This window comes from Ambystoma mexicanum, chromosome 7q, assembly GCF_040938575.1.
Source record: "Ambystoma mexicanum isolate Mex_15411 chromosome 7q, UKY_AmexF1_1, whole genome shotgun sequence".
NCBI classification, from domain to species: domain Eukaryota; kingdom Metazoa; phylum Chordata; class Amphibia; order Caudata; family Ambystomatidae; genus Ambystoma; species Ambystoma mexicanum.
In genome coordinates, this window is record NC_090941.1 from 618,882,607 (window position 1) to 618,954,695 (window position 72,089).

The window sequence follows — 72,089 nt, forward strand, 5'->3', positions numbered from 1 at the left end:
ACTGATAATGCGTTTTACTGTGAGCATTTGGCTGTATGGCGGGTTTTTGATTAAGCTCGGTTCGTGGAAACTTAGTCTGTGAAGTAAGTTATTTCGATCAGTTGTTTTCGTATATATGTTGGTTTTGAATTGGTGTTCCATGGATTGTATGTTCACGTCAAGAAAGGGAATGCTGCTCTGGGAATGTTCATGGGTGAACTGAATTCTTTCATCGATGGTGTTCAAGTATGAGAAAAATTCCATCAATTTTGTCTCTGTATCCGTCCAAATTCCAAAGATGTCGTCTATAAAACGAATCCAAATGGCTAAATGTGGTTTCCATGTTTGGTGACTCAATATGTGATCTGTCTCGAATTTATGCATACATGTGTTTGCATATGAGGGGGCCATTGTGGCTCCCATTGCAGTCCCTGGTATTTGCATATAGAACTGATTTCTGTATTTGAAATAGGAGTTTGTTGATATGAAACGTAATAGGATGATGATGAATTCTTTATTCGCTTCTATTTCACCCGTGTTGAAGAGTAGCCATTCTATTGCTTCAATGCCTAAGTCATGTGGGATTGATGTGTATAAATTCCTTACGTCAACAGTGAATAGAATCTGTGACGGTGAATGTGGTACTACAGCTAATAGTTGGAGAAAATGCATTGTATCCTTGATGTAGGTTGATGTTTTCTGGATAAGGGGCTGTAAGAAGTAATCAATGTATTTTCCAATCTTCTGTAATATGCTGTTATTTCTGGCTACAATTGGTCTACCGGGAGGGTTAATAAGATCCTTGTGTATTTTTGGCAACATGTATAAATTCGGAATGCAAGGGTTCTTATTTATCAAAAACTTGTGTGTATGGTGGTTTATCCATGCATTCTCTTCAGCCTCATCCAATAAGGTTTCCAAGCGTTGTTTGATTCTCATTGTTGGATCACTGTCCAGTTGTTTGTACGTGGCAGTATCAGCAAGCTGTCGTTTACACTCTTTGTCGTAATCTGCTGTGTTTAGTATGACTAGTGCTCCACCCTTGTCTGCAGGTCTGATTGTTATTGAAGCATCACTGTATAAAACTTTCAACAATCTGAACTCGTGGGGTTTCAGGTTCTTATTCTTAGTGCTTTTGAAATTCATCTTCTCCAAGTCTTTCAAGACCTGTTTCTCAAAAATGTCCACTCTTGGTATGTTTATCTGTGGTACGAATCTGCTTTTCAACTTAAATTCTTTGTAAGGAGACTCATCCTGTGTAGTCTGTGGTATCTCTGCTTCATTAAAAAAGGCTTTTAATTTCATGTTTCTGGTTAATTGGTACAATTCTACTTTTGTTTCAAATAATGAGGTGTCAAACGTGGGGACAAAGCTCAGTCCTTTTTTGAAGTGTCTCTGTCTCAGCGGGAGTGAGGATTCTGGATGGTAAATTAATCACTAGGTTCTCTTCTGTTGTTGGCATGTCTGTGGTCCTCCTCGTCCTCTTTCTCTTGCCCCTGCGGGTTCTTTTCCTCTTCCTAAAAAATGACTGGCAGATGGCCCTGGTCTCGCCTCTGATGGTTCAGGGTTTGCTGTTGGTGGATTTTCCTCTGATGTGCGGGTCTCGCTTGTTTCTGATTCAGAGCTCGTTGGAGTGTTGGAGTTGTTCTGTCGTGGTCTTGTTCCTGTTGGAACGTATTTGTCCATCCAGGAGTATACTTCGTTGTTGACATAATCGTAAGTATCTCTTTTGAATTTCCTGATTTTTTTATTTTCAAGTTCAGTTTTGTAGTCTGTCAGTTTAACATTAATGTCTACTAGTATTTCTTCTATTTCTTCTTTTTTTCAATTTGCATGAGTTGGTAAGTTCTTTCTCAATCTCCTTAATTTCTAAATCTATGGTGTGAAGATTCATGGTAAGTTCTTGAATTGTTAATAGAATTAGGTCCAACGAACATCTGTTGAGGATTGCTTCCCATCTTCTAACAAAATCTTTGTTCTCTTTGCATAGTGTTGGACGGAGTTGGATACGTAGTCCTCCTGGTATCCTCTGGTTTTTATAATATCTCCCTAGAGTAACCGCATGTAGTTTCCTGTTGCTTTCTTTCCTTATCAGATATTCGAGTTGCTTAATCCTCTTGGTAGGATCCTGGTCTGTAGCTGTATTTTTATTGAATACATTCTCACCAATTAATTCCAATATCTTGTTTGCTTCTTCCGTGGTGAAGCCTAGCGTCTCTGCTTTTTTTGTTGTGAGTGATTCTATGTCTTCATAAGACATCCCAGTGTGGTTCAAACTGGTCAATTTCAATGTTATTTTTTATTTTTTATTTTCTGCTTTTTCATGTTGGTTTAAGGTGTGCCTCCACCTGTGGGGTGTCAGAGAACAAAACTGATGCCAGAAAGAGAGGAAAAGAGGCGGGCACCACCTAGAAAATTCACTTTGTTCGTCCAATTGCTTTTTCTTAATGATTATTGGAGCTGCCGGACTCTTATAGGGTCCTATGACACCTGGTCCCTATGTCGATACACTGTGCAAAAGAAAGTTGAATGGGCTCATCCAACTAAGTTCGGCGCTCTCATGGAGCTTATTCAATAACTTTGTAAGAGTTCATGTAATCTTTATCAAAGTTCTTTTCACACTTTCTTCTTATTTATATGCGTATTTAGTACCATCCTTAAGTGATAACATTCAGATACGTAATGGATTCACAAATTGTACACCGCTAGGCATTCAGACAACAAGCACAATTATATGGTTTCTTGTGTAGTTATTTTAATGCCAATACATTTCGGAGCGAATCTCCTTCTTCAGGGCGTTAACCACACTAATATATTCAAAAACTAATACATCAATTGAAAAAATTGAAAAAAATTAACAATCATACACAATGCAGGATGTAGGCACACATACATTCGATTTTTGCACTAACAATCATATACAATGCAGGATGCAGGCACACCTACATTTGATTTTGTTTACACCAACAGTCACATAAAATGCAGGTTGAAGGCACACCTAAATTCGATTTTTGCACCAAAAGTCACATACAATGCAGCTTGAATGCACACCTAAATTCGATGTTTACACTAACAATCATATACAATGCAGGATGCAGGCACACCTACATTTGATTTTGTTTACACTAACAGTCGCATACAAAGCAGTATGAAGACACCTAAATTCGATTTTTACACTAATGGGCACATACAATGCAGGATGAAGGCACACCTACATTCGATTTTTACACTAAATGCCACATACAATGCAGGAAGAAGGCACACCTAAATTCAATGTTTACATTAACAATCATATACAATGCAGGATGTAGGCACACATACATTCGATTTTCTTACACTAACAGTCGCATACAAAGCAGTATGAAGACACCTAAATTCGATTTTTACACTAATGGGCACATACAATGCACGTTGAAGGCACACCTAAATTCGATTTTTACACTAATGGGCACATACAATGCACGTTGAAGGCACACCTAAATTCAATTTTTACACTAGCAGTCACATACAATGCAGGATGAAGGCAGACCTGAATTAAATGTTTACACTAACAACTATATACAATACAGGATATAGGCACACCTAAATTCGATTTTTACACTAACAGTCACCTACAATTCAGGAAGAAGGCACACCTAAATTTGGTTCCTACACTAAAAGTCACATACAATGCAGTATGAAGGCACACCTAAATTCAATGTTTATATGAACAATCATATAGAATGCAGGATGTAGGCACACATACATTCATTTTTTTTTACACTAACAGTCACATAAAATGCAGGTTGAAGGCACACAGGGGTGTTGCTAGTTCTGGAAAAGACCCGGGGCTATGCTGATGTTGGAACTGTTGGGATTGGGGGCTAGCTAGCCTTTTGGTTGTATCTCCTGAGATTCTATCTGGGGCTACATCCAAAAGACCAGGGGCTATAGCCTCCTTAGCCCCCCCCTAGCAACGCCTCTGAAGGTACACCTAAATTCAATTTTTACACTAAAAGTCACATACAATGCATGTTGAAGGCACACCTAAATTTGATTTTTACACTAACGGGCACATACAATGCAGGATGAAGGCACACCTAAATTCAATGTTTACACTAACAACTATATACAATGCAGGATGCAGGCACACCTATATTCTTTTTTTTACACTAACAGTCACATATAATGCATGTTGAAGGCACACCTAAATTCGATTTTTACACTAACGGTCACATACAATGCAGGGTGAAGGCAAACCTAAATTAATTTTTTTTCCACCAACAGTCACATACAATGCAGGAAGAATGCACACCTACATTTAATTTTTAAAGTAACAGGCACATACAATGCAGGATGACACAGGTATTGCAGCACAGCAGTACAGGGATGGGGTCAGTGGAAATGAAACTCGGGGAATAAAAAAGCAGTGTGAAGTTTCACCGTAGTACAGGGGACATCTGTCAGCAGAGCTAGGTTATGTGACTGACTGTAGAGACAAAGCGAGTGAGTCAAGTAGAGCCGAGGCAGCCAACAAGCAACAGTCAGTACTCAAGTGATGGCAAGAAGGGGATGTCACAGTCCAGAGGAGCATGGATGGAGTTACCAACATGATGAAGCATCTTTGCCTGCAGTAGTAGTAAGAGAGTAGCGCCCGGAAGCCCAGCCATGCCCAGACAGGGACAGACAGGGCCTTAGATGCGGGTGAGGTTCTCAGAAGCTAGGGGTGAGGTGTGACACATTCCCATGTGTATGGCTAGGGGATGGATCTGGGGACACCCTAGAGGGGAGAGGGTCACCACCTACTGCTACATAATGTTGCACAATGCTTTTATTGGCATACTCCCAACTACAACATACTGAGAATAGATAGAGCCAATGCACCGATAGGAGGTATTGCTCTCATTACTAAATCCTCCCTCAATATCAGACAGGTTGACACCACCCATAACGGCTGAGAAATTCTCCTCACTAAACTTGCCATCAACCCCAAGACAACCTATGACCTGCTCCTATTATATCAACAACCCAACTCCCTCAGTTCTCCAGAGCTTGACCTACCACTGCTCCTTACCCCCTTCATGAAACCTACCACCAAAGTTAGCATCTTGGGTGACGTTAACCTGGGCTTCAATGACCAGCCGACTCAAAAGCTGCGGCCCTTCCCAAAGCAATCACTGAAGTGAACTTCTCTCAACATGTTGCCACACCTACCCATGATAAAGGGCCCACCTTAGACTGGATTCTTTCCACTAATACACTTGTGGATATCTCCACCATTAATCCAGTACCCTGGCCAGATCACTTTCTGAAGTGGCCATGTCCACCTGTGACCGGCCATGTGGTAAAGTTACTCGAAAGTGGGAAAGGTTTGAAAGGGAAAATAAATTGTGCTTTTGGTAATATGATCATAGGGATCTGTCTTCGGCCTTCTGCAGGCTGCCATGGAAAGGGAAGAGGGGCTCTGTACGGAGCCCTGCCTTCCCTTTCATGGTGGCAATCTTGGAAATGGGTTTTCCTTCCTACAGCAGGAGTCCCGGTTTCGAAAGAAAATCTTTTATTTTTTTAGCACGCTGGGTTACCACTTTGGGAACCTGGGGTGCTAATGGTCTTCATCCCCCATTGCAGTGGCCGGAACGGGGGATAACGGTCTGGAGCCCTCATTATCTGCCCTTGCTTTGCTTGGCCCGATAACTTGGGATGCCGGGCCATTATCCCCCGTTCCAGTCCCTGGAACGGTGGATGAACACCACATTATTCCCATTAGCATAACACAAAATGCTAGTGGAAATGTTGAAAAATCTTATTGAGTGTATGTACTTTACTGGGAAATGTAAAGTAGATGGAGTCTATGAGATTTCTTTTAGTTCTATTTTATAACTGTGAAAAATGGTTCCTAAAGGAACCTTCCTTTTGTTGTTGTTTGATGTATTTCTTTTTTTGCAGGAGAGGTTCGAATGTAAGGTGGGGAGCGAAATGAGGGAAGAGGCACCAAGCACTAATATGGAGGGGCAGGTGGACTGTGAGGAAGATGTTGCGCGTGTGCTACTTCTATGGTAGGGGCAGTGTTTCTCATGCTCCTTGATTACAGCTTCCAAAGCACTTCAAAATTGCTTCCCCCTCTAGAGTGGTGTGTTGCAGTATATACAGAGGACTGTTGTCTTCGAAAGATATGGATCAACAGCTGCTTTTATTGCTTGAAAGGTAGCTGCTGGGATTTTGTGTCCCAAAGGAGTAGGCTGTGTGGTTACAGTACTGGTTGAGGAAGATAAGGTGAAGGAAGACAGCCTACTACATGCTAAGAAAGGAACAACCTCTCTGAGAGCATTGTGATGGTTGGATTTGGTGTGGCGGGGCATGGAGGTGGCCCCGTAGGCGTACTGTCCAGGTAGTCCGCGACTGAGTACAAAGTTGCACTCAGTGCCTTTCACTTTCATAGCTTTACCCTTTGGTACATTCCCAACAGTGGTAAAGAACTGCCACACCCATGGTTCTCTCTGGGTGCTAGAGGTAGGCACTTCCTCTACCTCATGTTCTTGGTCATCTACATTGTCTTTGGAAGTACTGCGCTTTTTGTTGTACAGGTCCGGTGGTGGTGGTGGCTCTTGGGGAGGTCGGATGGCAATAGCTGATGCCATTTTTAAGATAAATAGCAGTTTTGCTAATATTCTTCCAGGTATGTGCTTTGTACTAGATTGTTAATGGATAATGAGTAAGTTTAGGTGTAGGAGCTGTGCAAGGGTACATTTTGAGCTTGAAAGTTCCTAGATTGGTAACACCCAAGACAAGGTTAGTGTCTAGATATATAGCACCTTTGAGTTTTATTTTTATTTGTTTACTAAGCATTTAGTTTTACAATACAAACAAACCTTAAGCTTATAAGAAAGAAAGACACAAAGTTTTTTAAAAAACAGATGAGAACAGGAAAAAAAAGATAAAACTAGCCTTAACCCCTCAGCCCACTGAGACATTTCTTTAAAGTTCATGTGGAAGCGAAAACTGAGTCTAAAAGTATGAGCCTTAGCAGAACAGAAAAAGAGAGAGAATGAGGATGGCTAACCCAGTCCTACTTAGTTCTCTTCAGAATTTTTATTTCAACTCTTCATAGGCCTGTTTTCGAGGTAATTTCATGCCGTAGTGGGCTCGACTGCCTTGTTTTAGCAAGAATTTCTCTCAGGAAACCCAGACCTGATAGCACCAATGTAGTATTTTCACCTTCTAAAATCTTACACCACCAGTAATCAGATGATCTTGTTACACACTTTCCAACAAATCTGCCCATCCATCTGTTTCTCTCAGTGTTCAGACCCGAGCATAGCATAGTCAAATGTTTCAAGGTCTCATTTTGTTCATCAAACCACCTGCAGGAAAGTTCTCTCAAGGTCTTAGTGTTTCTTGCTTCCAGAATCTCTTTAGTTGGCATTAAGTTCATTCTGAGTCTCATTAATTCCATTCTCTTCGATCTACAGAGGAATTTTTTCAAATATTGTCTCGTAGTTCCTCTTATTCTAGTGACTGAGTTTTTCTGATCATACAGTTTTAATGTACTTATGTTTTCTCTTGTATGTATCCAGTCCAGATCTAGCAATTTGTTTTTAACTCTGGAGGGATTTATTTGCAATACTTCGACTGACGCACTTACTTCCGATAAAACAGCCAGACAATTCCTTTTCTGATGGTCAGATTGTATTCAGGCTCTTTGCACATGATATGATGTAGTAGCTTAAAGCCTCCACTCGAGTTCTTTAAAAGGCATTTCCTGAAAAATGCAAGAATTTTCCATTGAACTATGGCAAAAAGAGAGGTCAGGCCCATTTCTTCACGAATAAGGTCCATCGGGGTGCAAGAGGGGAGATCTAGAACCATTCGCCAATACATCCCCTCTAACTTCGGGCATAGGTCCTTAGATATCAAGACGGTGGACACTGTGCCATAAGTTATGATAGGGACGACTTTAATGTTATAAAAGTCTATTATTGGTTGTAAAGTAAATTTGCAATGTTTTCTGAGGATAATTGTCCCCTGCAAAGTTAGGCTTCGCATCTTTGTTCTGAGGCTCAGTTCTTGCAGCACCTCTATTTTGCTTTTACTAATCGTAATTCCCAGATAAACAATGTTTGCAACTTCAGGAATGATTTCTCCTTTAAAGAACCATTTTTCCTTTCCCTATGTTTTTTTTGCCGTTTTCCCTCCAAAGGTAAGGATTCTAGACTTCGAGACGTTCACCTTTAGATCATTATTGTTTAGATATTTTGAGACTTCGTCCAGCTGTTGCTGCAGGCCAACTTTAGTTTGGTCGAAGAGAATAAGGTCATCTGCGTATAACAGATTACCCACAGCTGTTCCCGTCAATCTTGATGGAAAAGCTCTTGTTGTCTCGAAGGCAGAGGGAATGTCTGATATAAGCTGATTGAAGACTGTTGGAGCTAGTTGACAGCCCTGTTCTAATCCTTTAGTCGTGGCTATTGAGTCGGTGTAGTTACCCAGTTTATCCAACTTAACCCGCATACTCGTGTTTGTGTGTAGGACTCTTAGGGCTTTCTGCAGATCCAATGGACAGTTCCAGTGTTGTAGCTTTTCCCAAAGTTTAGGCCTTTCATTCACGTCAAATGCTTGGGCGAGGTCTATTGAAGCCAAATGTACCTTTTTCCCTGAACTGGATTTAACAATGGTCTTGATGTAATTAGTAAGCTACAGGTTAATGGCAGTCCCTATGCCCTTCTCAAATCCAGACTGCCATTCGTCAAAATGGCCTGGTGTAAGTCTCCAGTTGTTGAAAGCTCTTAGGATGAGGGCTCCAAAGATCTTACCCGTCACATCAAGAAGGGCGATAGGTCTGTAATTCGATGGATCCGACGTACTGCCCTTCTTAAAAATAGGAACCACAATCGACGTGCACCAGGAAGGTGGTATATTTTTTGATGTTTTAATCTCTTTGTAATAAAATGCCTGCTGATGAGATAAGGGCCAAAATGTCAGCTTTTTACATTGAGAAGGACCAGGTGGCGTTAGTGATGGGGTATGCAACCCTCGTTGTAACTTTGGACTTGAAGAGAGCCCTGAAGTGGTTCTGCCAAGTAGTAGCTGAGACTCCATTCATCAGTATTGCATTTTATGGTGTGGTTAGGTTGTTTAATATTTTCCATATACCAGTCGTGTTTTTGTTCCTATTAGGCAGAGCATTTCCTCTGCATCTTTTTGGTGCAACAGCCATCTATGGTTTTTCATCCAGTTCCTGTGGGATGTTTTTAATTGATCTATAAATAGGGAATCGCAACCCTCACATTTAGCTGTGTTCATCTGCCTCCTCAACTCTTTTTTCTTCGTCATGATTTCGTCTTTGAAAATGTGGTCTCTCCTGAAAACAGATTTCTTGGGAGAAGCCTCAGGCTCCTTGAAGGATTCCAGAATGTGATTACCAGTTCGCTCAATCTGGCTTTTCTTAAGGCAATTCTATTTCGTCCAGGTTTCACATATACGACCCGTGTTGTCATTTCAGGCACTGCATCAGACGAATTGCCAAAACCAGTTGTGAGGATGTCATGGTCGCTCCTTTCCATTTGCTAGATTGAAAAATCTAGTAAGAAACAGAAAATAGACTGTGAGACAAATAAATAGTCCAGTATTTGGTGTTCCATTCCTCTTCTCCATGTGGCTTTCACTGGAAGGTCACTTTGAATGTTGCCATTGACCATAAAGATGTTCCTATCCGTCATCACCTCTTTCAATAAAAATCCTGTGTCCACTTGCTTCAAGGGATTAATGAGAAGATTTCCAGAGGTTTCGCGTCTTTGTCGAAACAATGCATGTTAAAGCCCCCACAGATTACAATTTCTAGGTCGGTTTATAAGTCCCATAATGACCAGGACCATTTGAATAAAGTTTTTGTCCGAAGTCCCCACTTGACTCCAATATAGATCGAAAAGAAGTAAGGTTCCAATCTGTTTAGTTGTTTTAGTACAAGTCGTGATCAGAAAGGCTTGGATCCACTGGGACGGACAGAATTCTTTGATCACTTGACATTTTACGCTGTTTTTCAAGGCAATCAATAAATCAGCCACTGGGCGACTTTTCTTTCCTTTTGTTGCAGGATTAAAATACACCTCGTATGCTTCCAGCAGAGGTTGTTCACACAGCCACGTCTCTTGGAGACAAATAATTTCAAAGGAATCAAGTGTTGTTTTACCCAGACCAAAAAGGTGGGCAAAACCACATGTGTTCCATGACACAAGGGACACACATTTTGTGGAATTGGCCTTGTCTTGATTTGGTGTAGAATCATCTTTGCGCTATGAGCTGGAATTACCAGCCAGCGCACTTGCCAGCCAAGACCAGTTTTCTGTTGTAGCCTCTCTTTGCCAAAACTTTCCTTTTGTCGTACATGCAAAGTTGGTGTTAACTGCAGTTCTTTTGAGAATACCTGCATTAATGTGTGTGGCTCATTCATTGTTCGCACTCCATCTGTGACTTTTTTCAATGAGTCCTTTGTTGTTACGGTTTCTATGAAAAATAATAGGAGTCTGGGATTTAAAGTCCATCCGGCTGAACTCTTGTTTTTTGGTATTATCATATGTTAATAGCTCGAAGACCATGGAAAAAGGTTTTGCTGCTGCTCTTAAGATCTTAGAGTTGTCTTCTTCAGAGGCAACATAGATTATTGCTTTGTCTGATCTATCTTCTTCCGGGATTTCTATTAGTTTGAGGTCACTAGAATCTGTGGGGTATGTTGACCCATTCCGCTGTGCTATGCTACATCACTTTGCTGCATTGGTGCAAGCAACAGCACAAAATGGCCGCGCTGACTCCTGTGCGTGCCAAGATCTCTAAACTGCATTTTGTAACAACTAGAAAATGGCTGCACCACCCTGCCACACTCATTTCAGATGAGGTGGAACAGAGTACTCACTGCAGGAATGTGCCAGTGTGCTCTGCAACATTTAACATGGAGTGAAGTGAAAGACCCAGCAGTATTTTTCTGAAAACCCAAAATGCCTCTTTAAAATGACACTTTCTCAACCTTAAGAGTGCTGTTTGGTGCTAAATTCATCTTTTTCTCATGAACCACTGTGATTAAAAACACCCTGCAATGCCCAGGATCATTCATTGTGTCTCAGAAGAACCAGGCCTAATTTGAATGACAGCTCCTGTCAAATGTATCCTTGAAAAATCCACCAGAGGCTTTGCTTTCATTTTACATGGGAAACACATCTATTTTCTTTGCAACAGTGTCAAGAATCAGCTGTCCAGAGAAAGACTCTAAATAGATGCCTGTATCTGTATCCATGCTGCAAAACAACTCCAGCACTCAAGAAAAGAACGGTAGCTATAGAAAGTGTATATTTGATGGAGATGAAAACCGAATTTAAAGGAATAGTAAAATGTGCTTTTTCCTGACTGAAGGGGGAAAATCACCTATTTAAAGTACATTGTTGTGTGAAGGCTTGATTACTTAGAAATGTAAAAAGAATTGTTGCTGGCAAAAAGACACATAAACTGTTTTAATTCAATAGGTTTAAAGTCAAGATTTAAAAGGAGAAAATAAAAGCTAAAACCCAGGCTGAGTTGGCAAACTATATTAAAAAAAAAACTTGCTCTGCCAGTTGCTAGCCCTGAGAAAGGGTGGCGCCTCATAAACTTCTGGCACAGGAAAGGCTAATTGCTAGCTTGGAGGCTTTGAATGAACCAGGACAAAGGGATTTCCCAGGTCGCATCAGACATTCGTCTTCGCTCCTGGCTGGGACAATAGCAGGCTGAGACTCTCACCTGTCAAGTGTGAGGGGCATTCAACTTCAATCAAAAGAGAGGCCCCTCATCCTGCTTCAAGGGAATTGACATTTGCTTGCAGTTGGAGAAAAGAAAAAAAAAACGGATTAAGTGACACTAGATTTCCTTTTGGTTTTAAAAAGCCTATTTTGTAACTAAACTTTCAAGACATTTAACTTTGCAACAAGAATGATGAAAAATATTAAAAGTTTGTAGTTTTAAATCTAATTGTATGCTCTTTCTTTGAAAACTTGGTAGAACTCATTACTGCATAAGGAACAGAAGTTGTAAAGAATGACAGATTGTGGGGAAAGTATTGATAATGCAAACATAACATTTTGTACACACATCCTAGGGGTAAATGTGCATCTGTGTACAAAGGTGGGACATTTTAGGCCAAATCTTTCATGGTTAAAATTGCCAAAATGTAGCAGAAAGGCAAAACCAAGTCCCACAGACTTGGGGTTTGGATTGAAATATGACCCTCAAAATATATAACCTGTGTATCTGATTATTCTCAGAGGTTATAACTGTATAAATATGTATTTATGGCAAAATTAGATTTTGGTTACAGTGGCTAGGGGAGGTTGCTAGTCATTGTAAAAATCACCCCATAAACATGACATCTTTTTTCTGTGATCCAATCAAAGAACTAGGAGGAGACTTCTACCTTGCCCAATCCTGTTATTAGAGGTGGGGGTAGTAAGCCTGCCCCTGCCATATACTTTAGTGATGTCATCTGGCATGATAAATAAGGGAACCTGACAGCACACACACACACACACACACTGATTCCTGACTTTCTTCCTGATTTCCTGTGTGGTGTCCTGTTCCTGATTTCTTCATCCTGCTTGATCCTGATTCCAGATTTCATTGCAAAGCCAAGGCCTATGCATTGCTGAACCCCTTTTCAGCTAGGCCTCAAATTCTAAAAATCCCAAAAACCCAAGGGAAGCATCCTGATCCAGTCTGGCTTGCTACTACTAGATGCATGCCTGCAAACTCGCCATCCCACTGATCTCCAGTCTCCAGTAACCAGGAGGGCAAGTCCAGTGCAGTCCACTGCAGTCCGGTGACCAGAACGACCCAGATGATCCTTTCCCACCAGATTTGCCCAGCTGTCCTTGGTTAGACCCGATCCGTGTGATGACCAGAACCCTTGACGGTCCAAAATCCTAAATTAAAGTGGACTGTAAGTAATAATAGGAATCATAGAAAACCATACCATACCTTGCCTTGTCTTGTCTCATCCCAATCTCTAAACCATACTATCCATACCTTAATAACTTGTAACATTGTCAGAATCCTTAGTGCAATCCTGTCTTTGATTATCTTGCTAAACGCCTTTTCTTTAGTCAATTTTATCTTGTGTAAATCTTAAACTACCAATACTACTTCGAGTGATCTGACTGATTCCGCCGAGATGGGCGCCTGGGATCTGGTCTTGAAGTCAGGAATCAATTCTAGAGATTACTGTGTCCCTCCTTGGTACTCTGGCCGGAATGCTCTAGCATAGAGTAAAACTATAGTGAATATTTTCTTGTCCAAACTAAATTTCTTTTCTGTTTTCACTACCAGATTTTTCTAAAAACGCCTCTCATTCAACATTGCATATCGTCCTCGGTTTAATAGCTAGAGACTTCATTTCAACTCTGTATTATACCTAAGACCTATAGCTACATCCCAACCCAAAAGGTCTGTGTATTTCACCCATTTTTCTTAAAAACCGTTTGGTTAATTTTAGGTCGGAATCCACAATTTTGCAATGTTTTACATGTTTGATTTTTATTCTAAACTATTTTCAACCTTCCTTTCAGATTCTAAGTGTTTACTTTTGCTCAAACTATAGCTCATGATTGTTAGTATCTTTCCAATGTTGCTCCCATAGAGATCTGTACTGATTTAAGGATTTTTGCACACATTCATTGTTTTACCCGAAATGTAATTTCAAAGTTTAAAATTTCAAATCCGTTTTCTCTCTATTTGGGGAGGGAAGGTTGGATTCGAATTCTGTTTTCTATTCCTTATTGCTGATTACCTGCTACTTCCTTATATCCATTTAGAATTGTTTGTTTGTGGGTTGAGGACTATTGCAGGGGGAAATCCTAACTTAAGTGCTATCTTTACAAACACCCCAAAAGTGTTTATTTCTCTGATGTTCTATGTTTTGTGTTGCTAAAGAGTGAATTTAAGTGCATTACATACCTTCCTATCTGTTATTGTCACCACGTTGGTGATTGCTGCTCCATATTAGAAAGTATATGTTTGATTTAAATTTAAAATAAATAAATAAATATTACCTCTACCAATCAGCCTGATTCCTGGTCCATCGTGACCCGAGGTATTTGAGAAGGGGTGTGATATGAGTGGTATATCACTAAAAATATTGAACATATATATATATAATAAAATAAGCATTTCAGCTGTGAGCTGCATACTAGGCTGAGACCAGGGTGTATCACCTGATTGAAATACTTATCAAGACAATTTTCCTGATCGAAGGGATACAATTGTTTTGAATTGTAATATTCTGACTGTTAGTGAACAAAACCACCTGGCCTAGATATTTCAGTGAACACAAGCAAGTGGGCCAGATATATGATAACATCAGTGATTTCATCAATGACATTTGTGGTGCCATCTTTGATGTCCTGGGTGTTAGCCTTAGCAGTGCACGGTGTGGCGTGATTTATGGTTGCTTAGCTTACCGTAACTGGTGAATTTCGGTTTTACTTGCAACCATAACTTCCCTTTAACAATGTTTTTTCATTGAATTTCATAGGTTTTTATTAGTGCAACTTAACTATAACGTCCCTTTAACAAAGTTTTTTCAGTGAAAAAAATATATATATATATATTTATTTATTTTTATTACAGAGCCTGTGGTAGTTATGATTAAGTTTCTGAACTCATAGGAAGAACACTTTTTTAGTGCCTTATAACTTTGCCCCCTCTGGACCAATTCTCACAAGACTTTGCAAAGAAATTATATTCCCACCTGCCCCCCGCACCCCCAGAATTACTCTACAAAATTCGGTGCGGTTTTGTCAAGGGGGAGCAAAGTTATAGGGGGTCCAATGAGGGGGGCGGCATGATGTCTGTGGACACTGAATGTCATAGGATTTCACCAGTGCACCCTTAATTGGCTCCAAGTTCCTTATATTATACTCACCCCCAATGTAGCAGCTCTAGAGTCAATCGACAGTGCAAAAGTCAGTGGGCATCAAGTAGCATTCACAAAACCCAGAAGAACAGGGGACAACATAAAATGTTGTACCCTTCAACCAACAAACACATATACATAAAAAACATTACTTTACTACACCCAAATATACCTTTCTGTGCAAATAATTATTTGAAAATGTACAAATATTTTTTTTTTCATGTAGCACACAATATAATGGAATGCACCAAGTACAAACCATAACTGTACACCTCACATTACTACTTCAGTACAGCTCTTCATACAGACTCACATACACCAGGTGCCCATTCCAAAACAACCTCTTGCCAAATAGTAAGTACACTGTATTTATTTCTGTATTATTACCATTTATCATGTATTCTTATAAGTGAAAAGCCTATTTTTTTATTTTAACAGAAATGACAATTACACTTGAGGAATTGGAAGAAAACTTCCAAAATGAAGAAATGAGTGATGATAACATCTCTAATGTTAAAAAATACATCTTTCAACATAAACAATTAATGTCATTTATATAGAGTTCATTGAAGTAATAATATCTTCTTTTCTTATAGCACATACTTTACATGAAGAAAGAACACTCCCAATTTAATTATGGAAAATCCCAAGAATTACAAAGACAATCTCTATCCCCAACTGTACATAATGAAATCATGATCCTGTCTGAAAAAGTGGATGAACTTGGTAATGACTTCAAGTAACTTTAAAATTCAGGGAAGTCATTTCACCAAAATGGCAAAGGTACCGGAAGTGACATCACACGACCCTTGACCCCCTGATGACCTCACAGGAAGTGATATCATTTGACCCCACCCCGGAGTTATATAGCGGGAAGCGATGGAACACGACCTTGCACCCGCTGGCAAAACATGAAGTGGCAGCATTGTACACTACGAAAAATATGGTTACCATATCAATATAATGTGATGTACATTTCATACAAGAATGGATCGCCATATGTATCATTAAGATCAGTGTGTAAAGGCCCATATTACCAAATTACTGTGAATGCAAGCAGACGTCCATGACCAAATGATAATGATGTGTTATTATATAGCACTTACGCTTAAGCACTCCATATAGAAAAAATATACACCCAACCTGTGTTTGTACTCATTTATCGACCTCAGAAGGATGTAAGGCTGAGTTGAGGCATTTAAGAACAGACTAAATCAGTGACTCACCCCCTGAAGTGTGCCTGAAATAAACCTCTGAGTCTAGCAATTATTGTATACAATTCCAGAAAGACACATTATTTGGTATTCCTATTCTTTCTTATTTAGGGTCAGTGCTGAAAGTGTTAGACTTGTGGCACTCCTGTTCTTATTTTTCTTATTTTTTTTAAGGAGCCTGAACAAGAAAGCCAGCCACTCCAGAACGAAAGAGCCACATGGTGCTGGCCACAGCCGAGGAGCTTGCATTACCGAAAAATGCAAGGGGGTCGCAAGGGACAGTTGCGACCTTAGGCGACCCCTAAATGATGTCCCTGTTAAAATTATGTTAAAAATCATGTTATTAGAAAAGTTCATTATCACTCTGCTTCTTGTACCTGTCCCCCTTGAACTCAGCAATAACCCCCACCAAATTCCCAAAGTCTAAATGAAAAAACACTTTGATGAAGCTTCACTCCCTACCTCCCCTCATGATCATTGTATAGAAATTCCAAATACCTCCTATTTATTTTTCCCATTCCTTTCATAAATAAATTTACTTTGCATACCATAAATATGTTGTATAATGTTCTGTCATAGTTTTGTTTTTTTTAAATGCCAATTAATAGTCCATGGACCATACGACTGTCCGAGGTATCTGTGACATCGATGTGCATGCCAGTAGTCTCCCGCCCAGTGGTGTCTGTGGACGGCCATCAGCGCTGCTGACGTCCCTGAACATCATCATGTGACTGCACCCATGTGGCATGGCGAAGTGTCTGCGAACAGTGTCCATCACTGAGGACAGTTTAAATCTGCATCTCTGGCCAAGCTAGGGTATTTTAAGTTGAACGTCTACCCTTGCAGAGCCCCAAGGCCCAATCTTAGTTGATCTATCAACTTTTTACAACTTTCCAAGGCCTATTTTCGACTTGGTAGTCCACAGACAGTCATGATATGATGTCTGCAGATGGTTCCTCTGAAGGACCAGCCCATTACTTTCAGTTATTCTCAAACTGCATTCAGGAGAGAGCAGCAGGAGAACACCTGCTTCGCAGAACTTTGACAACTGAATCCAATGGCATCTGTCAGGGGCCACCACCATAACAACCTGGAGGGCATGGAGAGGGCAACAGGCGTGGAGATGCAGATGAGGATCAAGAGGAAGTTCAAGATGAGGTAGAGGAAGTGCTTACCTCCAACGCCCAGAGTGAGTCTTAGGTATGCACCAAAGGCTCGGGCAGACAAGGTGACGTGCACTGAGTGCATGGATATACTCAGTCACAGAAAACCTGGGCTGTACTCCTATGGGACCACCTCCATGCACCGCCACACCAGATCCAACAACTCGGGTGCTCTGAGAATGGTTGTTCCCTTCTCAGGGAGAAGCAGGTTGATGGCCTCTACCCATCTTCCTCGACCACTCCTGCCACAACACAGAATACTCCTCTGGGATAGAGGATACCAACGGCCATCTCACAGACCATTCATAATGCTGTTGGCCCTTACCGTTTGAGGGTCACAGTACTATGTTTTTACTGCGAAGCACCAATCTGCTGGGGCAGAGCAAATTCAAAGTGCTTTCAAGGCCGTGGTCAAGGAGCACAAGAAACACTGCCACCTACCTTACATTTAAGGCCCAACTAACATCTTCCCCTGTCCACCTCCCTCTCCAACTCTGTGGTTGGTGCCCCTTCCTTCTCTTCCCTTCCCCACCTTACCGTGCCTCTCCAGAAAAAAAAAATATAAAACCCTTTGCGGCCTGCTTAGTCCGTGGACATCAGGAAAATTCTAGTTGTGGTGTGGGAGAATTCAAATAATTTTTTTAAGTGGTGGCTCTTAAAAGAACCTTTTTTTCAATTTCTGGCTTTTATATATTTTTTGATTATGTGGTTTTATGTACTGAACTAACAAATGTTCTACTGAACTTAATCATTTTTTCTAACTTTCGCAAACTTTGCTTCTACTTTTTTCTGTTATTCCTTTTTGTTTACTTCAACTACTAAAAGATGCTTGGATCCATATTGTATGTGTTCACAGAAACTGCTTCAATGCATTTTGAAAGTTTTCAAGAAAAATCTTATTGTCCACATCAGTCAGATGCACTCCATCTGTTCAAAAATGTTAACAATATTACATTTTATATTTTCATTATGAAAAGATGTCATGGCAACATGCCACAAAAAAGCATGTACAACTTTGTTCACATTGCGCCTTGCCTTCTCAATTTGTGGACAAACCAAACTGTTGCCTCCACAGTGAACTAAAATGATGTCTGGATGCTTCAAGTGAACCATATTCTCACAAAACTGGAAAAATTCCACCCACTTTATTCCTCAAACTCCATACCATGAAACTTGAAATTCATCTAATCCAAAATTCTCAGACAATCCGCAGTGCTTAGAATACACCTTCAGTCAATGGATCCAAGAGTCTCCCATAATCCATACACTCTGCTTCTTGAAAGACATAGCCATAGCCATTGTCAGTGCACTCATCCAAAAAACTCCTGCTACCCTCTCTTCCTGTAAACCACACCCACAAAATGTGATTGGCTGATCCCCCAATGTCCAAGAAGATCTAGCACTGTCCGCGGTCTCCGCAGTCCCCCTTCCATCGCAGACATCCTTAAAAGACCTGGATGGCATGTGCAGTGTCCGTGCACTACCACAGTGACCCAGGACACTGTAGTACAGGGCAGCCTTTTTACCCTTTGTGATTTTATGTTTGTAACACTCCCTCCTTGGCTACTTTCAAACAGTCACACATCTATCCACCATCCACATCCAAGAACTCTACATGTAACCCTGTAATCTCAGTTAAACACTTCAGGTGCACTCCTGAACTCTCAGAGTATATGTCTCCTGCTACTCACAGCCACCTGCATCAGAAACTTCTGTAAAACTCTCCAAGATTTCTATTTTCAGATCCAACAACATTGGCATCTAACAAGACATAGGGCCTCATTAGGAGTGTGCCGGTCCAGTAAGAACGGTGCTGGTAAGCCTACCAGCACTATTGTTACCAGACCGGCACAGTCCGAGACTGCGGGCAGCTGCCGTTCCGCCCACCAGGTCTAATTTGGCGGGCAGGACGGCAGCCACATGCAGACTTTCATGGAGAATTCTCATAAATGTGCTAATTTCTCTTACCTTTTGAGACTCCCAGCAACTTTGCTGGACTTCTAGGACTTTAGTTTTTACCTGGAAAGAGTGTGAGCCTATTTGTCCCACTCTTTCATGTATTTTGATGTGTGTTTTACTTTTGTGTTCTTTGGATGTTTTAGACAACTCCATAAGCATAATCTTTTTCTTGTGTGTCACACACCACCTTCAGTGCAGCGGCACAGGGATGTCTCTTAGACTTCCCAAGGTTTAAATACCTTCTCTGGGACTGACTACTGTCTCCCAGTGGATATAAAGTTAAATGGATTTTTCAAGTCTTTCTTAAATGGCTAGACCCAGCACACACTGCCTTACAGCAGAGTGCTGGAGGGAATACGTAGTATTCCCTATGCCTAGAAAACTCATGTAGCCCTCAAAAGCTACCCTTTCCTCTCAGAATGACTGGTGGCAGTGGTATTACCATGATTTTCCCGACCGCAACCCATTTGAGCGTTCCGGTTGCTCAAATCCACCAGAGCCATGTTTTTCAAGATGGCATCTGAGCCCCCTCTCTAAAAACAGGTTCCAATTGACTTTTTTCGCCTTTTCTTTTTGGAAAGGTCCTTCTAGTGTTTGTCTCTGTGCGCCAAACCAGGTTTGGTCCCTTTGTTTGTTTGCCTTTGGCGGGCTTCACTACTGAAGCCCCCCTCTGGCGCCTGAATGTCTGGGGTGGACAGGATGTGAGGGCGGTGCCCGAAACTCCCTGTGCTTAGTCTACTAGGAGACCTGAATGCACTCTGGGCGATTGGCTGGCTGACTGTCCAGCAAGGACAGCCACCCTGCTGGGTCAGTGACAGCTAGGCTGGAATGAATGGGAGAAAACTATTTTAAAGCAGGTCTCTGGGACTTGGATGGCAGAGTCGACCACTGGAACAAAAGGACCGAAGACCAGCTGAAGGAACAAGACTGCTGCAACTCCTGGACCATTGGTTTGCCCAATAAAGCCCTGCTGCAGGTCCGAATTGCCTGAAACTCCCTCGCCAGAGAAGCCCCTTCAAGGACGACTTCTTCCCTTGAGCTGGTGGGAACAACCAACTCGCAAGCCACCTGGAAACCATCTCCATACTGGTTGAATATTCTTCAGAGTGCTGTTGAAAACTGGATAGCCAGTGAGAAGGATACCAATTTGTGGACTTTAAGGCACTCACACCTTAAACCGTCGTTGTGCCAAGCTTGTGGCCCCGTCCCCGTGCAGTGCAAGCACCTCCCAACGTCCTCCTTCTTGTCCCCACGACTGAGGCCTAGGAACAGCGAGATTGGCAGGAACTGCCAGGAACATCTGCCTCAGCTACAGCTTTTCTTCATTACAAAGGTACTGTGCAAACGCTGTTGAGAAATCCTCTCTGCCGCGGTGGAAGTTTGTGAAACTTTCCCAAAATTGGAGTCTTGTTCGCTCCAAATCCGACCTATAACTCTTTTTCGTGCAAACTACTTCTAAGAACATTGGCAAAGACTTAACCGTTTACTACCAGAACTATGCTATCCTATCCAAGAAACTAATCCATTGACTTTGGCCGAGGCCTATTGAATTGAACTGCTTCTTGTAGTGAACTGAAACTATTTTCCCTGCCTAAGAAAGTAATTTTGTTTGATTCGTATAACCTTTGTCTTTTTACTCCCTTTTGAAAGTTACCGAAGTACCATTTTGCTCCCACTTCAGGGGAGCCTAACTTGCTCAGAATGTATTGGTTTAGTACTGTAGTGTAGTGTATTATAGTGTGATATTGAGCTGCTTATTGCTAGTGGAATGTTTTCTAACTAACTGTGTAAATAAATTAATATTGTTTTACCAAGTATCCTTGAGTAAGTGTTTGTTTGAATCACTGTGATTGCAAGTTCTTTGTGTAACACCCTGTACTGCTCACATCCCTCTTGAGATAAGCCTGGATGCTCAGCCCTGCTACCACAAAACTGTAGTACAGACCTATACCAAAGGTGAGCTTGTGCTTACACCTGTAGTCTGAATTGTGTGTAGTGTTCTCAAAGGGTACTGCATGTAATTTTGCCTAACAATATTGCATGCACTGGCACCGAAAATATTGCAAGTCCGGCGGCAACCCACCGGCTGCACCGGCTGTGTTAGCGCCAAACTTGTAATGAGGCCCAAAGTACAGGTGTGCTTATATTCTTTAAGTATTTTTGTCAACATTCAGGGCCCCTACCACTTACCCTGTAAGAAACTTCTCAATAAGCATATTCACTTTTTTAACCACTCTATCAAGTGCCATGTATTGCAGCATTCCACACATTTTTAGAAGCATTTCATGAAAGCATTTTTTTTATCTTACATAAACATGCTCCTAAAAACAAACATTTTTAAACGCTCAGCATTTTCCATTTTTAATTCATATAAATATCACAGTCTCAAACCTCACTCATTACATCCCTTACAGCTACCATTCTCCACCTGCTCACCCATATTTGTATACCGGCAAAGTATCTATATAAGACACTTCACCTTACATATAAAGTAGTCTTCTTTCCCAACCTGTAGTACAAGACACCAAACACTGCTGCAACAACAATCCACCACTGCATTACCACTAGCCCACAGATTCCCCATTTTTGAAAAACACTGCAATACATTACAAATACATTGCACCGTAAACACAGTACTTCCTTAATTAAAATCAATAGCACAAAAATAACCTAGACAGGCACCTTTTTCTCACACCCGTTTTTGCCCTGTTCCTTCTAATGTCCCAAACATAACTACTCATGCTCCAATTGTTCTAACAACATAGTTAACATATTTTACTACACCACCCATAACATCATGACTTTGTTTACTCTTTCTCCCAACAACTCCTGCTACCTTCATAAATAACAATCTCCCTTACTAAAAGTACTGCACCACTACCACATATACCCACTAACGTCCTTTTACAATTACAGGAAAGAAGACGATTCCTGAAAACAGCTACCAAAAAAAAACACTCTTCACATCCTACAAAGTAAGCACTTTAATATAGCATATATCTATCTCTAATTGTAACAAAGCACCATCACTATATTTTAGCCTAGAGTGTTCTTTTTGAATCAACAACCTTAATTTGACTATTTCTCATTATATTGCAACAGTCACACTCTTTATGTTCCCATTATAAACAACACCATTTTAACACCCACTGTTTTCCTCAAAACATCATAATGTCCATACTTATTCAATCACTCTTACAACCTTCCCAACCACACCTACCATCCCACTACACAATCACACGCACTCTATTAATTACTACAATCACACCCACTCACCCATGCACAATACATGCAAACACATTCCACAACGTTCAAACCCAAACTTTGTTTTTATCCCAACAGACAAAACAAAATGCCTACTAAAAAGCAACTCTGTAGAAAACAAAAGAAAATAGAGTAGGTAAGATTAAAAGCAAGCAATATAGTCATCCACCGTTAAAACAATTCATAGAAAACAATAAAGCAAAACAGCTAGTAATCTCACTCAACAAAAGGAAACCAACAAAAAAAAATATAAGGCCCCTTGTGCAAAAGCTAAAAGTAAAAAAAAAGATGTACAAATAAAAGCACATTTACTAATGAACCTAACACTGTATCTACCAATGTTAGCGTAGCCACATTAAAACATTCCAAAAAATAAATTTTACAAAAAATGTTCCAGAGTATAGTTCTTCACACGCTTATAAAAACAGCTGAAAAGTCAGGATCTACCCCTAAAAACTGCAGCAGAAGATTAACCCTTGAAACTGTAATTGACCGCGCATTTCTACTAAAGAGAAATGTGTTTATATTGATTTTAAACAGAATGAAGACACTAACTAAATGAATAAATAAATTACAAAACATACTACTAAACATGCACAATGTCAATAAGGTGAATGGATTCACAAAAGCAGCACAGAACCATATTTCAATGAAGAGGCTTATAAACAAGAACAATTGCCATAGACAGTAGTGGCCGAGGGTACAAAATGGTAGGAGACACCATTATCAAAAAAGAAACCCTTATAGAAAATAAATCCCCAACAAACTTTCAACAAAATATTCCCTTTGCCCAAACAAACCATCCAGTGTACAAATGAACATGCAGCTGAAACTGTTATGTACGCCAACAATACTTTGAATATTTAGGACAATTCCTCAATCACTATGTGAAACTTAAAGACAAAAGTATAATGAAAACTTTACAAACCATGGGCTCTTGTCCAGTGCTGGACTTCGAGGACATTCATTGGCCTGAATTTCAGAAACGGTTTGCAAAAGCACGTTCCATCCCCTTAAAAATGTTAGCAACACACTATTCCACTATACAGAATCTTGTGCATAGACTATACAATGCAAAAAGTCCTGCTCTAGAACAGCAAAATTTAAATAACATTCTCCTATCTGGAATAGCCAAGGAACATTCAGTAACTTTAGAAAACATTAGCGAAAACCTTACAAACACCAACCTCCTAACAAACACATACAAACAAGAAATAGCTAAGTTTCAAAACAGGTATGTGTCTGTTGTCACAGAACGTTTTTATAAAAAGAGCACAAAAATAGTCGATATGGCCTACAAAATAGAGAACAATGATGAATCCCAATGGTTCCAATTAGCTTTAATCCTAACAGCAGAAAATAAATACTAAATACCTCACCCCTCAATAGTTTGCAGATACTGCAATACAAAGCTTGACAATAACCAAATGCCACCACGTGCTATCACTAATAACTTTGAAACATTCCCACTTCCAAAGGCTCTCCAACAACTTAACTTGTATGAGAGCATTATAATCCGAACAATACACCCATTTCAAGATATAATACACCTTCAATTGAAAACTGTCAAATTGCCTCCATCTGAGTTACTAAAAGGCATCCGTGGCAAAGTAAAATATTTGCCATTAGATCTTAAAGAAACTCTAGGAGCACAACGGACAATAGGTCAATCTTTGATTGTACTAGTTAATGGTGTACCAACAAAAGACAAAAACATGTGGCAACAACTAGTCGACTTAATCAAAGTTGGACAAGCCCTACAATATTTGAAAGCAAACAATGAATACTACAAACATATAAACATAGATGAAAACTTACCAGAAACCACCCAAACAATTCAAGCTTCACCAGCACTGGACAATTTCAACATGTAGATGCTATTACTGCAGCCACCATTTTAGACCAGTACACAATTCACCCAATACACTCCAACGACACCATTGAAGATGCATTAGAAACATATCAAATGAAACAAGCCAAATGATCCCCAATGAGCATGTGGGAAAAAAGTGTCAGAGCAAAGTTCTTTTCATTTACTCTTTCCTATGGGAAAAGGAGGAAGATATGATGAAAGATTGACACAAATTAGTGCATCAGAATGTAGCTCTTTACAAATGTATTTTGAAGACCCCAGATTCAGACAAAATGTTGAATACATGTTCCACCTCCTGTTCAAAATTGAACTGGCAACTTTATGTTATGGAGTCGCCCACACATTAAAAACAGGCTCTTCATTTTTAAACATGTCTGCTACCCAACTGCTTCAAAAGATAAACAACAAAGATGACATTTGAAATCATGTATCACAAATCGCTTGAAAACATGCGTGGTACAAAAGAATACTGGTTCTGACATCATGCTGATGTACTTTGTATGCTAAGGAACCTATGACAAGCCACATGGTTTGTTACTTTAAGTTGTGCAGAGTTTGCATGGGATGACCTGCACAACTTCTTACGTACTGGAAACCAAAATAAAGAGGGAATAGATATAAAAACACCAGGAGAACTCTGTTCTCTGTCAATGTATCAAGGTACTTTCACCATCGCTTTATTCCCATGCTGCACTTCATCTGCAATAAAACAACACCTCCACTCGCACTTCCTTTGGAGAAAAGAATAGCAATCAAGAGGAGCACCACACATCCACATGCTTTTGTGGATAAAAGATGCTCCCAAATTTGGCCATGACAGTGATGCCACTGTTTTACAGTTAATTGTAAAACACATTACCTGCAACATCCCTTCAGAAACCACATATAGTGACCTACGTACACAAATCTTACTCTTCCAAAAACATAAGTGTGTCAAATAAGGCTGATGTAGATATAAAAACAAAGGTAAATAGTATACCAAATTTTGCTTTGGCTTCCCTAGACCAGTTTGCAAGAAAGGACAAGTTAGTAGCTTGATGTCTTCTGTTAGACAAAGTGTAAAAGGCATATCCCCTTAAAACACATACAGCGTTAAAAGGGATGAAATAACCGAGTACATCAATGACTACAATGCAATTATTGCTCTCTTTTGGAATGCAAATATAGCCATGAAATATATTGCACACAATTTCACTGCAGCTGCAAGACATGGCACAGCCTATCTCTTTAAAGATGAGAAAACAGAGTTAAAATACCTGACATATCATCTGACAAAACATTGTCACAAAAATTGTACAGCTTCAGTATAAAAATGCTCTCCCATCGAGAATATGGGGGCTACAAAGCTGCAGACCCTTTAACAGGTACAGCATTATATGTCAAATCTGAACACATTGGGCCTCATCATGAGTTTGGCGATAACGCCGGCGCTACCAGCGCCGGCGCTAATAGCCCTACCACCAAACCCCACAGCGCTATTAGCGCCAGATCACGGGTTTGGTGGAAGGGGTATTACCATTCCCCATTGGGCCCATTCGGGAATTCTTCATTCCCTATTGGGCCCAATAGGGGAAATTTGAACTATTACCGCCGGCAGATTTCCCACCGGCGGTAATCGCGCTGAAAATTGGCAATTTTGCTGTGGATTTCCCCCAGCTCAGAGCTGGGGGGAAATCCGCCAAAGCCATGATCTGGCAGACCCTTAAATGTGGCAGTAATATCGCTACCGCCGCATTTAAGGGTTACTGCCAGACTCGTGATGAGGCCCATTGTCTGGCTAAACCTTCGTCCAGCTTCATCCCGAAAAAGAGTACTAAAATCCTACCAAGAGATTGAAACAATAGCCACAAATGTTCCCAACAGCCAGGACATTTAAAAAAACTATTTATTGACACATACTAGCCAAACAGAATTACTGCTTTGGAAATCATATGCATGTACAACATTGCACAAAACTACTCCTACAAAAACAATGTCACACAAGATGAGATAACTGCTAAATATTCAGTCTCCACTTGTGAAGGAAGCCTAGTAAAACCTACGAAACCCAGACTAGTTAATCATATAAAATGATAATTTAAATCTCTGCAACATAGAGAACTTAATTACATGGCCCTGCTACAACTTTTCAAACCTTGGAGAAAAGAAGAAGAATTATTAGGTGACCATGACTCATTTAATGCTGCATCATTCAAATGTCAATTTTAAACCATACAAACAAATGTTGGACAATGAACGTCATAAAGAGGAAGAAATGGAACTTCTACTAGAGAAAGACACTCCTGAGGGTAGTCAACCTTCTCTTACAGGAATTGCAATTGTTGGGAATTGTGACTCCACTTTGCACTCACCACTCCTATTCAATACTGATTCCTGGCTGTCGCTGACATAGTAGACAAAGATATTCTGAAACCTTATCGTGTAGTGTATATACAATTCTTGTCGACCCACAAACAGCCCCAAAGCCTCCAAACAGGGCTTAAGTTTTCAAACTGAGCATGTGCAGATCACCGCAGCACTCTGCCTTCTCTAATCAAGAAGGTTCCAACGGGACTAGGAGTGGACAAGCTATACCCAATCGAGGGTTATGACAGTGTGCACCTCTCAGGTTTGACAGGTTGATCAATTACAGTGTCTATACAGCTAGCCCCACTAGCCCACTCCTCACCTGAAGAATCTGTTGGAGACGCAGTAGATTCGTCTGTAGAACTTTCCTTCTTCTTTTCTCTCCAGGTGGTTCTTGTGGACTTGGTTTCGATCTTGCTCTTGGATTTGAAGAGAGAAGGACGGGCTCGCCTAGAGTCCACTTAGCAAAAGAGGCTATGTTCCCGGCATTGGGGACTCCAGGGAGCTCACCCCAAACCAGGGAAAAAACTGGATGAAAAAAACCCTGGTAGATCTTGATATGGATGGTAGCTGATGCAGTCCATAGAGAAATCCAGTAAGAGTGAAGGCGAGAGTAGTACTGCCTACAAGTACCAGAATGCACTGGTTGATGTCGTAGTAGGCGGTTGCTTGTTGTCCGGGTAGAGGTCCAGCTGGCGTGCGGTAAACACACGAAGATAATGGAACACAAGGAAAGGACCGTTTGTCAGGAACACACGGCTCCGACGGTAGACATCGCTCACAGAAAACAATGAAAGCTGGGGAACCGCCCAGCGCGGGAGAGAGTACAGCAGTAGCAGGAAGGGCTGAGGGAGAAGCAAACAGGTTACAGCGACAGAGGCCGCGCAAGTGTAGAGGTAAGTAGACCAGAACAGAAGGAGGCAAGGAGCCGTTCGAGATGGAAGCAAAACCACCCACTAGCAAACGACAAACAAGGTAAGCAGAAACTGGGGAGGGAACACAAGAGGGAGCGTAAGCAAACTTACTCGCGGGTACAAAGTAAGGAAGTTGCAACGCACAGGTGCTTCTCATCTGCTGGTCTTTAAGGCGGCTAATACAGGAAGACTAGAACGCGCTGTGCGTTGCATGGAATAAATCAGTCCTTCTTCCATATCTACCATCTCCTCCATACTTTCCATGGACGATATGTGACAGTTTGACCCCTTCTCAGTAGACACCCTCCCAGTTTTCCCGGGTGCAGTCGATGGAACTTCTGAATGAGACGAGGTTCTGATATATGTCTAATAGGTTCCCAAGAGCTCTCATACATTGGGTACCCCTTCCATAGTACCAGATACTGCAAGGTGCCATTCTTGTACCTGGAATAAAGGAGTCTGGAGACTTCATATTCCTTGGTTCTTTCTTTCTGCTGGAATCCGATTGTCTTTTTTATTTTTATTTTGTGTAAGTCCTCTGTGTATTCTTTCAGTAATGAGGTATGAAACACCGGATGATTCTTTGTAGTTTGGCTGGCAGAGCCAAGCGAAAGGCTACCGGATTAATTTTAGCAGTGATCCCGAAGGGTCCAATGTAACGGGGAGAGAACTTGCCTCGGTGTATCCACCTGGGTAGGTATTTGGTTGACAACCATACTTTGGTACCAATTTCCCATTCAGGGTTGGGTTGTCTCTCGAGATCCGCCCACCTTTTGCTCTTATGAAGTGCCATCTCAAGGTTGGCTCATGTCTTCCTGTGAAGGTCTTGCAGAGTATTCATGAGCAGATCAACGGAGGGTACATTAGAAGAATTCTGACCAAACAGAGATATGTGTCTGGGATGGAATCCATAGGTGCATGAGAAGGGACTCATGCCTGTAGAAGAATGTCTGGTGTTGTTGTAGGAAAATAATTCTGCCGTGGGCAAAAGCTGATACCAATCACTCTGTTCTTGATTACAAAAACACCTGATGTACTGTTCTAAACTGGCATTGAGACGTTCAGTTTGTCCATTACTTTCCAGATGAAACCCAGACAAAAGGGATCTTTTTATTCTAAAGATTTGCATAGAACAGTCCAAAATGTTGATGTGAATTGTGAGCCGCGATCTGATACTATGGTCTGGGGTAGTCCGTGTAATCTGACCACGTCTCTCAAAAACACCTCTGCAGTAATGCCTGCTGTGGGTAACCCTTTTAAGGGTGAGAAATGAGCCAATTTGCTGAATGAATCGACCGTGACCATGATGGCTGAGTACCCGTTAGAAACGGGTAAGTCTACAATGAAATCAGTAGAGATGTGTTGCCATGGACCTTCTGGAGGGGTTTCCTGCTGTAGAAGACCCAGGGGTTTGCAATATGCGTACTTATTCTGGGCACATACAGGACATGAAGCAACATAGTTCCTGACATATTTTGCCATCGTGGGCCACCAGAATTGTCTAGAAACCAATTCTAAAGTGGCATTTTGTCCCTTGTGTCCTCCTAATGGTACGTAATGACACCAGGCCATTGGTTGTTCTTGTAAGTCGGTCGTAGCCAGAAACAACGAACCTTCTTTGAATAACAGTTCTCCCCTTTGAGTCATACCCTTGTTTAGAGGGTCCTTTTCCTTGCTCTGGGCGGATTGTACTTGTTGCAGAAAAGTGTTAAGGGTATTAACAAACCGCTTCCCTGCTAAAAGAATCTCCTGACCCTAATAACCTCCAAAGTCTCCTTGACTGCGTGAGAGAGCATCAGCAAGAGGATTGTCCTTTCCTGGTAAGTATGTTAGAACAAAGTCGAACTGAGAGAAAAAATAGGCCCATCTGGCATCTCTGGAATCCCGGCATTCCATCTTCTGGAGTACCTTTAGATTTTGGTGGTCAGTACGAACCTGAAAAGGATGAATGGTTCCTTGTAATAGATGTCTCCAGTCTTCACATGCTTGCCTAATAGCCAGGAGTTCTCTTTCCAAGACAGAGTAATTTCGTTCACTTGGGCTAAGCGTACGAGAGTAGTAGGCGATGGGGTGTTCCAATACATCCTCCTTCCTTTGCAGTAGTGCTGCCCCAATTGCACCGCCTGAAGCATCGGTTTCCATAATGAAAGGTAAGGACTGGTCGCGTTGTCTCAATATGAGAGCAGTCACAAAAGCTGTCTTGAGTCTTTGGAAAGCTTGTTCTGTCGTTAGGTCCCAAACAAATTTAACACCTTTCTTTAAGAGATTAGTAATGGGCAAGATGATTTCTGAAAAGTTGGGTATAAATTTATGGTAAAAGTTGGCAAGACCTAAAAATCTCTGTATGTCCTTTACTGATGTGGGTACCGGCCATTGAGTTATTGCTTGTGTTTTGGAGGGGTCCATTTGCACGCTGTTTGCTGAGAGTATAAACCCTAGGTAAGGTACGGTTGTAGCTTCAAAGACACACTTTTCGGGTTTTGCCAACAGACTTTTCATTCTCAACCTGTGTAGAACCTCCTGAACATGTTGGCGGTGTTCTTCCAGAGTGTTGGAAAAAACAAGTATATCATCCAAATATACTACAACCGAGGAATATAGGACATCCGCAAATATTTTGTCCATAAACCGTTGTAACTGGGACGGTGCGTTCACTAAACCAAAGGGCATGACTCTGTACTCGTAATGTCCAAGAGGTGTTCTAAAAGCCGTCTTCCACTCGTCTCCTTCATGGATTCTCAGAAGATGATACGCTCCCCTAAGATCTAATTTGGTGAAAACCCGGGCTCCTTGGACAGCCTCTATAATGTCTTTCATCAATGGCATGGGATACCAGTCTTTTATGGTAAGACTGTTAAGTCCTCGGTAATCGATACATGGTCTTAGTTCGGTTGTCCCTTTCTTTGAAATAAAGAAAAGGGATGCCCCTGCCGATGAGGAGGATTCAGGGATGAGTCCGTTTTTTAGATTTGTGGCTAAGTATTCCTTGAGGGCCTCCTTTTCAGGTAGTGACAAAGGGAACATTCTTCCAAACAGTTCTTCTGCGTCTGGAACCAATTCGATCTTGCAATCCTCCTTTCGGTGAGGTGGAAGATTCCGTGGCTGAGTGTCTACAAACACATCAGTATACTCTTGGTATTGGACAGGTATCAAGTTTACACTGTTTATGGATCTGTGTACCATTGTTTGTACTTTCGGCTTTGCAGGTTCTGGAATCAAACAATGTTGACAGCAGTAATGGGATTGAAATTCAACCGAATTCCGACACCAGTCTATGCTTGGGTTGTGTCTTCGAAGCCATGGTATGCCCAAGATAATAGGAAACTGTGCTGCTCTTATCAGATCAAGAGATAGATATTCATGGTGATTGGACACCTGGACCTTTAATTCCTGTGTCTCTTGACTGATGGGTCCGTAGGTTAACGGGGTACCATCAACCCCTTCAACTGGGATAGGTCGTATCTTGGAGCGTCTTGGTATCTGATGCTCCATGGCCCACTTATCGTCCACAAAGTTACCAGCTGCCCCACAATCCAACATGGCTAGACATTCAACAGGATTTCCAATGTTCCAGTCAGTAAGAATCTTGATCACCATTAGACTGTTGCAGTCAATTACAGCAAGTTGAGCCAATGCACAGGGATTAATTGTACTTTCCCCTTCCTTTTCCCTGTTCAAGGTCGGGGTCTTTCGTTTCCCTGTCTTCTGGGAGGTACTTCGGGATAGTCCCGTAACAAATGAGTATTGGAGCCGCAGTACATGCACAGCCTGAGATCTTTGCGTCTCTTTCGTTCGCATGGAGTAAGTGGTCCTCTTGCTGTTCCTATCTGCATAGGTTCTTCAGTTGGTGTCTTTTCAGGTGTTGGGGGTAGGCTAGGTAAGGCAGAAAAAGAATGGGGTCTCTTTTTCTCTGCTCTTCTTTCGGTCATACGGTAGTCTATCTGCAAAACCAAAGCCACTAGTTCCTGGAAAGACGCAGGCCTGGCCACTCTAGCCAATTCGTCTTTTAAGTCTTCGTGCAGACCACGACGGAAAATGGCCTGTTGAGCCGTCTGTGGCCATCCGGCTTCGGTTGCTACTTTCTGAAAGTTGGTGACATATGTTTGTAGGTCCAAGGTTCCTTGACGTATGTCCAGTAGATTCTCAAAAGTTGAATAGAAGACTTCGGGTCTTTCGAATCTTGTTTTCAAATGTGTTACAAAGGTGCCATAGTTGTTTAAGGCTTGATATGTAGCGGTCACCAAGGGAGTTGCCCAGGACAGGGCGTTACCTACCATATTGGAAATCAGAAACCCCACCTTAGCCCTGTCCAGCTCATATGTTTTAGGGCGAAAGGTAAAATGTATTGTACAAGCATCGAGGAATTCCTTCACCTTTTTTGGGTTGCCATAACATTTTCCGCAGGGTAGGGAAATAGGAGGTAAGTCTCCCTTGGTGTCTTCTCTCTGTTGAACTTGCTGCCTCAAAGCGGCGTTATCCGCTCTGAGGTTTTGCATTTCCACAGTTAAAGCCTGTATGGCATTGGCCATTTCCTGATATTGCTCGAGGCTTGTCATTCTTTTCGGGCGTTGCAATCTCTCAGGTTTGACAGGTTGATAAATTACAGTGTCTATACAACTAGCCCCACTAGCCCACTCCTCACCTGATGAATCTGTTGGAGACGCAGTAGATTCGTCTGTAGAACTTTCCTTCTTCTTTTCTCTCCAGGTGGTTCTTGTGGACTTGGTTTCGATCTTGCTCTTGGATTTGAAGAGAGAAGGATGGGCTCGCCTAGAGTCCTCTTTGCCAAAGAGGCTATGTGCCCGACAGCAGGGACTCCAGGGAGCCCACCCCAAACCAGGGAAAAACTGGATGAAATAAACCCTGGTAGATCTTGATATGGATGGTAGCTGATGCAGTCCGTAGAGAAATCCAGTAAGAGTGAAGGCGAGAGTAGTATTGCCTACAAGTACCAGAATGCACTGGTTGATGTCATAGTAGGCGGTTGCTTGTTGTCCGGATAGAGGTCCAGCTGGCGTGCCGTAAACACACGAAGATAATGGAACACAAGGAAAGGACTGTGTGTCAGGAACACACGGCTCCGACGGTAGACACCCCTCACAGAAAACAATGAAAGCTGGGGAACAGCCCAGCGCGGGAGAGAGTACAGCAGTAGCAGGAAGGGCTGAGAGAGAGGTAAACAGGTTACGGCTACAGACGCCGTGCAAGAGGAGAGGTAAGTAGACCAGAATGGAAGGAGGCAAGGAGCCATTCGAGTAGGAAGCAAAACCCACTAGGAAACGACAAACAAGGTAAGCAGAAACTGGGGAGGGAACACAAGAGGGAGCGTAAGCAAACTTACTTGCGGGTACAAAGTAAGGAAGTTGCAACGCACAGGTGCTTCTCATATGCTGGTCTTTAAGGCAGCTAATACAGGAAGACTAGAATGCGCTGTGAGTTGCATGGAATAAATCAGTCCTTCTTCCATATCGACCATCTCCTCCATACTTTCCATGGGCAATATGTGACAGCACTAGACTTAAGCCCTGGTTTGAGGAAGACTTAATGGTCGAAACACGTGTCTCAAAAGGGTTATTCAATAAATATGATTACTTTAACACAAAAGGACTATTCAATAAAAAATGATTACTTTCACATTACAATCATTCTAATTGCATCATCATTGATATTTGGAGGCTTTGGTGCTGTTTGTGAGTCGACAAGAATTGTATATTCTCTTACAGGAAGCCAATAACCATTTGGAGAGCCAGTCATTCTAAATGAGGCATAAATAGTCATGACTGAGGTAGAAAATACCATGTATCAATCTAAACAATCTGAAGAAGACTTGTCAGTGCTGGAATCACAACTAAATGATGAACAACTCACCATTTATCTAGAAGTCACTGAAGAAACTGAACATGCTTTTAAACATGACATTAAAACTTTCAGCTGTACAGATTATAAACCTCTCCTTTTGTATAAGTGATGCAGCTGGTTCTGGTAAAACATTCTTAATTAAATTGATCAGCAAATATCTACAAGACTTAACAAACGACAACCTTTTATCTGTTTTAACAGCCTCCACAGGTTTAGCTGCCTACAACATAGGAGGTGTAACTTTACACCGACTACTGCTCCTCCCAGTAAAACACCACTGCTACAAATTATCAGCACAATCTGCTACTGAAGTGTGCAGAATTCTGAAACAAATGAAAGTGCTCCTGATAGATAACGTAAGCATGGTTTCCAAACTCATGTTGGCTTTAATTCATCTCAGAATGCAAGAAGTCTTAAAAACCAATTACGAAGAAATGTTTGGAGGAAAACACGTTATTGTTCTTGGAGACCTCCAACAGTTAATACCAGTTGAAGGTCAACCTATTTTCAAAATATTAGGGCACAAACAATGCCGTATCACACTCAGCAGCATTGGAAATGTAAATCTCTGGCAACATTTTCGCTACTGAGAACTAACTCAAAACATGGATTAGTCTGCAGATCTCACCTATGCTAACATTTTAAAAAGCATAAGAACTGGTCTGCTTACTATAGATGTAAACTAGTTCTTTGGTTGATCCAATGACTTAACCATATTTTCTATCCAAGGCATACCGTTTGTTGGTATAGATGTTCTGCATTAATTTCAATGCATCTATTAAACAGCCTCTTTAATTTACTTGCAGCCTTATATATTGTTTAGGCCACATGTGTGGCATCCTGCTCATGTGTGGGCCATTAGAAACACTAGACTGCATACTGCAGTTCTGTGCCTCTAAGCCCCTCTTCCTCCTCCCAGTACCTAGGTCATTATGGGACTTCACCAACGGCCTCAATTTTAACCTTATCTGACTCTTTCTGTTTAGAGAATGTACTGCTAGAAAAGGGTTTTACAGTATTTAATGATTGATTTGTGATTTCATAGTTCAAATTAAAGGCAGAATCACATATATCAAAAGTAATGGTATTGATGTTCTGATCCTTATATGTTCTATTCACCATGTTAACTATAGGGGTTTTTACTACTAACACTTTGGATGCTTTTTGCAAAGGGAATCCTGATTCTGACAGCACACCATTAGGTATTCTGGCATTATGGAAGTCCCACCCTCCAAAGAATACTACTGCGTTACTCCTAATGTAGTCACCCTATTCCCTTGGTGGCCTGCTCCTCCCTGGTGATCCACTCATCTAACATCACCTCCAGGGATAGGATCAAGAAGCATCTGTCTTTCCCTGGCCACATGGGAAGAGACTTTACACAGGGATTCTGTGAGCACTCCGCAGGATTCATCACAATCATCATCCCACAGCGGATAGTGAACAGTTTGTGGACCAAGAGAAAGCCAAACTCTTCTCATCTCGGGAGGATAGGTCAGGGGCAACATGCTCACCTTGGAAGCAAGACAACACAGAGCAACACAGGTTCTACCCCCGGGTCCATTCTTACAGACCTCTAGGTATTAAGCGCGATATAAATAACCAATTACAATTACAATAGCCATGATTGTAATGACGGGCTCCAGGATGAAGCCTTTCTGGGCCCATACTTCCCATTATTCGACCAGTGTTTCCCTAGCCTTGTCATAAGGGGAAGAGAACCCATATCCACACAAGGTAAAAATGCTAAAAGGAAATCCAGAGTCAGTCCTACCCCTGAAATGGACGGTAGGGTAAGTGAGGGCCCCAATTCCTGGCCCCCATGCCAGCATGCTTCCTTGAAGAACTTTATCTGCAGCCTTCCCTCATATATTCGTTACTGACCAATGTCTTTGTGTTGCTTGGAAAGGGCCTGCATCTGAAGTCGAACACATCCCCAACAGAGGAGAAGGCAGTACCAACACAAGGACACAATTGGTGAAGGAACAAGAGAGACACTGATGAGAACCGAAGCAGAGCCAGTGAAGAATACGGTTGTATACGAATTGTTCGTTTTACAACTGTTCGAATTACAATTGACCTTTTCACAATTGACCGAATTGTGAAGGTCAATTGTAACATATATGTGGGCGGAAACCCCCCACAACCCCCTACCTAACGCCAAACACCCCCAAAACCCCTATATATATATATGTATACGGTCAATTGTGAAAAGGTCAATTGTGACCCTTTAAATTCGGTCAATTGTTTATTCGAACAATTGTAAACGAACAATTTGGGTAATACCAAGAATACCAGTGGCACCATCATTGTGCAGCCAAGAGAGAGAAAGAAGCAGTGAAATGAATCAGAGGACAGGGAAAAAGAGGGGAGTCACCCTTCCATATACAAGCAATGGTCCACAGTGGACTGGTTAAAAAGAATGCTGGTTTAAGGGGTTCAATCCTAGTTCAGATGATAGCAAGCGACTTGTGACTTTTTGCACCATACAGAAAGAACTCTGCTGAACACGAGGTGTTGGAGACAGGAAGAAAAGAGAAGCCCACAGAAAATCAAGATGGAGGAATCCTTCCTCCCATGAGCTCTGCTCTGCCTGACTGCCTTAACTCATCAGTTTTCTAGCCCTGCACTTCAAAGGCCTTTTGGTGTGCAACCCCCCCTATTATGGGAAGGTCTTTGTTATGAAATTGCCTCTTTGAAGCAAGGCTCTTAGGAGATTTGGTGTTGTGAATCACTGGGCCTGGCAGGGAAGAGTGACCCAACCACCCAAAATGTCAACAGAGGCAAGCATGCTGCCCTTTGTCCCATTCACTGGAATCTACATGAGCTCACAGGGTTGACACCAGTATGCCACATATCAGGTGAGGTATTGAATAGTTATGTGAAGCTTCAGCTGCCACACCCACACCTACGTATGGCCTATATTTCTAGATTATCCTGCCACCAGGGTGATAGATTGGCATAATATTAATAATAATAATAATAATAATTAATAATTTAGCATTTATATAGTGCTAGGAACCCTCAGATATCTGAGCGCTGCATATTATTACCCACGGTGTGTGGTGCTCATTTATCGACCTCGGAAGGATGAAAGGCTGAGTTTGGCCCTGCCGGGATTCAAACCTGCATCAGCAGGCTCTTCACGGATGTCAAAGCGAGCGCTCTACTCACTGTGCCACTTGACCGGCTTAATGATGTAATTTTGGAACAGAGGTGCAAATGTAAATATCGCCTTTGCACTGGAGTGGCTAAATTGTTAAACAGAGCACCTGTGACCTCCGAACCTGCTCTGTACTACAGGAGAGCAGGAACTGCAGATCAGGATAATGATGCCCCAGGGCAGAGGTGTACACTATGCTTTTGCCACAGAGTTTGATGAAAGGGGGGTACAGTTAGCAGACCACTCTTTCTGAGAAAAATCACCCACATCATTTTATTGTTACTAAAAATCAAAAAAGCCAGGGCTTCCCTACCCTTGCCAGGTGGCAATCCTCCACAGGCGGGAAACATTATTTATGCACAAGAATGGCGACATGGGAAAAGGGGGGAGAGTGCTGATAAAGTTAAAGAGAGGGGTCGGTGGGCAAGTTTGGGCCGGCACCAGGGCTGTTGCTACGTCTGGAAAAGACCCGGGGCTACGCTAATGTCAGAACTGTCGGGACTGGAGGCTAGCTATCCTTTTGGTTGTAGCTCCTGAGATTCTATTTGGGGCTACAACCAAAAGACCAGGGGCTATAGCCCCTTTAGCCCCCCTCTAGCAACACCTCTGGCCGGCACAATTCGGTACTGACACTTTATGTATTAGGGCAGCCTCAGAGGGGGCCGGGCTGGTCTGGGTATAGAATAAGAGAGGATAAATGCTTCAGGCAGATGGAAGTCTCTGAGGTTCAGAGGGGGCTATTGTAAAATGGTGCGAATGACAGGCTGGGAAGAACGTATGGAAAACAACTAGGGAGAGCCTACAGCGATGCAGAGCTGGTATGGTCGTGGCTGGTAGAGTTGGGATGGGGTAATCGCTGCACATGCTATTTGAACTGGGAGCCAGCAGACATTCAGCAAACATTCAGATGACTTGATGATCATTCATTTCAGGAGAAATGACTTGCAATGACTGGGCTAGAAAGAATAAAGCTGATCAAAAGAGAGTTGGGAATCATGAAATAGATTATGTTAATGTTTTATTGAGATAATGGCACCAGGGTGACTCTACGCGTGAGAGCGAACTGTGGGTTTTTAATTTCTCCACCGCCCAGATAGTCTCCACTGCCAGTTAACTGATTGGCGGATGGGTTAAATTGGGCAGTTGTTCCCACTCTGGCAAGTAAGAGATATATTTTGAATTATTTTGAATTATGCTAGATTGGTTGCCGGTTAGGGATAAGTCACAAGTCAGTGGGTAACTGGATGATCTTTTTCATTTCAGTGCCACGCATAGGCTTCTCTAGTCAAGGAGAATCTTCATTTATGGTGAGGTCAAGTAAGTACAAGTAAGTACACTAGCACATCGACTAACAACCTCCTCGACTCGCACCAAATCGGGTTTTATTAAAGGTATAGGAACTGTTTTAATTTTAATGAACAAGCTATCGATAATAAGCAACCTGTTGTTTTTATTGCGCTGATCTATTTTTAAACAAGCTTTTCTCTCAGTCTCACGTGAACATTTATGGACGAAGCGCTTAAATGCTCAATGCCCGCAGCACATTATTTAATTAGCCAATTTTATTCTGGCACGTCCATTAAAGTTATTTTAACCACTGATGGCGTCCTATCAACAGGCATTCCTACACACAGAGGCTTAAAACAAGGCTGTATATTTGCCTCCGTACTACTTAACTTTTATATTATTGACATAGAGGCAGCCTTTCAGTCGGTACGTTCCTTTCCTCCAAACCAGGCGCAGCAGAGATAGGGTGGCTTCTCTATGCTGATATCTGGTCATCTTTGACAGAACTCCAATAGGCCTTCAGAGAAAATGAACAGCTCTAGGGAACTATGCAAGTACCAACCATCTAATTATAAATGCATCTAAATTGAACAATCTGATTTTTCATCATCCTTTGCCAAACGTCGGATATAAATTTAACTGGACATTGTGCAATGCTTCAGTAACGCAAACATCTTGATACAAATACCTTGGGGTAAATATGAATGCTCACCCCTCAGATCTCCCGTATAAAATCGAGCTTAAAAACAGAATGAAACTCCTCACGACTCAAGCTAGAGCTTTCCAGCGAAAATATCATTCATAAGTCTGCATTGAGAAAGTTGCATTGAAAAGTCTGCCTTATAGCATATCTGTGGCATAATTGCTTTGAGAAAGTTGCATTCAAAAGTCTGCCCTATAGCATACCTGTGGCATAAATGCATTGAGAAAGTTGCATTCAAAAGGCTGCATTGAGAAAGTTGCATCCAAAAGTCTGCCCTATAGCATATCTGTAGCATTATTGCATTGAGAAAGTCTGCCCTATAGCATATCTGTGGCATAATCGCATTGAGAAAGTTGCATCCAAAAGTCTGCCGTATAGCATATCTGTGGCATAATTGCATTGAGAATGTCTGCCCTATAGCATATCTGTAGCATAATTGAATTGAGAAATTCTGCCCTATAGCATATCTGTGGCATAATTGCATTGAGCAGGTCTGCCCTATAGCATATCTGTAGAATAATTGCATTGAGAAAGCTACATTCAGAAAATAATCCTAATAGCATATCTGTGGCATAATTGCATTCAGAAAGTTGCATTCAGAAAGTATGCCCTATAGCATATCTGTGGCATAATTGCATTGAGAAAGTCTGCCCTATAGCATATTTATGGCATCATTGCATTGAGAAAGTCTGCCCTATAGCATATCTGTAGCATAATTGCATTGAGAAAGCTGCATTCAGAAAATACTCCTAGTAGCATATCTTTGGCATAATTGCATTGAGAAAGTTGCATGCAGAAAGTCTGCCCTATAGCATATCTGTGGCATAATTGCATTGAGAAAGTCTGCCCTATACCATATCTATGGCATATTTGCATTGAGGAAATCTGCCTAATTGCATATCTGTGGCATAATTGCATTTAGAAAGTTGCACTCAGAAAATCTCCCGTATAGCATATCTGTGGCATAATTGCATTGAGAAAGTCTGCCGAATAGAGTATCTGTGGCGTAATTGCATTTAGAAAGTTTGCACTCAGAAAATCTGCCCTATAGCATATCTGTAGCATAATTGCATTGAGAAAGTCTGCCCTATGGCATATCTGTGGCATAATTGCATTTAGAAAGTTTGCACTCAGAAAATCTGCCCTACAGCATATCGGTGGCATAATTGCATTGAGAAAGTTGCATTCAGAAAGTCTCCCCTGTAGCATATCCGTGGCATAATTGCATTGAGAAAGTTGCACTCAGAAAGTCCTCCTAATAGCATATCTGTGTCATATTTTCCATTAGAACAATAAATCTGTGGTGTAATTGCACTTGAAAGGCTGCCTAACAGTTCAAACCATGAGTACACCCAACCCACAAAGATCTGCCGAAAATGACCCTCGTGGGCACGTCCCCCCTCCCGCCAGCCCCCAAATCATCCCACCCTCCACCACACCCCCTGCCCATCAGCTTTCCAAACACCAATCCAGAGGGGAACGATGGCGAGCCAACCACCCTAAAACCACTGCTCCTCTCGTCCCCACCGCCCATCAGCCTACTATGATCATACCCCCCTCACCAACCTCCCAGTAACACCCAGCCCAGCAACCATTCTTCCCCCGCCCCCCTCAATGCCCACCATCATTCCCCTATGGCCACACTCCTTCCCCTCTCTAAAAACTGCATCCTCACCCTAGCAAGAACAGTAGCCACGTCTCTATCCCCCTCTGACTCCCTACCCTCTCTCACACACTGATCGCAACAAAGACACTGAAGAGGAAAAGTACCTGGTCTCCCTCAATCTCAAAATACTCATCGCCTCTCCTGTCTCGTCTAACCACCTCATCCTCCCATTCTCAATCATCACCACCCTCCCCCCAGCCTCACCATGCCTGAAATCCCTCTCCCTCGAATTCTCACCATCCACAACAGAAACTGCTAAACCCCCTCAACCCACCTTCAAATCCCCGTGCCAAACCCAAACATCCCAACACACTTTCCTGCCCCTCCACCCCCAAACCCACCAACTCCTCTGCTCGCCTACTCTTCCCATCGACCACCAATCACCCCACCCCTCTCTCCAACTCGCTCCATTTCCCCTCCCAACCCCCATCTCAGCTGCTCCCACATCATCCTCATCTACCCAAGTAAACTGCATCCTTTTTAATGCCCGATCCGTAGCAAAAAACAGTCACAGCATCTTTGACCTCCTCGCCTCTGACAAACCAGACCTGGTCTTCATCACGGAAACCTGGTTCTCTGATGACTTCACCACTATCGCCAATGAAGCCTTCCCCCCGACTACTCCCTCATCCCACTGAACCGTCCCTCTAGAGGAGGAGGAATTGCAATCGCCTTCAAGTCTCACTTCCACGCCTCAATCCTTGACAACCAACCTTCCATTCCTTTCTGCGAATCACTCCTCGTAAAACTATCCCTCCCCCCTCATTCTCCCACAGATTCCTAATCATCTACAGACCACCTGGCTACGACAGACAATTCTCAAACAACCTCTGCGACTCTATCGCCACCCTTCAACTAAACCATCCTACCTCCGGGCCACCCCTTGCACTGGGGTCTGTATCTGTACCCATACAGCCCCCCCTTTTTCTTCCTGCTCTTATCGGACCTACCCTATCTGCTGCCTTAAACCTAGCACAAATTGCTGGCTGCATTACCACTGTTTGTAACCTTTATCATTTATTTATTGTTATTTATCTGTTTCTCCTCTGCTTCGCACTTTCCACCGCTCCCCCCTTCCATGCACTTTTCCCCTCCCCCCTCTCCCATGCACTTCCGCATTCTCAATGTCACTGGGCCTAGTAAGATCGCTGTTTTGTTCTCCCCTGTTCCCTTCCCTTGCCCGGTCACGCTCTGAAACACTTGTGTACAAGCGCGATAGAAATAAAATATCAATCAATCAATCAATCAACCTCACCCTGCTAGGAGATTTCAACATATGGCTTGACATCCCCACCAACCCTATGACCCACTCTTTAGTTTAGCAGCCTAGACACGATTAACCTCCAAACCCACATAAACGGCCCCACTCACTATAAAGGACACACACTTGATGCCATCTTCAGCTCCCACAACCTGATACATCTAAACCCCCTCACCCCCATAATCTGGTCCGATCACTTCATTGTTTCCTTCATCATTCGCTCACCCAACCCGCTCCCCTTGCCCGAACCAGAACCTCCGATTCTACGCAAATGCTGGAAGAAACTAAAAGTCCTTCCTGACCTAGCCGACGCACTCCTTCAGTCTCCTCCCCCTACCTGCCTATGCAATGAACAACTAACCTCCGACGCCTTTGACTCATGGCTCAACTCCTCACTAATGCAGCTCACACCCTCTTGCAAACCATCAGCTCACCGTGGCCATTTCCCTAGGTGGTTCACCCCCAAACTGAAGACCACTAAACAACTATATAAATCTCTAGAACGCAAATGACGGCAAAACAAAACGCCCCTGAGCAGATCCACCCTGGCCCGACACCTTCACCAGTACAAGGCTGAAATACAGAAAGCAAAAAAGCCCACTACAACTCCCAAATCCTAAACTGTAAAAACCCCAGCAAAGAACTTCACAAGATCATCAGTGAATTCACCAAACCGACATGTACCACCACCCTTCCGACCCACTCACAATCGCTGTGCGACTCAGTCTCTCTCCGCTTTTACAACACAGCTCTCGAAGGAACAAATGCTCTAACCAACAAACTAACTCTCTTACACCCACCAGGCAATCCACCCATCATAACAGCCATCCCACTGCCTACGACCACTAGCCAACCAACGTTCGACTCCTTCAGTCCAATATCCACCGACCAATTTCTCAAACTTCTCTCTGCCTGCTAACCATCCGGCTCTCCGCTGGACCCTTGCCCAGCCTCAACCCTCAAAGAAATGTTCGTCTCTACCTGCATCGGAGAACACGCAAGAACCATCATAAACGACTCACTTTCCTCTGGAATTTTTCCCGACGCTTTCAAAACAGTTCATGTCAAACCTCTTATAAAAAAACCTTCCCTAGACCCTCTCAAACCCAAAAACTACCGCCCCATCTCAAACACCAGGTTCTTTCACAAACTCATTGACCGAACCGCCTACTCCCAACTAAATGCCTCTCTCAAAGCCAACAATCTCCTAGACCATGCTCAATCAGGTTTCAGAGCCTGACACGGAACCAAAACCACCCTAACCTCAATCTGGGATGACCTTAAAAACACGGCAGATTCTGCGGGATGCGCTGCATTAATCCTTCTTGACCTATTCACCACCTTCGACACAATCAACCACTGGATCCTCCTTGACCGCCTCCACTCCCCAGGAATTTGTGGAACCGCCCTCAAATGGATAGCATCCTTCCTCAATAATAGGAAACAAACAACCCTACTCTCCTCTTATTCCTCCCAAGCCCGACCACTCAACACTGGAGTTCCACAAGGAGCATGCCTATCAGCCCTCCTGTTTAACCTCTACATGGCCACCCTCCCACGAATAATTCGTTCGCACAACATCCTGTGCTACAACTACGCCGTTGACACTCAACTAATTTTAAAACTCCTAAACTCAAAACCCAACTGCCGACCTGACCTCGCTTCCTGCGTCCTCGACATAGATCTCTGAATGACCACAAACCACCTCTTGCTAAACCCCTCCAAAACCGAAATTAAGGTATGCAGCAACACCGAACTTCTTCCACACCCACTACCCTGGCCATCTGCCATGGGCGCCTCACCGACACCCTCTAATTCAGTTAAAAATCTTGGATGCACCCTAGACTCAGACCTAACCCTCTTGCGCCAAGTCAACAACGTCTCAAAGTCCTGCCACTACCACCTTAAAACTCTGAGGCAAATCTTTCCATACCTCTCCTTTCCCAACAGACTCTCTGCGGTCCAATCAATTGATATATCAAGACTGGACTATGCTAACCCCCTCTAACCTGGAGTTCACGCATACCAACTGACTAAACTACAAAGAGCACAAAACGCTGCAGCCAAACTCCTACTAACGCTTGGCCCAAGGGACCACATCTCACCAGCCCTCAAAACACTGCACTGGCTTCCGGTTACCCGAAGGGTGACCTTCAAAACCTTATGCATTTCTCACTGAGCATTGCATAAAACTGGACGACCTCAATATCTTCAAGACAAACTAAAACCCTATCACTCTGCACGCACTCTAAAATCAAGCTCAGCCGGCCTCCTAGTCATACCAAAAACAAACTCAGTCAGGTTAGGTGGATCATCATTCTCAGCCCTGGCCCCCACGCTGTGGAACGCACTCCCACCCCACATCTGACTCACCAAGGACCTCATGTCTTTCCGCAAATTACTGAAAACATGGCTCTTCCCCTAAAACAGACTCCTGACTCAAACTGGACAACAGCAACTCAATAACATTAGCCCAAACTGCTAGATCATAAATAACAATCCAGCATCATGATCCAAGTAAAAATCGAAAACTAATAACCTCTAAGGTAAGCTAAAAAGGACAAACAAAACAGAATGAGTAAAAAGGATCAAAGCAGTGAAGTGGAAAAAGAATAAGTCGTATAAGAACAGTAAAGTGGTTGAAATTAATGAAATAGATGAAATAAATATAATGGACAAAAGGAACAAAATGGACAAGAGGAATAAAGTGGATAGCAGCAATTCAAATTAGCCCAAACTACTAGATCGTAAATAACAATAACATAAATAACAATCAAGCATCAAGATCAAAGCAAGAAATCGAAAACTAATAACCTCTAATGTAAGCTAAAAAGGACAAACAGAAAAGAATGAGTAAAGTGGATCAAAGCAGTGAAGTGAATAGAAAGAATAAATTGTATGAAAGCAGTAAAGAGGTTGAAACTAATGAAATGGATGAAATAAATGTAAGGACGAGAGAAATAAAATGGAGAGGATGGAAAAGATGAATCCATGATATGAATGAGTGCACAGAGTGCCCGAAATAGGTAGAGTGCATGGAACGGATAGATGGCATGGAATGAAAGAGTGCATGGTATAAATTAAACAATTAGAATAGACGATTCAAATACATGAGAAGAGTTTAGTGCATGGGACAGATGGAGTACATGGGACGGATCGAGTGCATGCGACAAGTGACATTGGTTGAACCGATAATGCAGGATGAGTAGATGAAGCGAGTGGAGCAGACGAAATCGGTGGAGCTGAGGAATGACGGTGAATCGGATGAATGGCGGTCGAGCGGATGAACGTCGGTGGAGAAGATGAGCGTAGACCGGATGAGAGCATAGAATGAATGAGAGCATGGAGCGGATGAGAGCATGGAGCGCATGTAGGGTGTTGAGCGGATGTAGGGTGTGAGGGTGTTGAGCGGATGTAGGGTGCGGGGTGGGTGTGAAGGGTGCGGAGCGGGTGTGTAGAGTGTGGAGCAGGTACGTAGAATGTGGAGCGGGTGTGTGGAGTGTGTAGAGTGTGTAGAGTGTGTAGAGTGTGTATGGGATGGGTGATGTGGGTGGTGGGAACGAGTAATGTGGTGGAGGGAACGGGTGTAGAGTGTGGAGGGAACGAGTAATGTGGTGGAGGGAACGGGTGTAGAGTGTGGAGGGAACGAGTAATGTGGTGGAGGGAACGGGTGTAGAGTGTGGAGGGAACGAGTAATGTGGTGGAGGATACGGGTGTAGAGTGTGGAGGGAACGAGTAATGTGGTGGAGGGAACGGGTGTAGAGTGTGGAGCGAACGAGTAATGTGGTGGAAGGAACCGATGAAGAGGCTGGAAGGTACGGCTGAAGTATGGGGTTGAAACGGATGAAATATGTGGGTGGAATGGATGAATTGGTGTGGAACGGATGAAGTATGTGGATGGAAAAGATGAAATATGTGGATGGATTGGGCGAAATGGGTGGATGAAATAGGAGGAAGTTAGGTGAATGGAACAGGTGAAGTATGCGGAAGGAACTAGAGAAGTAGGTACGGAGAAAGTGAGTGGATGAAACTGGTGAAGTGGGTGTATAGAACGGCTGAAGTATATGGAAGGAACAGGTGAAGCATGTGGATGGACGGAACGGATGAAGTATGTGGAAGTAACGGGTGAAATTTGTAGATGGAACGGAGAAAGTGGGATGATGGAACGGGTGGGACTGATGGATGGAACAGGTCAAGTATGTGGATGGAACGGGGGAAGTGGGTGGATGGAACGGATGATGTATATGGATGAAACGGATGAAGTATGGCGAAGGATGGGTGAAATATGTGGATGGAATGGGGGAAATGGATGGATGGAACGAGCAAATTATATGGATGGAGCGGGGTGAAGTATGTGGGTGGAGCGGCTGAAGTATGTGGATGGAACGGCTGAAGTATGTGGATGGAACGGCTCAAGTATGTGGATGAACGGATGAAGTAGGTGGATGGAATGGTTGAAGTAGGTGGATGGAATGGACAAAGTATGTGGGTGAAGTGGGTGAAGTGGGTGAAGTGGGTGGAACGGGTGAAGTGGGTGGAACGGATGAAGTGTGTGGATGAAACGGATGAAGTGGTTGGAATGATTAAGTAGGTGGATGAACGGGTGACGTATCTGGATGGAACGGGTGAAACAGGGTGTATGGAACGGATCAAGTATGTGGATGGATGACACATAGGGAAGGGATAACGCGAGTAGAACAAATGAAATGAGCAGACCAGATGATGAAAGGATAACATGCATAGATGCGGACGAAGTGCATTGATCAGAAGGAATTCAAAGAACTGCTCAAACTAATAGTATGCATAGAACTGAGCGAATGCGTGCAATGGATGGAATGCAGGGAACAGATGGAGGGCACAGAATGGACACTTTGCAAAATTATTAGAGTGCATGGAACAATCTGGAGTGCAATGAACGATCTGGAGTGCATGGAACGATGATGGAGTGCATGGAACAGTTGGAGTGCACAAAACGGAGTGAATGGAACGTTGTAGAGTGAACGGAATGGTTAGGAGTGAATGGAACGGTTTTGGAGTGCCTGAAATGACCGGAGTACATGGAACGATCGGAGTGCATGGAATGGTTGGAGTACAAGGAACTATTTGAGTGTGCTCGATCACAAGCACCTGTGCTAAACCACCATATCACATCCCCACGCTTACTCTCTCCTTTCACCACCACTCAACTAGATCACAGCGATACTATGACACCATTCGGTATAGCTGTTCTCATACAATCACTTGCCTCATACTCCACATCATCCTAACTACACACAGCTGGCTACTCACCCTCCAGCCAAGCGTTCTCCTCAGGCCTAACGCAGCCAGAATCGGTCTGGATAACAACCTGCCAGAACGAACACATACTCCTGATATCCCATCCACCACACCTACCGCTAAGAAGCAGCTATCACACGAATGCCACACCTGCTGCACACATATCCGGTGCTCACATGCACCTTATGACTCTATCTCTCTCTCTACTGACTTGAACTTTGGTTCCCGAGGGCGTTCAACCTACCAGCGCCTTGAGATCATACCAATGGTACATAAGGCGCTATATAAATGCAAAATAACATAACATAACATTTATGTACTTATAAGTAAACAAGCACGCATTGCACTATGTACTTTGTAATGCTAAGTATTGTTTCACACTCTATAGGTGGATTATGACCTTTGGTTGATTATGGAAGATGCCTCACTTTGATTGTTAAATGGCACGACACAAAGAAAGAATGGAGCTGCTATATGAAATATTTGCTAGCAGTGTGGAGAAACTAAAAGGAGAAGAGTGCCGCTGGACTTATTGCCTTAATGCCTTGCTATTCAGAAAGATGCAGCATTGAAAAGGTATTCATTTGGCATGTCAAACGGTAGGTGAAAACTAGATAATTCTATTCTATATTGGTTTTCCTGCATACAGCCCCTGTAGACGTTTCCCCATCACTCTTTATACACTTGGGAACGAAACATGTAGGGTCTAATGTGTCTAATGAATTGATCAGGTGCATGATATGGGTCTCCACAAAAAAAGAGTTGTATGATCTTTGTGTAAAACAATGTGAGCTGCGCAGTTTAGATACATTTGAGAAATTATTGTTAATAGTGGGTGTGGCTATGATTGAATTGATTGAATGCAGAACCTAATACAAACATTTTTATTTTAAATGTTTTTTTCTTATTTGTGCCTGGTTGCAACAACACTTGATAAATGTTACTGTATTTCACTTTTTAAGATATGCACTGGCCCTCCAATAGATGTATGAGGCACTAGCACTGTATTGTACATTCATGTAGACCATTTTCCAATACATGTTGACAAGTGAGGCTCACTAAGTCACTAGTGAACAAATAATATTTCGTACAAATTGTGTTAAAAATAGTAGCACTCTATCAATAAATACTTGCTATGTATGTGTCAAGCCACCTTGTACTGTGGTTTGAATGGGTATGATATGATATGTCATTTATAATGCACCTATACACAAGTGTTTCAAGGCATGACAAGGCAAGGTAGGGAATACAGAGGAAGGACAAGACAAAAAATTGTACTAGGCCTTGTGTCATTCAGATCGTACAAGTGTGACAGCAGGGGGAAGGGAGTGCAGGGGGAAGGGAGAGGAGGAAGTGCCACAGAGAGGGAGGTGGGAAGTGCAATCAGGGCAGCAATTACTCTGAGTAGTTCAGCCAGCACAGCACCACTCTGGGTAAGTGCAAGGAGGCAGAGGACTGTAGAAGTTACAGTTATAGCCCCAATGTGTGCAGTAGGCCAGGAGGCAGTGCAGTGGAAACTGATCATGGAGGAGCCTGGTACCCAGTGAGGCTCAGGGGTAGCCAGACAACCAGTCTGCGCAGCAGACAGATAGGTCAGTAAGAGAGGGAGAACAAGAAAGCAGAGGAGAAAAGGAAGGTCTTGAGCTGCTTCCAGAACTTCAGGTGGGCCTGCTCAAGTTTGAGAGAGGGGCAGGTAGACCGTTCCAGAGGGAGGCACCTGCAGAGGAGAGAGATCGACCCCCCACTCTCTGCCTGGAGAAGTGTCTGACCCTCAGAGAGTTGGAGGTAGCTGAGCGGAGGGCTCTGGAAAGAAGGCATTTTCAAAGAGAGAGTTGGATTTAATGCGGGCCCCAGCCCCAGAAAGTCTTGTGGACGATGCAGAGGGTCTTCAACTTGATCCATGCAGCAACTTGGACCCAGGGGAGAGATTTCAGGGCTGTAGAGATATGGTCCCTGGGCTTGAGGCCAAGGATAAATCTTGCGGTCCTGTTCAGGATTAGATGAAGAGGGGGCGTAAAGTAGAGGTAGGCAGATTGAGAAAGAGGCTGTTGCAGTAATCCAGCCAAGAAAGAATCAGGGCTCTAGAGCCAGTGAGCTTCTTGGGGAAAGTGAGAAAAGGAAGAATACCTCTGAGGAGGAGCAGCTGTTAGTGGGCCTTCTTGGCAAGATCCATGATGTGAGGAGAGAAGGAGAGAGTGGAGTCGAAGATGACACCAAGGTTTTTTCCCTCACAGGAAGGCGAAGGAAGAGGGCCCAAGGAGGGCGGCCAGAGTGAGAGAGGGAAAGGGGAGCAGAGGTCCCAATGAGGAGGATCTCAGTCTTGCTGGCATTAAGGCTGAGACCGTTGGAGGGGCACCAATCCTGAATCGCGGATAGAGAGTCAGGAATGAGCGAAAAAGGAGAGGAGGCTGAGGGTAGCCTGAAAAAGAGCTGAGTGTCATCCGCATAATCAGTGGCATAACACAACATTAGAGGGCCCCCTTGCGAGCCATGCTGAGGGACCACCCCAACTCGGCAACAAATCACGGGTCGCGCCACACTCTGGGCCGGCCTAGATTACCACGCTTACGCAATGCACACAAACGTGCTGCTGCTGCAGGGGCACGACGCACACTGCACTAGGAGAAATAAATGTGTTTTAATGCATTATGCAGCACACTTTCTGAGAAAAATTGGCTAAAAGGACAGCGTGTTTGCAATAGATTTGTAGGGTAACACCAGTCTAAAAATCCAACACATGCAAGTCACCAACAGTGCACAGGAACATTAATGCTTTAATTAATATAATGCTTTGCTATTAAAAATGCCATGCCCCAACTAAAACATGTCCAGCTGGCGGCACAATGAAGACCAGTCTAGGCATGTAATAACATATTACAGTAAAGCATGCCAGGCCATATTTAGACATACCTAGAATGGTTGCACCAAAATGCAAGTCGAAGCAATAACACTTATCATGGTTATTTTATCACAGATGCCCAGAAAACTATACAATGCTGCAGTAATAAACTGCTAGGATGGCAGCACACAAAAGCCAGTCTAGCCAGGTAATTACACTTAGCAGGACTGCTTTATCATTGATGCCCAGTTAAAAAAAGTCAAGCCAAGCTAAGAAATTACTAAACTGGCTGCACCAAAATGCCTCTATAGCCACTAATACCACATAGAAAGCCTGCTTAGCCAGGACACGGATGACCCTTATGATGTATCAAATCCCACCCCACTGCCCCCCCACACTCTACCCCACACATCCCCTCTCCCTCCCACTCCCTGCCACAACCATCAAAATCTGCTTCTCGGGACAGAATTACCTCCACTTCCCTTTTCCTTGTCCCAGTGCTCCTTGCCTCATTGGTAAGTACTGGGATGAGGAAAAGTGGGACTAGGAGCAATGAAGATTACAGGTAACTAAGCCAGGCATTACCTCCATGTCCCTGTACCTCATCCCAGTACTTGTGTATGAGTCAAAGTGCCTCATACATAAGTACTGGGGCAATGAAGAATAGGGCTATGAGTAATGAAGATTACCAATAAGTAACCAAGGGATTAAACACAAGTAGCGGTGCAACACCATTGAGCTGGCTGGGCTTCAGTCCTCCTCCCCCCGCCCATTGACATTTTGGGTTATGTTGACTCGATCTGGCTGACCTACAGAGCTGGTGACAGACAAGAACAGGACACATATTTTAAACAACACCTGGCTTTCACTGTTAACAAAGGCCCAGTAATTGCTAACATAAAGCTATTTCACTGTTAGAACCTGCATTCAAATGCATAATTCTTTAGACAATTGAAATCTTGATGTGGGTTTAGTACTTGCATGCCAGGGAAGTGATTGGAAGTGTAGACAGGGGACAGGAGATGACTTATTCTCACAGCAGTCCATAATTGGGTGCTTTCAGACTTAAAGGAGAGAGTTAACTGCTTGTAAAATTGAAGGTGCACTAGAATAGTCTCATTAGAATGCATAAAGAAGTTAAATGCCCCACACAAATAAGTTTGCTCCTCCCCCCAGCACCTGTGAATTTAGCACCTCTCCCAACATTTGAAGGGTTAGCTCCCTGAAATGTAGTTTTTTTGCGCTCCTAAACACAAGCACAGACATGCACACCCAGCCACCCATACATTTAAGTGTGCACCCTTTCATCATTCAGGCACACACGCACATGTCATAGGGTTGGGGGGGAGCCTTATTAATTCAAAATAAATGGTTTCTTTTTTAAATCACTCCGACTTTATAAATAAATTATTTCTGTTAACGACCAAACCATAATAGAAATAATTTCTTTATGAAGGCAGAGTGACTTCAAAAAGAAACTATTTACTTTTGAAGTCATAGAACTCTATCACCCCATTACATGGAGGCCTCCAGACTAGAGGTTTCCATGTCATGGGGTGGGGGAAGCCCTTAGACTTCAAAAATAAATAGTTCTTTTTATAGTCACTTTGCCTTCATACATTATTTGTTTTACAGTGTAACAGAAATAATTTCTTTATGAAGGCAGAGTGACTAAAAAAAGTCCAAGGAGGACCCCTACCAGGACATGTGATGGTGGAGCTCCCTGTACCACGAAGGGGTGCAGGGACCCCGTTATGCCAGTGCACATAACACTGAAAGTTAGAGGAGAAGGTAGGGATCAGGTGGGCCAAAGGGGCACAGTAGACATTGAAGAGCAATGGTGAGGGGGTAGAGCCCTGGAGAGCTCTGGGGAACAATATATGTGGAGAGAGAGGTAGTGGAGAAAAAGGACCCAAGTTGGACCATGAAGGGTCAGTCCTGAAGGAATCAGGTCAACCACTCCAGGGCCTGATCCGTGATGCCCAGGTTCTTCGCAGAGTCAATTGATCAGGATAGCATTACTGACCATGTCAAGAGCAGAAGATAGGTCAAAGAGGATGAGGTCAGAAGGAAATCTGGAGTCAAGATTAGGGAGCAGATCTTCATAGGTGTTCAGGATAGCAGTTTCCTTGCCCCTGGCTGCTCTGAAGCCAGACTGATGGTCCTGGAGGCAAACAACAGATTCAGTGTGGAGAGTAAGCTGGGAGGTAGCGTTTGATGTGGAGAGTAAACTGGGTCTCGATGTTTCAATGTAGTATGTAGTCGGGGTGACCCGTTCAATTTCTCTCTGTCCTACAGTCTCTAAATTGTTTTTTGTGATTAGTAAAAATCACACACGCAGGTGCATTGATATTGTGCAGGACTATAGACATTATGAAAAGCGCAAGCCAGCAGATGGAATACACACACAAGCGCAACCATCCACAAACATGCTTCGATTGTAAATCACATATTACCGGTGAATTCAAAAGTACACGAGCCAATGCAAAAAAAGTTGCCTTCTGGCTTAACACATAGTTCTATGTTAGCCGGTCATTGACATCGCTCATACATTCACTTCCTTCTATGTACACAGGTGAGTTGATGCACACCCTCTTAACACACCTTTCTTCTGCCTGCTACCTAACATTTTTCCCTTGCTCTAACGTGCCTCTGTTCCTCACTTCCTCTGCCCCCACTCTAGTACTTCACCCATCATGCTCACATCCCGAGCACAGCTGTCCGAACCGCCTACTTGCACTTAAAAATGGCCAATGTTCACTGTCCTTAATCTATGTATCTATCTATCTGCATTTTTATATTGCGCCACTAACCCATATCCACTTATGTATTGTCACTGGTGACTGTTTCATTTACTCCCCTCCACAACCTGATCAGAATGCCCATTAAACTCACCCCATTGTAAGAAGCTTGCTGCTTCCGTCAAATCTGATTTCTTATCTATTTTACGCTCTTTTGTGATCAAAAGATCATTGTTCCTCCTGTTTATAAATAAATGCATAAAATAAATAAATATTTATATTTTGTTAATTGATGTAATTTTCTCTGATGCCATACTTGTCTTCATGCTGGAGAAAATCAAATGTTTTGACCATATTTGCCTTCTGTGACATGTCCCATTGAGAAGTAGTAATGTCCATAGATAAATGCTCAAGTACAATTGTCAGTATGTTCAGTGTTTATTAGAATACAGCAGATTTATATGGAGATTGTTGTGATTGAAAGTGGATGCCTTGGTGGACTTACAATAGTCAGATTCATATAGGCAGGTAACATTTTGTTTGATGTTGGTTTTTATATATATCATATTGTGGTGGGCTGCAAGTACTGTTGCGCGAGTCATTCTTTATAATCTGACTTGTGTTTTCCGTTGTAAGCAATAGAAATTGCAATACAAATTCCATGGGACGTGGGCTAAAAAAAACGCAAGGCGTTGGTAAACTGAACTCATCCTCTCCGAGGTTGGGATCAAACGTTATCTTCAAGGTGACAGAAGACGGATGCGTGCGCTCATTTACCACTAAAGAAGCACGCAGCAACATCCCGTTACCAACGATTTGCTAAACGTAGCAAAACGCATTGAAAAATGAAATTGACGGCAGCCATGTTTCCAGAGTATTTCGAATTGCAACACGCACACTGCAGCCATTACATCTGGCGCGCGTCTCTCCATTTCAATTTGTTCTCTGTACAACCCCCGAGGCAGTCACATTAAACAAACAAGTATGCGTTACGATCTCTCAGAACATGCCCATTACAGCCATAACCTGAAAAAGAGGTCCTGCAAGAGAATCTGTCCTGTATGTCATCTCTATTATTAGCTCAGACTGCAGTCATTCCTGGAAGAGGCGGCTAATTTACTCACTAGTGTCATCCTGCTTTAATTTGCTTAATGTGAGGGTAGAGGGACTGGGGAGGGAAAGGGAATCTGGGAAATGAGATCGAACAGCTGGGGTAGTGGCACGAGTGTGGCCTTAGAAGAGGATTTTGGCCTTTTGGCAGGAGTTAAGGGCTTAGGCCGTGTGGTGACCTGGGTAAGCCCTGTGATGGCGTGCGGGCCCCCCAGGGTCTGAGCACTAGCGCGCGCGGGCGGGCGCGCAAGAACGCACGCCGGAGACGCCTGGTTGTTCCGGTGCTCCGGCGCGAACTGCCCGGGCACCGCCTTTATTATTTCCACACGCATGCGCCGGCCGCTGGGCCGCGCATGCGCACCTCGTGTACGACGTACACAACATCCCTCCTTTTCCCCCCAAACAACAAACACATTAAACAGTGGAGCCAACGTGGCTCAAATCAAACTGTACTTAACAGGGCTTGTCACTCATGCCGCTGAGTCCATGATGAAATCCTGGAATCTTTGCGGCGGACGACGTCCTTCCTTGCGCGGGTACCTGGGTGAACCTCCCTCGGGGTTCTCTGGTCCCCCGGGGTCCTCTGGCGGTTCACCGCCTCCATGCGGCGCCTCTGCTGTTTGTCCTTGGTTAGGATTGGTTTCTTCTTCCGCTGCCACAGGTCCTATGCGCTTGAAGAAGGATACGTTTCTGGTTACTGTACCCCGCGCATTCGCAGCTGTGACCATTGACCCTTTGACATTAGTGACTCCCATTGGTTGGGTTTCGTAAGTCATCGAGAGTTTTCCTTCCGGTTTCCTTTTCCGGACTAGGACGGTGTCTCCTACCGCTATCTCTCTTTCTGGCAGCCTCCGCCTTGTTGTTTCGTTCTCGTTTCTCGCTGCTCTTTCTGCTGTCACCCGTGCGCTATCGATCACTCCTGGGTGTCTGTCTCCCGCTTCGGGTATCAGCCCTCTGGGTATTCGCCTGAACAGCGCCTCGGCGGGTGCGATTCCGGTGGATCGATGTGGGGTGGACCGGTATTCACGAAGAAAGTCAATTAGATTGTGTCGTAGGTCCTCCCCTCCATTGACAGAAATTCGAAAAATCTTGTTCAGTGTCCGCATGAATCGCTCAACCTCTCCATTGGCCCTTGGCCATAGCAGGGTTACCTTCCGGTGCTTTATACCTCGTTCTTCGCAATACCTAGCAAACCGCTGTCCTTGGAACGGTGCTCCGTTGTCTGAGCAGATCTCAAAGGGGAACCCATGGGTGGCGAAAATTTTGTCCATTGCCAGGATGGTGTGATCACTGGCGGTGGATTCTACGAGCTCCACCTCCGGATACCTCGACCACTGGTCCGTGACCACCAGGAAATATAGGCCCCTTCCGGTCGAGCCGAAGTCTGCGTGCACCGTTCCCCATGGTACGTCACTCCGCTCCATGGCCTGAATGGGTGGGCCCCTTTCCACAGGACTCGTAGCTTGGCAGGGAATGCAGGTCCTCACAAACTCGGCCACCTTGTGCTCCAGATCGGGAAACCGGACCTTCAGCCTGAGGCGTGCCTTCATCTTGGCCATGCCTTGATGCCCTGTGTGGGCCAAATGGAGGACCCTCATGACCAATGACCTGGGGATCACGATCTGGTGCCCTCGCAGTAACAGACCGTCCGTGGACACCAAGAGCTCGTGTCGAGCTTTCCACAGCAGTTGCAGGTCCCTTTGCACATCCGGGTTCCTCCTGGCGTTGTTCAAAAGGATGTCCCGCCACTCTCCTGTGGCCACCGCCCTTTTCACCCTCAGGAACGCCTCGTCTGAGTTCGAGTCGTCCGCAATGTCCTGTCTCGGTAAGGCCACGGGCAGGGCCGATTCAATGACGAGGTGTACGGCGTCCCCAGTGTCGGTCATCTCCACGGGACTCTGGGTATCCCTCGTGCCTGGGTGACGAGAAAGATAATCGGCTGGGTTATGTGTACCTGGGCGGTATACTAGCTTGACCCCGTATTCCATGAGGGACAGCATCCATCTCTCGATGCGGGGTGGCGGCTTGGATGATGTTCCTGACAAAATAGGAATCAGGGGTTTATGGTCCGTTATCACGACGACAGGTTTGCCGAGGATATAAATTCTGAAGTGTTTGCACCCCCACAGGATGGCAAGGGCCTCCCTTTCTATCTGGGAATATCTCCTCTCCGTGTCGGTGAGGGCTTTGCTGGCATATGCTATGGGCCTCATGACCCCTAGTTCGTCAGCCTGCATGAGGACCGCCCCCAGTCCCACCGGACTGGCATCGACCACAATCTCCGATTCCCGGCTGGGATTGAAATAGGCCATTGTTTCCTGCTCTGACAGGGCTTCTTTGATGGTCCTGAAGGATCGTTGTTCATTCTCAGTCCACTGCCAGGCTAAGTCATTCCTGGTGAGTGCCCTCAGTGGTTCCGACAGAGAGGCCAAGTCCTTGATAAAACGGCCGCAGTAGTTGACCATCCCTAAGAAGCTCCGTACTTCGGCCGGTGATGTGGGTGGAGGTGCATCTCTAATGTCCTTGACTTTTCCAGGATCCGGGGATATGCCACCAGCATGGAAGGTGAACCCAAAGAGTTCCAGTCGGTCTTTTAGGAATTCGCACTTTTCTTGGTGCAGGGTTAAACCCACCACCTGTAGTCTCTCAAAAGTGTTCTCTAGCCATTTAAGATGTTCTATTTCCGACCTGGCAAAGACCAAGATGTCGTCGGACATGTTTATGACTCCTTTCAGTCCGGACAGGGCTCCTCTGATGGCGTATTGGAAAACCTCCGCTGCGGACGAGATTCCAAAGTTTAGTCTTTTGTACTGATACAGCCCCTCGTGAGTAGTGAATGTCGTAATGTACCTCGACTCGGGGTGTAACTCTAACTGGTGATACCCAGACCTGAGGTCCAGTTTAGAGAAGACTTTGGCACCTTGGAGTTCTCCGACGATGTCATCGAGAATGGGTGTGAGGTGACGCTCCCTTTTGATGGCGGCATTTGGGAGCCTCATGTCCACGCAAATGCGTACTGCCCCCGGTTGCTTCGACTTTGGGGCCACTACGATAGGCGAAACCCAAGGGGTGGGGCCTTCCACTCTTTCAATGATGTCTCGGTGGACCAGCTGCTGCAATTCCTCCTCCACTTGGGCTCTTAGGTGAAAAGGAATCCGGCGATGTTTGAGGGCCGTCGGCCTCACGGACTTGTCGATATGTAAGCGTATGGGCTCTGCTTTCAGCTTTCCAATGCCCTTGAAGAGAGTTTCAAATCTGTGTAGCATGCTTTTCAGATCGGCATGGTATACTCCAAACGAGAAGTGGACAATGTCGAGTGGTACTGATGCCGCACAGCTCAACAGGGAATGTGGGCTGACGCTGGTGACAAAGAACCTTGCTTTGATAGTGTTCTGTCCATGAGAAACCGGGGCTACAAACACACCTTGGATGGGTAGAGGTGTTTCCCCTCCGAAAGCATATATTCGCGCCATGGACGCAGACAGCTCCGGTGGGCCTGGCAGGGCCTCGTAATGTTTGGTGGCCAGCACACAGACCGACGCCCCAGTGTCTATGAGAATGGGGGTGGGGACGTCATCGATGTTAACAGTGCATGTGGGTTGGCGTCTCATGCCAGGACCTTTCACAATGCTGGAAATGAAGAAAATCTCTTCCTCCTCCTCTTCTGCGATGTCCAGGTCCTGCAGACCCTGATCGATCGATGAGATGCCTCTCACTCTGCGAGCGCCTCCACGTCCAACTCTCTCCGGTCCTCTTCCTGCCGCTACAGGGGCGGCAGCCCGGCACATCCTTGCATAGTGCCCCAGTGTGCCACACAGGCCGCACGTTCTCGACTTAGCTGGGCATTCACCTCCGTGGGGGAGATCATATCCACAGTAGGAGCAAGATGAGGCGTTGCCTGGTGTGGGCGGGGCATCAGGCCTTCTCGGCACCCATTTCAACCTTCCCGTTGCTGAACGTCCCACAGCAAATGCGTCATCATCATTCTTCGGTCGCGTGGCAGCGTCCATTTTCGCACCTCTGGCTTCTGCCAGCTCATGTGCCCTCCCCAGGTCCAAAATTTGCTGGAGGGTCAGACCAGGTTCTCTCAGTACTTGCCTTCTAAGTTTGCCGGAGCTGCACCCCTGCAATAGCTGGTTGCGGACCATTTCTTCCTCATCGACCCATCTGCAGGAGGTCGCCAGGTGCCTCAGATGGGCACAGAATTTGTCTAGAGGCTCGTCGTCTAGTTGTCTTTCGGCGCCCATGACAAATCTATCAAAATCCACATTTGCCATGGGGAGAAAATGGTCTTTGAGTGCCTGCTTGACTGCGTCATACGTGACCATACGTGACCACGGGGATGACGAGGGAATCGTAGATCTTGTGGACTTCCGCGCCTGCCGAGTAGTCGCGATTTTGGTGTCATCATCGTTCACCCCAGATGCCCTGAAGAACATATCTAGCCTCTTGACCCACAGCAGCCACTTCGGGCCCAGTTTGGAAGGGGGGCCAGTTGTATTGAATTCAGGCATGGGGGCCAGGGAGCTGCGAGATCTGCGCGGAATTGGGGCTATGGCACCCTCATCATCAGTCTCTTCGCCCATTTCTGCGTCACGTACTCACAGTTGTCTTTTCCTAGAATGATGGGCGGCTTGTCCTGGGCTTGTAGTAGTGCTTGGGTGTAGAAACCCACTTCTTTCTTCTTTGATGCCACAGCCCTGCGCCTGCAGGACTGTGGGAGTTCCAAAAATTGAGTAGTTTTCCCAAAACACAGCTGGCAGGTGGCGCACGAGCACCCTCTCGGGCCGCAACCACTGCAGCTGTGTGTGAGGAGAGGAGCGAGCGAAAACAAAATGGCCGCCGGCACTCCGCGGGTCCGTAATACGGAAGAGCTTTCCGTCTCTCCGAGGCTGTCGGAGCAGGGAAGTAATCCGTACCTCCTCGTCGCCAGTGTGGTGACCTGGGTAAGCCCTGTGATGGCGTGCGGGCCCCCCAGGGTCTGAGCACTAGCGCGCGCAGGCGGGCGCGCAAGAACGCACACCGGAGACGTCTGGTTGTTCCGGTGCTCCGGCGCGAACTGCCCGGGCACCGCCTTTATTATTTCCACGCGCATGCGCCGGCCGCTGGGCCGCGCATGCGCACCTCGTGTACGACGTACACAACAGGCCGTGGCCCAGAGTAGAGCGTGGTGGGAAGTGACTGACTCATGACGCAGACAGTGTAGAGTGAGAAGAGGCAGAGGATAAACAGACCCAAAGCAAACTTTACAGCGTGAAGTTGAATGCTGCGTGGATAGGCAAGAGCAGCACCACTGGAATAATGTAAAAGCACAAGCCACGTTATAGGGAGGCTTGTGCTGGTCTTACGAGTTCTCTGGTGGGACTTGTGAGGAAAAGGTTGGTGCCTAAATTGATGCAGTTTAAACCTCTCCCCTCCAGCATTTCCCTGGGGTAAATTGCATTGGATTTGATGACTTCATCAGAACCTAAGTGGTTCTCTGAGACTGTGGGAGAGGTGGTGTTTCTTGGGTCGAAAAAAACGTCTCTGTGTTCCTTCTACCCAGCATTCAATACTCTCCATATTTGCTCTGAGCGCACCCTTCTTCCCTGCTGCCCCGATCTGGTGGCAATGACCTAACAATTGAATATTGCAAGGCAAGGAGAGATTCGTATTTATTTGTTGTTTTACGTTTTAAATCTGGCCGTAGACACATTCATACTGTAAGGATTGACATTGCACAAATAAATTAATTTAAAAAAGCAGAACAAGTTTTTTTTTTTCTTTTCAATTAAGTGCATTTGGTTGAACCACGTCACCTTTTACTCTGTTTAGAAAAAAAACAGGCAAATACAATATACAATGAATTTCAAGTACGACATTTTAAATTAAAATACCATTCTTTGATTTCAAACTAAAAACACAACCGTATAAAATATACATCACATTTCCCTGAGAATTTTATTTTTCAAATCAAATTGATAATTTGCCAGCCACCAGTTGCCAGATATGAAACGCCACCCATGTGATCACCAGGGATTCAGCACAATAGGCCGAGCTCCAAAATGTGTCTGAGGAGTAGAGAAGGAATTTACTATAACTGTTCTCATACTCCACCCATGAGCCTCACAGTTAGTTAAAATATGTCGTGTTGACTCTACTTGTTTACCTCAGAGTCTACATAGATGATCACCCAGAGAATACCTTCCCAAGACCCAGCGTTTTCTAAAACAGGGAGAATGTTAAAGCGCATACATAAAATAAATCTAATCAAAGCCGAGAGCCAGAGCTTTATAAAATAGGACTTTGGCTGGTCTATTTGGAAAGCCTGATGTGTGTAGGACTCACACTTGTGCAGCTTAGCCAGATAGTTCAGTGCCAGGGCAGTATCATGTTATCTGAACTGTTCCTCTATTTTTAAAAGATTTAAATGCAACCATGTTTCCGGGACACAGAACCCTCCAATTTCATTAAGATGATCTCTTACAAAGTCCTCCAATTCCCTGTAGCATACACTTTTTGAAAACCGCCTACAATGGGCAACCGCCATGCTTAATAAAGAATCATCCCCTGAACAACCATTATACATTTTTACCCAAAACTTGCAAGCTTTAATCTTCCAAAGCGAAAGGAGAGAGGGCAGGCCTAGCTCTAGTATTATGACTTCAACCGGCACCCTCCCTGGGAGGCTAAGTAGAGAGCGTAACATTTTCACTTCTAGCCTTGTGAGCCAAGCACTGCCTTCTCTGGGAAAACTTCCAGGGCATATAGTAAGCCGGGAATAATTGAGGTCAAATAAACTATAATATTAGCCTCAATCGAATGGCTACCATGATCAGCAATGATTTTTTTTAAGAGACAGCCCTTTAAACCGAGCCTCTTCCCTGCCATAACACGGCAGATGATTATTGATTGTCCTTAGCACAGGAGCTGGCTCGGCTATATAGAGGTGGAATAGCAGAGGGGCAAGAGCCCTGTAAACAAGTAATTTTACATAAGGTGCTGCTACCCTGAGTGAATTTGATTTCAGATCTTTAATTCAGTTGTACTAAACATATATTGGGTATTTAAGGGCAGTGGACAGTGTGTTTTGCACAGCCGCTGGTGTACACATTTCTGGCGACATGTGACCTTCAAACTGGCTAGAGGTTCTGTGCTCTTGTTTCGTTTTTAGGATTCAGAACTATGAGATGAGTATGTCCAGGAAAACCTTGGGTGGAATTGACATAGAATTCGATTTGTGTTTGCAACATACAGTAAGCACGAATCCAGTCTACAGCAACCTGAAAATTGAGCAGGCAGAGTGATTGATAGAGAATCACACAAACGACATGCGTTCATTGCACCTACCACAATGTACCCTCACAGATGGACCTGGACAAAAAAAGGAAATCAGACATAAGTCCCTGAAAGTAAAAAAAGTTGATAAGTGAAAAAAACATTTATGGTCATTATTACTTGCCAGTGGTGTCAGACCTTAGCGAAAATGAACCACTTTCAGGACAAATGTGGTCCCGCAGAGTTGCAAATGCCCCGGTTGGAACAAAGGCAAGTTGCTTTAAAGATATGCATGGGGGTGGGTGGATGGGTGTGTGTGTGTTAGTGTTCCTCATTTGACTTGCCTTGATGGTGCCACTCCTTCATCCAGCCATCTGGGATAGGTCTTTGCTCCAACAGCTGCCTATCCACCCACTCTGGGATGGTTCAGTGCTACCCCTAGCATTTCCCTTACAACACCTTATGCTTCCCCTTCCTTCAGAGTCAGTGCCAGTGGCACCAGGCCCAGTGCCCTACGAATTTCAGCAAACTTGTGTATCTAGTCTCTGTGCTTTATGAATTGCATATGCAGATTCCCCAGCCTACCCAACTCTCTTCCATGCAAAATCCGGAAATCTGTTTATTTTCGGGATACTGGGACAGCAGCACCAAACTCTCTTACTGTTGCCAAGGAGTCAGGTTTACTGATACAACACCCCAGTTCATCATGTTCATTAAGGAATAGATCTCAATAACTTTATTGACCATGGCAGACACCAAACACAAAGGTTGAATGGACATTTCAGGTCGGGGTGTTTAAGGCCTCCAGAGATCCAATATTGTTGGGGAAGAGCCTTATTATGGTGAAGCTACGTAGGGTGTCAATGAAATTATCAATCACAAAGCACATACAACTTGTAGTTGTATTTGTATTTTATTTTGATTTATAGCACATAGTGCCTACACTCTGTACATATTTCAATGGCACCAAAACAATGAGCCATGTTACAAATTAAAGGCCATCATGCAGATGAAAGAAAATGAGATTTAAACTGAGTACGCAAAACTGAGAACAAAATAATGAAATGCACAGAGACAGGGAGTGAGTTTCAAAGTTGGGCACCAGGAGAGAAAAAGAACGAAAATGCAAATTGGGCACAAGGGGCGCAAGACAAGAATTGAGATTCTGAACATATTGACCTGGTAGGTTGGTATCAAGAAATCAAAGATGACAAGTAAGGCGGAGCCATAGCATAAAGATAGCATAAAGATAGTTAAAAAGAAGACATAGACAGTGTAATTTAAGGCAGGAGTCAAAGGAAAGCCAGCGCAAAGCATGAAGGGCATCAGTGATAGATTCACAAGGTGAGAAAAAAGCAAATAAGAGAAAGGGAAGAACCAGTGGTTAAAGTGAACGAGAATGGTCGGGAGCACTGTTCCACTGCTACGATTTTTTCTGTTAACAGTTCCGCAAATTTGTACAACCATTTTCACCATTCGGAACAGTACCTTTTGAAGTTTAAGCAAACCTCTTCACTTTAACATCTTATAGCAGTTGAGACTAAACTTCAAGCTGATTTTACATTTATAAAGTCTAAGTGATATAGCCTGGATGGATTCCATCTGCCTTCATCTTAGTTGGGATAAAATGGGGAGGTTCTGGTAACACTAAGAAGGAATCTCTTCTCACACTATCTCCCCCTGATTTTTGGAAAACGTGGCCAGCTATTATCACTGTTAAAAATGCTAAGACAATGGGGGTCATTACGAGGTTGGAGCGAATGGAAAAATGATGCCGGTAAAGGATTCCCGTGTAAAGTGACTTCAATTCAGTACTCCAACTAAGTCAGTGCCTAGTCTGGGATGCCCAATGAAAGCACTTATTTATATATTTTTATGACTAGTTCATAAATCTGGATGATAAACCCTTGTATAACGCCTCTCTCTTTGAATCCCCCTGACCTCACCGAGCCAAGAAGTAGGTTTGTTTTGCAAATTAAAAGATTTATTTTACAAATTAAACAATATATATATATATATATATCGCCCTTTTATAAATAAATTCATATTTGATAGCACACTTATGAATATGACAGTGATCAACAATGGATAATATTACACTAGCACACTTTTTCAATTACTTAGGAGTTGGTAGAGAAAGGATAAGGTAGCTGAGAATACTTTATGGTTTCAAGGAAATGCAATGATTGAAAAGAATGCAGCACAGAAGTAAACTGATATGGTTTCAACAAGAGATAATATGATAACTTTTTCTTTTGACAATTCACGCCCCCCCCCTATGCAATATAAGGAGATGGAAGAAGAGCACACAATTCTCAGGAATACAATCAAATGCAATACCAATGCAGTTCCCCTCTAGCAAGCTTAGAGCAACAGGGATAATTTTAAAACACAGGCAAAAATACTTTAAATGTGATTTGCAAAGAAGTGAACATACGCTAAAAATGATTTTAATTCCCAATAGGAGATTCAGGGTAGGTGATAGCTACTTAAGATTGGTTCAGGTCAACACTATCAATTATTCATGAGGGATTATCAGGTTGAAAACGAATTTCAGCAATGGAAGCAAAAGACAACGATTTTGACAGGTGGAGAAATTTGATTCAAATTGCAATTCGCGGCACTTTTTCCGAGTGATACGGACGATTTTGTGGAGGTAGATTTGAGAAATGAAATAATGATTCAGAATGGCAATTGACACTTTCACAGGTTTGAAATCACAGAATGGACACACGATTTCTATGCAGTCCTAAATAGGTGGAAATGTTTTGAATTAGATTATTTTAAACTAAGAGATTGGTTTGCACAGTTCTGGCTGGATACTCACTCCTAATTTTGGAAGGAATGGGCCTCGTCACAGATCTGTTCAACAGGTTTAGCTGCAGAGTTCTCTGCTCTGCTGGTCTGGATCTCTGGTTCTGGCAAAAGTTCTGGCACTGCACAGCGGTCTGGTCTGGGTCTGGTCTTCTATCGGCACTGCACGGCGGTCTGGATACAGCTCTGCTTTCTGGGTTCTGCCACAGGGTTCTAGCCAGAATCAAACAACTCGCCCGGCTGTTGAATAGTTTGGTTAGGTTGCTGGATTCTGAGGCCTCTGAAGGATTCAGCTTGTGGACTAGGCCTCTCTGCTACAAAGTTCTGGAATCTGGAGTCTGGTTTTCTAAATTCTGGTCTCTGCATATTGTCTGGATTTGAAGTCGTCCGGCAAAGTGCTTCGCAAGAAAGTGGAAAGAGCAGTCCCTACCTGCGTCTCAGTGGCTCTTTTTATGTCTTTTGAAAGTGGGTGGGAAGGCTGACTTTCTATGCTCAACCCTCTGAGGATCCTGATAGGCTATAGGATTCTCTGTCGCCTGACTGGGGAACTGAATTGTGAGTCAATCAACATCCTTTTTATGGCATACAGAAAGAACACTCCCCTTGTCACTTTGCACACAAATCTATTTTTGACTTAAATGCATATTTATCTATGTACAATTTTTCTAATATTATATGTCCAGTTAACATATTTTCGGTAGCGCCAAACCATCTGATCCCTGTCTTTGTAAGATGTGTTCACTTCTGACAGACTTCTGCCCTTTTCATCCAGAACACAACCTCTAAACTTTTCCAAAATGTACACAAATGTGCACAAGGAATATGGGCATCAGATGATGAAGTGTCAGATTTTTAAAAATCACAGGAGTCATGATATTATTGATATAATTTTGACAATTATGTGCTATGAATTATCCATCTTTCTAAAATTATGCTCTGGCCCAGAGGGCTGTGATTTCCCAAAGCACATGGGGGAATTTCTGGTTTGTCCACTTCCTCCAAGCTCAGCTGGCTCACAAAGGCAGTGCCCCTCCCATTTCTTTCCAAGAGGAAACCATTTACGACCCCCTGATTTAGCAATGGCTTGGAGCAAAGGGAGTTCATTGTTCTGTTTTCCTGCAGTCCCAGGTGCCCTTCCCCTGATTCAATCAGAGAGGTGTGATCTCCTTTTGGTGGGGCAGCAGAAGGGAGGCCAGGCCTGTGAATACAGTTGCTGGGCAAGTTTCAACTCCTGTCGGGGGTAGTTGCTGGGCAGAATTCAATCTCCTTAAGCCAGGCTTCAGCCAAAGGTCACTTTTGTTCCCTTTTTTCTTCATTCAAATCAAACTTACAATTTTGACACATGCAGCTAGAACGCTAATTCTAAGTTCAAAACCATGACATTAAAGCAGTTGCAACCTATGTGACACTCAAAAGTAGGTCACTCATTTATTTTAAACATTTCGATTTTAGTGGCTTTAAATCCCATTTCACTTAAGCTGCTGACATTCACAGCCCAGCCAGTTTTGTTATGAACATTATTTTAGGCTCTTCATCTTTCCAGATTTGGTATGCACACAAGACTTCATTCTACCATATGTCTGCTGGTGTTCAGTACGATTTTTGAATATCTTGCCATGTTTGAAATAGGCATTTTGAGCTTGCATTTCAGAGAAACAAATGTGATTTCAAAGCGCTTTTTTGAGCTAACAGGCACTGCTGTTTTTCGTTTGGCACCACGTTTCACTCATGGCGCTTCTGGCCCATCACGCTTGCATTGGCGGGTGGCAGGTCAGGCGACCATTTTGGTGGATTCTGGCACAAATGAGGGCTTTTCGGCCATCTTGGATTTTCTAAGCACCAAATGTTGTGGCATAATAATTAAAACGTGGGTCAAGACACCTGACAACCGGCATTGCATACGGCTCTGGGCTATTCCGACCTAAGACACCGCTATTAGAGGCACCGTTAATAATGGTGCCTCTAATAGCGGCATGGGCGCAGGCACGCGGCCCATCATACCGCAAATACCGGCATGGTGCCAATGGGAGGAAATCACAAGTCAGGTGGACAAGCAAATACCGGCATCATGAAGGCGCTAATAGGGGACACCGGCATACCGGTAATACCGGCATTGCAAACAAACCGTAATATGCTATGTGCAGTGTTCCCAACTGCCACAGGTGCACACACTCAGCACAGGTGGAGGCAATGGAGTCTGGGCCAGTACAAAAGGAGCACACCCACACACCACACCCCTTCCCACACCAAGATGATTCCAATAGTAGTAGCTATACTGGAGCTGGAGGACATGCTTGCATTGCCACACCAGCAACAGCAACAGCAGGCACCACAGAGGAGACACAGGAGGAGAAGGAGGGTGAGACAGGCCCAGCATGCCCCACCAGTGAAGCCAGCGGTACCACGCAGGCAGCCCCCAATCCCTCGCGTCAGAGCCAGTCCTTTCAACCTAACCCCTGAGCAGATCCACACCCTGTACCGTCTGAACCGGAATACCATCACCACCATTGTGGACATGATACACAAGGACATTGTCAGCCTCATTGAAATACGCACTGCCATCCCCCCGCTACTAAAGGTGGTGTCTGTGCTCCACTCCCTGGCCACAGGCACCTATCAACACACAGTGGGCAGCTGCATGGCAATTCACAACCACTATTTTCACGCATGCTGAACCAAGTTCTGGATGCCCTCCTGAAGCACGCAAGCACCCTCATATCCCTACCACGGACTGCCCAGGAGATAGCCGACACCAAAGTAGGCTTTCATGCACTTGCAGGCATGCCCAATTGTGTTGGTGCCCTGGACTGCACCCATGTGGAATTGGTAGTCCCCCATGCCATAGAGGCGGTGTACTGCAATCGCAAGCAATACCACTCCATCAATGTGCAAATGGTATGTGACTCCAGCAAGATCATCACACATTGCTGCGCCCGATTTCCCGGATCAGCACATGATGCCATGGTGCTGCACAACTCCATGCTACCCCGTCACATGGAGCGACATGCTGGGCCGCATGCCTGGCTGCTTGGTAAGTTGCCCAACTGGCCCATGGCAGTGCTTTGGGGTACTGATGTGTAGGGATGCATACTCCACATGGGTGGGAAAGGGGGGATGCATACTCCACCTGGGTGGGAAAGGGGGGGATGCATACTCCACCTGGGTGGGAAATGGGGGGATGCATACTCCACCTTGGTGGCAATTGTCGGTGATTGGAGAATGCATGCAGAGCTAAACACTGCTGACCTGAGCCTCCCAAACTGGACATGACACATCACTGGCACACATTTTACCAATTATGCATATCGATGACAACAAGTGAGAGGCACAACCAGGCCACCATGGGTATGTCAAGCAATTCATGACTGAATAGGATTGCAGCTGTGCCAATGTGGCTAGTGTGACCATGCACAGTGTTGAATACACAGCATAAATGGGAGGCTAAACATTGCCGTACAACCACAGTACATCCACCTCAGCATGCATTATCACACCCTGCATCATCCATTGAATGCCATCCAGACTACCACACCTCATAGCAGTATAGTATGCATCTAGGGAACAATCTTGCATACGTACAGGGACATGTGCATGTCCACACCAAATAGCTACTGCCATGACTGTGCTTCCTGAAGGTGGCAGCTCAGAGTGACACACACCTATTTGTATTTGCTTGCAGGTGATGGAGGATGTCCCTTGAGGCCGTGGCTACTTACCCCTGTGAGGAACCCGCAGAACAGCCATGAAAAGAAGGGCAGTCGTGTGCACACTTGTACCCGTGTTGTGATTGAGCAGACCTTTGGCCTGTTGAAGGCGTGTTTCTGCTGCCTAAGCAGATCTGGTGGGGCACTCCTTTATAGGCCTGAGAAGGTGGCAAAGATCACCATGAACTGTGTCATGCTGCACAACATGTGCGTCCGGAGAAATGTACCACTGCCACCTGACAATGACATGCATGCATCGGGTGAGGATGATGAGGATGGAGACGGAGATGAAGTATCACCCCTGCCAGTACGTGATGCACGGGATGGCCATGCAGTACGCCAATCACTGATTCACAAATACTTCTGAACCACAGGGACTATGATAGACATGTGTCAGTGACACACTGGGTCCATGTGGACCTGCACATAGGGAATGTTTGGAGTTGGGCACGGAACACCATCATTCAATAAATGGATACACACCAAATCACCAATGTCCAGTCATTATGTTTTTTCTCACAACGGGTGTATTGGATTAAACAGCAACAATGTGACAACCCTCCCAACTCCCCCAGTCAACTCCCAAACCCCCCAATTAACTCCCAAACCCCCCAGTCAAAACCCAAACCCCCCCAGTCAACTCCCAAACTCCCCCAATCATCGCCACAAAATGCTCCCATTCACCCCCAACCATGTGTCCCACTCCCATTGTCCACCCACACTACCTGCAGGACTTTTTGCTGTCCGGGGGCAGCATTTCGGCGTGCCTTGCACTCCTCCTGGTGGGACACACAGGGCAGGTGGGGACTGAGGAAGCAGGTGTGGTGGCTGAAGAGGAGTCAGTGGCAGGGTCCACAGCTGCTGCAAGGTGTGGCCGCTGCATGTGGAGCAGTATGGACGTAAGTACGTGTGTCACTGACCCCAGGCAGTCCCTCATTAGCACTGCCGACGCATTCACTGCGGCAGTGTTGGCGTTGATAGCAGCAGTGGTACCCACAATGGCAGTGGCGATTTCCCGCCTGGTGTCCTCGCCATCTGCCATGTACTACCGCAGAATCTCCAACATGGACTCCTGTCGGGCCTCCAACCTCGCCAGGCGTGACTCGAAGGTGTTGGTGGGAGCAGGAGTGGTGGGCTCTGCACTCAAGGGGCCTTCTTCTTCGGTGCTGTCCTCCGGGAAGGGGCTCAGGTCCGAGCCATGGAGGCAGGGATCAGCACTGCTGTGGGTGGGTGAGTGCTCAATTTGGGGCGCGGAGGTGGACACGGGGCTTTGGATGGGTGGACATGTCATTACCGTGGCTTCCCCCTGGTCCACATTCTCCTCAAAGTCATCCTCAGTGGTAGCCAGTGCTTGTAGGCACTCCCCTTCATCTGGTGTGGGTGTGGGCTGCTGGGTCTCAAGTGTGTCAGGCACACTGGCAGCAGGTGTTGTTGGCTGTGTCTCAGATCGGTCAGGCACACTGGCTGTGGGTGTGGCCTGCTTGGCTGCCACGGAGGTGTTGGTGGAGGTAGCCCTTTTCTTTGGGTGGGACGTGGAAGACCTTGCGGTGGTGTCTTCGCTGGCATCTTCGCCATCGGTGCCTGGGGGTAGAAGAGATGCCGGGCATCAGTGATGGTGTTACATGCCAGAAGCATACTGCGGTGCTGTTCATTATTCATTTAATCATGCATTCATGTCTTACAGGTGTGTCACACAGGGTAGTCTGAGGGGGAGTTTTGGCATTCGCTGCATGGCAGGTGGCATGCCATTGTATTGGGGTTTGTGTGATGTATTACATGGGCACGGTCCATGTGTGTTGGCTGTGTAATGGTTATGGGGTTGGCACTCAGCATGCATTTGTGTCTGGCAGGGTTTGGGCCACCATCTGGACTTGTATGTGTCCATGTGGGTGTTGGGAAATGCATTGCCTTGCCTAGACTCTCTTTCACATCACTTGTGCTACGTCATGGTTTCCCCTACTGGGATCTGCAGGGTCACTCACCTCCTTCTGGTGATGATGCCGCAACCGTCTCCATCTCCCCAAATCCCTCGAGGGTCTCTGGACTGATGAAGGAGCTTGCGGTCTCCTCCAAGGTGGTCATTTGTACAGGAGAGTGGCACCCCCGCCTGTGGCCATGGCCTCCCTCCTGTTGCTTGCCATGATGTTACGCACCCGCAAGCGGAGGTCATCCCACCGCTTCCTGCAGTCCTTCACACTGCGTGGGGTGGTTCCTACGGCCGACACCTTGCGGGCTACCTCCTCCCAGATGTCCTTTCTCTGCTGCTGCACCTCACGCTTGAGGCTGTGTGATTTTATGATGTCTGCGTGTGCAGCAAGGGAGTCAGCTAACATATTTAGCTCTGCGTCGGAAAAGTGCTGTTTCCGCAGCCGGGGGTGGTCTTCCTGGTTGCTTTGGACATTAGTGAAGGATTGGCACAGAGCTCTCCAGGACTCAACTGGTGGTTTTGGAGGATTGCAATGGATTGTGTTTTTAAAGATGGCCGCCGGCCCATTTCCCAGTCTGACGCGATGACGTTATTTCCGGGTCCGGGATTACGAGCCCGGTATTAATATGTTGGTATTACCGGGTCGGTATTTTGGGGTTCCTCTTAGGCAGTGGCGTTATCGGCGGGTCCCGTGATGGCTCTATCGGGGGGGTGGAGGGCCTTTTGCAGCATGCCGGTATGGCCATCACCGGCATGGGGGTTCGCGCGTGCTTGTGCGCTCGTAATCACCTGCTATTAGCAGGGTCATACGAGCATGGACCCGCTTGTTCCGCCATGCCAGTAATGACCCCATTTTTACCACGCTACTCGTAATGAAGCCCACTGACTTTCCAGAGCTAGTGGAGAGACCAATTGATATTGATGTCCTCACTTTCATCAGAAACCCAGCTAATGTTGTACAGATGGGCATGCTTTTGCATGGAATTGTACTGCAAATAGAACTTTTGAACCATCACAGAACTATCTGTGTAGATTCTAAAAAAGCTTTCGCCGAGAGACAGATCGAGGGAGCAGTGTCAAGAATTTCATTGGCATTTGACATTTTTCTGTCCTTACCAGCATACACCATGTCCTCAGGATTGAAGCAAATCAGAGGAGTGGATTGGGAGCTTACCTATTTTGAACACGCACAGTAAAGGGACTCACTAAAATGTTATTTTATTTCTGATTTGTTCCCATAGTCTAGCAAAGGAACTGTATCCTGACATAAGAGACAGTTTGTCACTTGCGAGAGGGGAGACACTTGTGGAACATCTGACACTCTTAAGCTCAGAACTCAGAAGATGATATTGGTTAAGGGACTAATAACATTGACATTTGGCGAATGATCGAGATGGAGAACCAGAGCAGCAATCTGGTCCTTCCACAAGAAGAGAGGCAACCTCGCTTCTCAGGAAAATGCTGTCGCCTGACCTACAGGGGCATAATGTACTTATGCATCATATTCATTATTGTTTTACTGTCATTAACAATCACAACTGCATTCTTTATTGGTGCACAAAGCGTTCCAATTTCAGTGCACCCACCTAATGATGCACGCATAAAACCCACAAAAGCACCCAGACCTTATATAGTCATTCCAGTCCCTAGAAGATCTGACGTTGGATTGAATGAACTTGAAATGGATGTGATTAATAATGATACACACACACTTGTGGTCACTAACAAACAAAAAAGCCATAGAGGGAAGCGGTTATATCAGAAACTCTTAAGAAAACAAGAGCCAACTCTGAGAAACTCTCTGCACAGATACAACTGATAGTAGACTCATTTGTTCCACACATAGCCAGAGCAGGGAAACTGCAAGAGGAACTGAAGTACAAAACCGCATTAACTGTATTGCCAATCATATATATTCCAACGCAAGGGACAAGTACCAGTTCTACAATACAACCATACACGGGACCAGTTTCAGGCTGGTTGGCATGGGCATTTGTAACCAGTAGGAGAAAGATGTATGAGGAGAGGGAAAGAGCTACCAGGCTCTTGTCCACTCAAATGGAACAGATGAGGAGGCCTGCACCATGGACCAGGATACCTGAGAATCCTCCAGCAAGAAAAAGCCATCCAGATGCATTTAGGGATGTAGTCATAGCCAACTACAGGAAAAAAACACTAAGAATCAAGAGAAGCATGTATGGAGATGACAGTGAACTGAACGACTACCTCTACAGCACAGCACATCTGGGAAACAACATTTGGTATCAGCACATGAAAGAAGTTGGAAGACGAAGTTCAGAAGGGGAATGCTTTGTTTGCGCACTCTTACCATACAGAATGAGGAAGTCCAAGATCTTTGTAGCTGTAGAAATCGATGTCCAGACAGCACACTGTATGTCACACGTAGCAATGTGCAAGACCAAAGGCCGGTTTGTGGGTAGTCATGCCTCTGAAATGGGCAACTGAAGCAACTGATCCAAATGAAGACGATTATGTCCAGGACATGAAGACAAGAAACAATGGAAAGATGAAACACATTGTGATCAGATATGAGACGCCTAGAGTTAAAGGAGCAGAGATCAGAAGAGAAGCAAACCAGAAGCTAAATGTCCAAGGAAAAACTCCAGAAGAAGCTCGGAGATGGAAGAATCGAGGCCAAATGCAAATTTGGGGAACAGTGCTTTCACCAGACAGATGGGAGAAAGGAGTAGTGATATGCCGAGCATGGATGGTCTTTAGTCACTACAAGCCAACCATCAACATAGTGCGAAACGGATGCAAGCCATTATGGCCAAAACTTGCAAAACTACTTACATGGGTCAAAGACAGAGGAGGACCCTTGCAGATAGTGCCAGTTAGCTGTG